We start from the raw sequence: 72,089 nt of genomic DNA on the forward strand, positions 1-72,089 counted from the left end.
TAAGCCCTTTTCATTTTCAAATTACTTAATTACCATTCCTCTTGCTTTCAAATCAAAACGTGCAACAGCTTATCTCAGTCATATGAGAAGGCTGGTAAAGAAGGCGATATCAGCAGGAAATTAAAAAATAAAATAATGATAATGCCAGTCGGCCTCAAGAAGAGAAAGAAAATTGACTCTTACTTATGTTATGTATTAATTACACTTACCCTTATTTAACATCCCTATTATATTACACAGAACAGTGCTCAGTAACCCTGATGTAAAAGGCAGTCTTGTCCACAGTTAAAGGTTCTCTCCCACACTCTGCTGTCTTAAAGAAGGAAATTTCATTTATTCATTATCTTCATTGTGATATTTCTGTTCCTTGAAAGTAGTTTACTTTTTTCAAACAACTTCAAAATTCATTCGTATGGGTAAGATTTTAGGCAGAGGTAATTTTCAGATCCATCTAGAGTATGCACGTGCCAGAATGCATGGAGAGATAGAATGTAGGAAAACAGTGCAGAAGGCAGTCTCACACCTGAGGAGCTGCAGCCGTACCAATCACCAAAATTAGGAGAAGCCCTGCCCTTAATAGGCCACAGCTGTTTCTAATGAGAATGAGTACTACAAAAGAGTGGGTTAGCTGATTGAGAAGAGAGTTGGAGTTTGTTGGCTGTACTGTGAAGAAGAAGGAGGCAGTGCTGTGAGGAGTTGACCATGAGAAATCACTGAGAAGGTGCGGGATTTTGCAATAAGATGACAACAAGAATGGGAAGCCAGTAGTAAACTAAAGGGAGATGGATCCTCATTTCACCAATCAAAATTATCCCAAATAGAATTTTAAAAAGTATGGACTTGTCATAAGCATATTGTGAAGGAAGTTTGTTCAAAAGGCTGTTTAATGTCACTCAGTAGTTGCTGTGACATTATGATATTTTAACATTGATATTTTTGAACATTTTGGAGTGTCTAACTTTTTCTGTGGAAAAAGCAGTCAGTTGTACCAAAATGCTCGATGTTGCCACCTAAAATTTGCCAAATTTTCACTTAACTGAAAAAAAAATGGACTCTGATTAGTAAGACAGAAATCCCATAGTAGAATTATAGATTGGTTTGAGTTGGAAGGGACCTTAAAGATCATTTCATTCCAACCAGCCTGACATGGGTAGGGACAATTTCCACTATCCCAGGTGGCTCCAAGCCCCATCCAGCCTGACCTTGGACACTGCCAGGAATCCAGGGGCAGCCACAGCCTCTCAGGGCAACCTGTGACAGAGCATTCCCCACCTTCACAATAAGGAATTTCTTCCCAATATCTGATCTAAACCTTCCCTCTTTCAGCTTAAAGCCATTCTCACTTGTCCTATCAATGCAGAAGTAGAGCGCTGCATCTCAGTATTTTCTATGGAAATGTTCTTTTCAGAGAGCTCATTTTTTTTCTATAGATGTTCTGCATATTTATTGAAGACAGCATGTGGAAGAAATCTTTCATTCTTGAAAGAAATCTAGGATACATCTTATCAGAATGAGTGGGAAGCATTCCGAAGACCCTGTTGTGTTTTTTTTAAACCAAACATTTTCCTTTGGTTTAAAATAAATAATTAAATTTTGATTTATTACCCTGAAAAAAACCCCCCAAAACAGCAACAAAATCCCACCAACACCCATAATTTGTTTAAATAGCTTTTTACGTTCTTCAGAAAATTAATTTTGCAGGTACCCATTCTGACAAGAAGCTCTGTGCCTAAATTTATATTAAGGAATGTGTGTTCTGTGGAATGGGTGAGGTTTCCCATTATTCTCACAAATAGTGGTGTGGTAGAGATCCACCATGCTCTGTGAACACAGCTCTTATCTACTAAAGTAAGATCAGTTCAACCTTATTCAGGTCAATAACTCAAGCAATTTTGTCCCTTATTTGATAAAAACTCTTTCTTTCTTAGCTCTTCTTCTCTAGTGAAACTGCACTGTAGAGCTTAAAAAAATCAATCAGCTGTTCTGTTACATTATTGTCCAGAATGGAATTTTTGCTGTAGGATGGATGATTCAAAAAACAAATGGTTCAAAAAGCAAATAGTTAAAAAAGTCAGAAAGTCAAAAAGTAAATAGCTAAGGTCTGGAAACACAATCCAAACCATGCTGGTAGTCAGGAAGGTTGATATTAGTTGCTAAATGGCTTTAATTATGTCCTCCAATCTCTAGAACTTCTCCCTAATTACGTATTTCCACAAAGACACTTTTTTTCCCCTGGGTGATCATGCAGATTTATGTTGAAAGAGCACTACAGATCAGACTCTGGCCCATGGCTGGCATGACCATCACTTGCCCGTGCTCATCTCCTGAGTGTACAGCACTTTGTGTACCTATTGAAAACTTACAAGTCCAGAGAAAAATCTATATCCTGTTCAGGCTAGCCTTGAAAATCAATAGAGGTGGCAAAATTTCTCTGTCTGTGACCTCCCAATACTGTAATTACAAAGTCACAATGGATGTAATTGCTCTATAAAACTTCCACATACCATGGAAGTATATAATCTCTGAGAATAACATTGACAAGGTATACTTTGTACATTATGTTTGTTTTTTTTTTTTCCTTGGGACAGTAGGGCTCCAGTTAGGGTGTGTTGTGGCAGGAGGTCTGGGTGGTTTTTCTTCCTGGAATGATGAAGTGCAAACAGTTCTCTCTGCAGACCTGGAGGTTACAGGTGTGCCACCACGTTATCCGCATCGCTGCAGCATTCTTTGCTGCTGTCATCATGCCTCTAAAGCAAACTGGGCTCTTGCTCATGGCAGTGTACATACACTGTTAAAAATTTACTGCCAACTCCTGATTTATGGACTTTGCAAAGTTCTGAGCTTAGCACTGGGTGTTGAGGCCTCTTTGAGTCATTTCAGCTCTTGCACACTACAATTATATGATGCTCATTGTTTCAAAGACATCCTGGACTTCTGTCCAGTTCAAGGACTGTGATTAGAGCAGAGCCACCTCTAAGCTCAATCAGCGATTGAATTGAAGTCAGTCAGGAATTCAGGATGAGACCTTGAAGTTTCAGGTTTTTTTTCTTTAACTCTTCAAAGCTTCCAGTTCTTAAAAGCCCATCTCAACATCTTTTCAGAACCACTTTATGTTTTAAAAACACCTTCCTTTTTTCCTTTTTCCATCTGCAAAAAGAAAAGCAGAATTTTCACTTAGATTTGAGTATTTACAGAGTTTGTCTACATAAAAATAATTTAGCCCTAAATTTGCTTCAAACACTTCCTATTTTTCTTTATTATTTTCATGGACAGGTTTATTTCTTGCTAATGCTGGGCTTTTTTTTTTTACAAGTTCCTCAAATATTTACTTTTTGAAACATTCATTCCACAGCAAAAATTCAACACCGAACAATAATGTAACAGAATTTAGTCAGAAATAAAATGTTGCTTAAAAAGGATATGCAGCAAATATTTTGCCGCAAACGTACAAAGTATTGGGAAAACCAGCTGTTGGTGTTTTGACAGACTAGCCAGTGTCAAAGCTGACTTTCTGATGATGTACAGAAATCAGTCCTCCTGACTCAAAATTTCTTGAACTTCCTCATGATGCAGATAATGCCTTCACATGAAGAGAACCTCACTTGAGGTTCACAAGAGAAAAAACACTTTGAACTTTTTCTCTGCACTTGTTTTAATCACACGAGGCTCCGAGTGGAAATGAAAAATGTTTTTAGAGGGAAAAATCTGTGGCCCAGGTTTTCAATGATCTGAGTTATCCCCTGCAGAAGCTCCAAATGATCAGCGCATTTAGGTGCCTTTTACCCCCCCTTCAGAGTCACATAGATCCCTGTTGTGGCAAGTTGCAGTAGGGGAGATTTTATGAGTATATTTTCTCACGATCTGGTCATGAGAAATGAGGACAAAGGATCAGATCTGCTTGGCTCTTGGTTTCAAAAGCAGGTGCAACAGCACACAGTGGGATCCTGCATTGGGAGGAACCCCATTAGAAAGGGCACTCCCCACGTACAGCTTGATGGATGGCCTCTTCTCCTCTGTCAAAGGATTAACACACCCCCAAGACTGCCTCAAACATGGTCAGACAAGCCTCTTCTGTGGTGTGTTTGCTCTGTGTTTCCATCTTGTAACCTTACATGTAGGTTCTCATACAAGTAAAGAGAAAAAAACTTCTCTAAGCAAAGGGACGGCTTGGTAAAACCCTCTTCTACTGCCTAAGGGATGGCATGGAAAGATGAGCCCAGATTCTTGCCAAATGTGTTCTAAAATAGGTCCAGAGGCAGTGCTGATGTTGCAAGACAGGACCTTTAACACAAGGACTGTGTTTATTGTGGCTAAGAGCTGGAAGTCTCTCTGGAGAGGCTGTGGGATCTTCCTAAATTCTTAGGGATTCAAAAAACTTTTATGGGCAAGGCTTTGAGTAACCTACCATGGAGGCAAGAGATTGGAGTGGAGATCTCCAAAGGTCACTTGAAGCTTGACTGATGCTGAAGTATGATTTTTTGTAGAGGAGTGTGGCAGACATGACAGCATCCGTGTAATGCAAATATCTCGTTTCTAGAGCTCTGTTCTGGGGAAAAACCACAATGTCCATTCCTGTCAGGGACAGGAACAAGGTAGGATCAGATCCCAATGGTAAAGGGAGAGAAAAAGGTCCACAGCATGTTCACATCTCTAACCTTAAAATCTGGAGTTACTCTCTGGATCATAAAACCCTCCTTGATTGCTCCATCCATGTTTAAGTCATCTTTGTAGAGAGATTTACAAGAGTGGCCTTTCAAGTCTGATTTTGTAAGGACATGAGGGCTATGTGAGCCCTCACTCTTCATCTGTGAGATGCCCAGAGTAACCTATGAACCTTTGGGCAAACTTCATCTCATTGGATAAGTTTTGAGAAAGAGTTAAACTTTCAAAGGGAATGAATTCTTAGGCAATTTTTCCCTCCTGAAGAGAGATATCCGAATAGATAAAAGAGAACTAAATAATGCAGCTATTTGAGGAGTTCTGCAAATGAGAATCCACTTTTTATCAGTTTGTGTATCTATGTATCTATCTATCTCAAACCTGTATACTCCCTTTATTATGAATACTCTTATGCACAGTACAAGCCCAGAATAGCAATACATGCATTTCACCTTATTCCCTTCTCTGGTTGCATTCCACATTTAAGGATTAGGATCTTAAATACATACATAGAAAAGTGTGAGCCAATGATTATGTTAAAATCATAGTTACAGAGAAGATTAAAAGTGTTCTCTTCTATCAACTACTTATAACTTCTAACTCTGATGTGCATGCTTTCATATCTGAATCAGTTTCAGTGAAGTGTTCAAGATTCAGATTTGTCAATATTGCACTGTACCTGTATCAAAATCCATTTTACTTCCCATTTCTGTTTTTTTTTTTTTTTTTTCCTGAGACTAGCTCAGTCAAACCTCCTTTATCATAACTGGTGTAGAAGCATTACAAACATTACATTAATTTATCATATTAATATATAGTTAAAAAGACATTATATAGTAAAAAAGACATTAATAATATCATAACTTTTAATTAAAAGAGCTGTGTGGTAAAAATGTGGGGATGTAAGCGGTCTGTGTTGATTATATAAAACTGTACTCATACAACTCAGAACTCAAATTCTATATGATCAAAAATATTAATGCCTATGAGAAGGAATTTAAGAATGACATAAAAGCTGGACTCTGAAACAGAAAGATTTAAAATAATCCACAAGCATTTCTTAGGACTAAGGGAGTTACACAGGAATGCCCTCAGATGAAGTTCTGAACTCCAAAATTCCTCCTGTAAGCTATTTGAGGGTGTGTGTAGGGTGTTAATGTGTTCAGGTGAACCCCTCACCCTGGCCTGGCCTTGTAAAACACATTTGACTCATTTATTCCATCAAGGAATCTTAGAAACACCAATGCTCCATGCGTGATGGAGTTGAGAAAGGGTGGTAAGACAGGATTTTCTCCACAGGGGCATGGTGGAAAGCAGCTGTGGTATCTAAAAACTGTAATTTTGAAAGAAGAAGCAAGGATGGAAGGTGAGGAAGGGACAGCCAGGTAGAAAGGAAAATTCAAGCCTTCAGCAGGAGCCATCTAAAGAGCTTTGCCCAAGTCTAGTTTCACCAGGAAGAGGGGAGTGTAAAAGGGAGCAAGGGTGGGAAATTGCTTTAATGTTGGTGGAGTAACACATTTCCCATGTTTTTGCTGGCATTTGGCCCTCAGCAACTTTCCTGCCTGGTTGTCTGAGTCACAGCAATTCAGTCTCTGTCCGGAACAACTCCAGCCAGTTCAGTCCCGATTGACCAAATGTCAATTATTTCCTTTTTTATTTTGGAGCTCTTGTTTTGGTAACCTCTGTTCATGGAGGAAGTCTGGATCTGATAGCTTTCCTGTTTCATTTCCTACCTGCATTTTATGAGTGATCATCTTTCCTTGTTCTCAAGCAGCAAGTCTCCATGCAGTTTCCCTTCTGGAAGGATTTTTGCCATTCTTTTGAATTCCCCGAAGAGATGCTGAACAGTGAGGGAATGACTTTTTTGGTAGGTTTGAAGCACAGCTATGACTGAGAGCACATTCTCTGTCAAAAAAAAAAAAAAAAAAAAAAAAAGAGAGAAAAAGAAAAAAAAAATAAATGTGTGAAAAAGATCACAAAATATATTAGGTTGGATAGCAGCTTAAATTGGTCCTTGAATGAGTAGAATATCTTTTGATAGTATCCATCTAACTCTTGCTTGCATGCATTGAATTTTCTCCCTACAGTAGTATTGGAATAGAAAAAGAAGCCACAAAACAGATAAGATTTGTATCATTCTTAAGAGAAAAAGTGAAAAGTAGTGTTTGGAAACAAGTATTTTGTAATCATGTTCAAGATTATTTTGGAGTTTTGGTTTGGGTTCAGATGAACTTTTCATAAATATTTTACAAATATATTTCTTTCTTTTAAGCAACTGGACAGCAGAGAGTTGTTTTACACTCATAAGATGGGGAAGGCAGCTTCTTTGCAAAGAATAAATCCAATTGTACTCTCACTACAATTTAAATCCATTGAGTTTAGCCATCTTACTAAAGGTTTGCACTGCTACACACAAGAATAAAACTAGATTCTCAATGCACTGACAAGTTTTTGTCATGAAGAATCATGTCACAAATTCTTTCTCCTGTCTCTTAAGCAGGGTAACGTTTGTGGAGCTCATTCTGCACCCACTTCACTGAATCCCTGCTTTCTTATGCCGCTTTTAAATGTCCAGGTACTTCTATATGACACCTTAATGTAGAATTTGGAATGCTAAATTCATATTTGTGCTCACTAATGGAAATAATTTTAGAATCAAAGAATGGCTTGGGTTGGGAGAGACCTTAAAGATCATCTTGTCCCTGTCACGGCAGTGTCACCTTTCACTAGCCCAGGCTGCTCAGAGACACACTGAGCCCAGCCTTGAACACCTCCAGGGATGGGGAGCGTCACTTTGTCCTGGTTCCAGCCAGCTGGGAGGAAAGGAGGCTCTTGTGGGTTGGAGGGATGTCGGAGGTAGTGGCTGGGAATTGTCAGGGATGAGCAGTCGCAGGCGAATCGTTCATTTCTTGAATCGTTGGCACTGTTGCTGCCGCTGCTCATTTTCTTATCTCATTGCTCTTTCCAGAAAATTGTCATCTTAAACCATAATCTTAACCTTTTGTGCCTCTAATTCTCACCCTGCCACCGGTGGAGGGTGAGGGTGAGGGGGCAGTGAGCAAGCAGAACATAGTTTGGTGTGTTTCAGTGAGAATACTAGATTGGGGAATACCATTCCTGAACCACAACACATCTCAACTCTATTTTTAGCAACAGCTGTGGTACGTGAAGAATAATTGATGAGCATTTCCCATGCAAAGAGATGTTATGATACTTATCAATTCTTTCTCCCAGCGTGCTTTCTTCTTACAGATAAATCCACATTTCAGATACTCTACTAATTAAAGTCCTTATTAATAACTCCAAAAATGTTTTGTCCAATCTACTAAGATATTTTTGAGCTAATGATATCACAAAGAGACATTTTTTCCATATATTTATTCCTGTTGCATGGAATCAGAAGGTTCATTTCATAGCTGTAATAGCCATTAATTTCCTTCTGGAATGCATGTGAAGTTCCTTTTATCACCATTGGGAGTCATATATTCACGTTAAGTTGAGAACAAGCCCTGATTCATAACCATTTTTCTTCAAGTAGAACTGTAATATTAGAAATATACCAGATGATTTTTATTTTCTTTTTAAAAAGTATATCTCATTGGAAATCCTGTAGAGATTTAATTACTGTTTTTTAGAATTGCTTGAAAATCTCTTCAGGGACCTTTCCATTACAATTTTCATATCAAGGTACAATCTTTTTTTTTGGCCTGCTATATTATTTCTTAGCTAGCCTTACCATTTTGTCAATTATTTTCTTGGACACCAAAAATTTTGTCTTAGCAATACTTCATTCTACATTCCAAAAGCTACATAAACTGGTGGAAAAGCTCCTACTTGCCACAATCGGCTATTGATGAGCCCTACAATAGATCTCATGTCAAAATTCAAAGAATTTTGTTTTAGTACGGATGTTCCATCTTTTCTGAGAATGAAGCGAACAGAAACCCTACATCTAGATATTTATTTATTTTTGTCTGTCTTGTTGATTGTGTTAGTTGTTGAGTCAGTTTTTCCATTGCTGCAGTTTCCCCACACTTCATTAAATTCAGTCCAATTAAGCAATGCATTTGAAATTGTTTGCTTCATATATTCACACTGCCAACCATATTGGGAATGCTTGGCTACAAACAGCAAAATGCTAATGAGCATAATTTCCTACAATCTTTGACCTAGGCCAGGAAGATCACTATTAATTTTCAGAGGTTAATCTATTTAGATAAAATTTATAATGTTATATTAACTTTATTCCATTATTGTCTTTTATTCCAGTTCCTTAAATTTTATTTTCTTCTTTTACTGGATTGCATCTCATCAATTTACCAGCATATGTGGTAATGTGATAATTACACTTGCTTAGTAATATATTGTAGTAGATGTCAAAAGAAATCTTATCTTTTTTAAATGCTTATCTGGGGTTCAGACAATAATCTGGAATTTGGGAAGTGTAGGGTATAAGGGAGAATGAAGGACTTGTTTTGATGTCCTCATTTTTGCATTTGCATACAGAGGGCCCAGATAACAGCCCAGAATAGAATTCTGTTTCATGGGCACACACGGGCCAAAGAGTTTAGAGCTTAATCTCAGAGTACCTATAAATTTTATCATGGAAAGTAGAGATGTTGGTGTTAGAAGAGGCTTCTCCATGTTCACAAAGGATAAGAGCTGAAGATAGAGCACAATTCTTCAAAAAGCTGACCTAGGGATCTTCTAAGTGTTGATCATGTGCACACCAATAGAAAGGAAGGTGTTCAGTCCATATTTGAACTTATAAGTGGTGTCTTGAAAGGAAATGTCTGCAAAACTGATGTATCAGCGCACATCTCTGGATGTGTCCAGTTTGTTTCATTAAAAAAATCTAATAAAGAAATGTTTATTCACATATATATACACATATATATATATGCACACACAAACGTATATATCTGTTTCTTCCCAGCTAAAGTGATAAACATGCATCTTCTCTGTTTCTTATTTCAATACATTTACTGACCTTTTTTTCTGATTCTGCTCCATTGATTTTAACTGGTTCTTTTCACACTTCCATTTCCATTATTGCTTTTCAGAGAAAGAGGCTGGTAGATAACAAATGTGGAAACATTCTGTAAATGAACTACATAATCTGCAAATAAATTGCAGTTTCTTCAGAAACAGTAAATGAATCATCTATAAAGATGTACAAGAGTTCCTATTTTCATAACATGTATGTTTTGTGAACTCATAAATGCAGCAGATGAGCAAGTCAGAATGGAGTTGCGACATTTTGCTAAATAATTTTACCACTATTTTTTTTCTTCTCATTATAGGAATAAAAACTTATGGTGACTATTATCCTTATTAAAAACAATTTTTCTCTCCTGTCCTTTTTTTCTCCTCAGTACAAATTCTTTTTTTTTCTTCTGAGGAGTTTTCCAGACTGCCAATATGTTTTCCCCAAAAGTACATGGCAAGTGGCAAAATCCATTAGAGCTATTACTTTCCTCAATGATTTAAATTCCCAAACACTGAACTTTTAAGAGTTTCATGTCCTTTGGGTTATGCAAAGCTTGGTCTGTATCAGAATAGGAGACAAGTTAATAGCCCTGTGTTTACCTATTTCTATATCTTAGATTAATCACCCAAAGAGCCCAAATGATTCGCAGCTCTAAACATTACTAAAAGCTACTTGTTGGCACCATTTGTTTTAGTTGAGGGCACCAAAAGAAAATGGAGATTTGTTTTTGTAATTTGTTTAAAAATATACCAGAATCAGTTCAACATATTTCAATCACTGATGATTTATGAAGCTGTGTTATACAATTCATTATAGAGGAAAATTGTTTTTACATAGAGCCCTTCAGTGTCATGGGAACAGGTGGTCAGAGCAGTTCTGAAGGTGCCATTTTATCCAAGAGTTTTCAGAATAGCACAGGATGTGTCTAAAAAATGTATTGATGGTGATAATTTTATATGTAAACACATACACAAAGTGCAAGATCATTTCCCATGTGTGAGAGAAACGCACAATTGTATAAAAATCTTCTTTCATATTGAGTTTAAGGAGATCAGTGCTGTGTGAAGCTCCACTGAACTTTCTGCTTGATCTCAGAGTCAGCTCTGTGCATTCAAGTCTGATGAAAGCACTGGCACATCCTGCCTGAATATGATCAGTAAGGTCCAATAAAAGTAATAGTGATTGAGAGCTGTAGCTTTAGGATGTCAAAAAAAAAAAAGAAAAAACATTTCTGGCCCTGCTCCACTGAGTCTAACAGTTCACCCAGAAACCCTTCTGAATGTTGTGTGTTTGGGTGGGATGTGATTCCAAATGTGCCTTTAGTCTTTCTTTTTGCATGCACGTGCTCTACATATTTGATCAGTAATGGGTTTGGGGGGACCCCTGGATGGTCTCGTTTTCATTTTGGAAATTAGAGGGATATTATGAATCTAGTGAAGGGAACAACAAAACCATCACAGGGAAGTCTTATGTTTCACCCACCATAACTCGATTTTTTTATTCCTCTCAACAACATATAATAAAAAAGGTTCTTTCCATTTTGGAAAACTCTGACCAGGTAAAGTATAACTTCTATCACTAGTGCCTCAGAAATTTCAGGAGGTTATTTGCTAATAAATTACAGATTGTGCAGCATTTATATCTCTGAGTCCCTTGAAATTAATTATCTATACAGAAAATATATATATATATCCATACATTCACAGAGAAACACTGTTTCACCATGTTTAAGAAGTTTGAACACATAAAGAGCAATTGCTCACTCAGGTAGTGTTTGAAAATATCAACTGGAATTTCCATTTTGATCTTATTCAGGATTTAACCACCTGTACATGCACAAGCATAGAGACCACCTATGAAGCTCACACAGTGAGTTTTTTAGATCACTCATAATTTCTGTTAAATTATGGTATGTGTCATTCCTGCTAGAAACAGGTGCATTTACATTATCTGTAATCAAATGACTATCCCCATATTCATCCAAAGAATGCCTCTGAGAAACAACATGCTTTTTAAAAAACCCAAATAAATGATTTCTAAGAAAAGAGATACAAGAGAGCAGTTCTTCCCCCATGGCTGATCACACTCCTCAGCTGATGCTGCTGATAAATTTGCTGATAAAACCTGGAGGGACTTTCACAGGGGAACATTACTTTTAAAGCAGCTTTGTAAGACTCAAACCTCCTTACATTGCAGATCTGCTGATCCTTGTTGTCTAACTGTGGTTACATGTGCTGACTCCGGTTTCAAAAATAATTTCTTAATCACTTTTGGCTCATCTTGGGTTTTCACATTGCAAAGCCGATGCAGCTGTGGAAGGATGGACCAGATTCCATTCTCCCTCACAGCTCATCAGCATCAATGTTAATTAAGTTCTAGGTTTGGGGCCAGGTTACACCCTGAAATACAAATGGCCTCCAGTCTGGGGCAAGGGCTCTTCCCTTCATCTGTGCCGTGCCTGGCATGATGTGGTTCATGGATCGTGCCTGAGTTTCCCGGGGATTGCTGAAGTAAAGATATTAAAAAGCAGTGTTACACCCCTTAGTGAATGATGGTAACTCCTTCACACACAGCAGTAGGGTTGGGGTCAGCAGGCCAAATTTGTGCCTGTGTTGTACAGTGACCTGTGGTCCTGCTCTTCTGACTCTCCAAGCTGGAGAACATGGTAGAGCTCATTATGATTTTCTCCTTTCCTCATGCAGAGAAAAGCAGAGGGTGCAGAGAGATGGCTCAAGTTCACATGTCACTCTGGGAGCAGGGAAACCCTGCCAGAGGAGCACATTCTGTGACTGCAAACAAGCTAATTCTTCCCTTTTATGTATTCTGCCACAAACTACTTCCTTCTTCAGGAAATCAAACGAGCTGCTCCATTAAATGCTTCAGACCTGCAATACCTTTCAGGTTTTTGTTAAGCTCAAGCAGACAAGTCCTCATCCCAGCACAAACTTGGCTCTCCCCCTCTCTCTGTCTTTCCCTGCAGTGTTACTTGAGTCCTCATTTTCAAATGCCGTAATAGCACCGAATAACTATTTAGTTGAACACAATCACACAATTGTGTGACAAGACAAATGTAATGTAGAGCACAGGGGAAATGTGATCCTAAACTCAGGGCATCCATTCTGCACCAGAACAGTCGAGAGCTATGTAGTTTTTGAAAGCCAGTCTCCTCTTGACAATTACCTTCAATTAATGGTACACTGCACTAAGCAGAAAATAAAAACTATGCCATTAAATCCTTCAATGCAGGCTGGAATGGTTCCAGGTTGGCTCTAAACTACCCTAAAGAGCCTGTGTTCATATTACATAGTTATAACTTTACAGGCCTAAAAGAATATGAATCAGCAGTCATTTATGCTGTCCCCTGCACTTGACAAAGCTTATGTCTGAGAGTTCTAATCCTGATGTAGCTGGGTTATATGGAGGCTGTTCTGTGTCCAAAATATAAACCCGTCCACAAACATTGCCTTGCTGCTTTAAAGCCAAATAGCTGCTATACAAGTATTTCTGTCATTGGTATGTATTTCACAGAAATCTACTGAAAGAGCGAAAGCAGACTTGTTTTTTTTTGCAAAATCTTTAGTATGAGCTTTACGTAGGAATCCATGCAGTTGAACACAGGTCCTTTATTTATATGTTCTCTGGTGCACAGGCTTTGGCTGTGCTCTGCAAACAAGAGAGTGGTCAGCCAGGATTGCTGAGTGTGAGGTGTCCCAGATGCACCAAACTGCCTGTCCCTGTCCCATCCCACAGCGGTGGGATCCTTGGGAGCTGTTGTTACCTCCAGACTGTTCCTCCCTGACCTGTCTGGAGCGGCCTTTGGCAATGTGATGATTTTGATGTACAGAAGGGCCACAAGGATTGAGCTCATTCAGAAGTTATGATGAAAATGCTCATTCAGAAGTTATGATGAAAATGCTGAGAGGTGAAAGACCAAGCTCTGAAAAAAAGCAAACCTTTGTGATTTTAATTGTCTCATTTGTTTTTAGGACTTATGCCTCAGTATACTGAAGTGTTTTCTAAGTTGCAACTTGGCTAAAATTCTTCTGTCAAAACGAGCTTGGATGTGAAAACTTGCTTACAATGAGGCAATATCTTTAAAGAGAAACACCTAATTTTTATATGAAAATACGTTTTCTTCAGTTTTCAGCCAGAATGTTTGGCTTTCAAAGACAGATCCGCTTTGGGTTAGGTCCACGTTGTTAGTTTTTAATTAGACTTTTCAGTGTATCAAACAAACATAAACATTTCCCTCTGATGTGTTTAGAAAAACTCTCAATGCACCCTAATATCTTAAGAACCAAGGTGGGGAGGCTGTTCCTGTGTTTTTCTTGTTTTCAGCCTGATTATGGAGGTAGCCTTGGCTCTCAGAGATGCCCTACCTGGTGCTCAGTGCCATCCATCACCACAGGCCAGAGCAGCAGAGAAGCTTTGGAGCAGTCGAGAGGGTTTTGTACTCATAGCAGAAGTAAACAGCTGGGAAATACCAGAATTTGTGATTTCACTTGACCATTGCTTATGTGGGACCAAAAATTCCTACAGGTTCTCCCAGTGAGCAGTGCTAAATGCTCATAACGCATTATTGCGATACTAATATTTTTAAATTTAGTTACTAGTAAGGTCCTAATGCAGGTTTTTACTTTTTCCATAGTTTACAGTGGCAATTTTTCAGCTTTTCTTGTTTCTTTTTAGCCATCCATACAGTGATTTTTAACTCATGCTCTTCCTGCCTCTGACACCCCAATCGGTATTTTTGGCAGCTCTGACGAGAGACCAATCACATTGTGTCTCTGTGGGATATTGCAAGACTTTACCAAAATTCCTTATTATTTTCAGACATTTGGAACTTTACCCTTGAATTATGAAATGCAAAAATGAAACCTTATCCATAACATCTAGGATGACAGTAGTTTAATTATATGATGTGACAGAGTTTAACTGCCTTGCTTCCCTAAAATTCTTCATGTAAATTTTCATCCAGGTTAAACTTTAATTACTAATACAACTTCATTTGGCCCCAAAATGTCTACAGTGCTTACAGCTTTGCTTCTGAAACACATGGTTATTCAGACCCAAGGAAAAAAAAATGTGCTCAATGCACAAGATGCCAAACTGAGATTAAACCCACTAAGGTCTACAAAGCCTGCTGCAAGAATGATAACTATCTTTGTCAAAATCCCAAGCAAAAACATGTACGTCAAGTGAGATTGTCGATAAAATATGAATATCAGGGTAGGACTAAGTTGTGGGTTAGTTTCAAAGAATTTATTTCCCTCTGAGATGCAAAATTTATCTCAAATCTTACAACCCGTTTCTGAACACTGCATTTATAAATTCTGATGACATGGGTAGTTTCTTTCTATGGCAACACGTAACTACAAAAGACTTGTTTATTAAACATATCTGTGGATTTCTCTGGTTCACTAAATGTTTTGGGGTACTAATTTTTTAATTCTAATACATCTGTCATTCATTTACATGTGTGCCCACAAACCTACAGCTTTCTCACACTGGATATGTTCATTGTAAAAGATGAAAACCCAAAGATGGGACATCTGATTCCCACAGAGACATCATCTGCCACAGCATAATTAAAAGGGTTTTGTCTAGGTGATATGATGGGGATTTCTTTACTTTGCGGAGATGTTCTGAGATGCAGTTTACCCTATTTTCCCAAAGGATCCTCATATAAATCTCAGGCCAAATTCTTCCCTGTTCCACACTGTAACTGTTTATCTGGGATGTGGTTTAATTTAAGCATTTTTTATTGGTTTATTTGTTGGGCATTTCTTGATAACTCAGAACTGTACAGCACAAAAAATACAGAAACAAGCATCAGTTTTTGCTTCATGGATAATGCAGCTGGAGACATTGAAGCTCAGTGTTTATTTATCCTACATCACAAAGTGTCAAAAAACACCTGCTGATGACTAACAGATTTTACCCTGCATGTGGCATGAGCTGGAGAATTCACCCTGTAACTGTGTCAAAGGGGAATTTATTTCAGATCCTTTTTACCTCTTGATTCATAGACTTTGGGCAACAAAGACTCTACAACATTAAGGGATTAACTGCACTTAGATGTGGTGAGTGGCACACTGCAGTCAGGGTTAAATAAACAGGGCAACTTTGGCTCTTAGGCATTTGCTTCTCTTCAGTGCCTATAAAAGGTACTGGCATGAGGATGGTCCTACCCAGGTGATGGAAGGGATCTGAAGGCACTGGATTCTTCTCCTGTGCTGAGAAAATATGGTGTAAGAGTACCACATATTTCCTTTACGTGTTCAGTTGTCTCTCTGCAGAGTCATATTTTGACATCAACACAATTCCCTTATCAGCTTCCTTCCACGTTCCCAAGGTTCGGCAGGATCCTTTCACTCTCAGAGCTCCTTCAGTGGACAAGGCTCCCTTCCCTTCTCCCTGCCATTTCCCCATTTTTTAGAGTTCTGTACTCATTGTGATCCTTCTTCTCTCTGTTTCCTGGCCACACTGAATTGGTGTCCTCTATGTCTCATCAGCAGCAAAAATTAATGAAATTGAGATGTGTCTGATACTCAAACATGGACGCTTGCATTCCCTGTTTAAGAGTTGCTGTGATTTGTGTTTTCACCATAGCTGCAGGTTCTCAGTTTAGATCAGTGCACAGCTCTTCACCAAAAACATGCTACATAATTAATCAATTGTGAGAATCCTTGTATGAGGGCAGATGGATTAGGAAGTCGTGGAAATATGTCCTATGGACTTGCCTATCCATTGCAAGTATTCAATTTATTGTTCCTTTGACAGGCTCAGACCTCATTTAAATCACTCCACTCTTGACCTGTACAGGATATTTTTCTGAATAAAACCCAAAACAAGACTGAATACTAATTCCAATATTTGTCTTATGTGACAGAGAGGAAAGACAGCTGTAATTCAACTATTTTGATGAATCATCTATGAACTGTACAAGTGTTAACACATCCTGTCATTATGATTTCTACACTCCCACCTGCTCCTTTGCTTCACCCACCTGTTGCATCTTGCCCTCTAGATTGCAAGTTGTTTGGGGATGGTACATTGTTTACTTTGTGTATGTTGTAAAATGCCTTAGTACGACCCAGTTTAAGCTTCTAGGCTCTTCTGCAAAAATAAAAGTTAAGAGTGTAATGAACATCAGAGATAAGCAGAGGCAATAGTAAGATGCTGATTAGTTTTCGGATAGGAGCCTTTAAAGTGCATTTTATTTTTTAGTAATGATATACTTAATGTGTGATAATGATCTTAGTGCAAAATCTGATTGGAAAGTAGACACCTGTTGTTTTTTCTGCAAAGTAGTTAAATGAGGTCAGCACTTTAAGCTTTCTCCCCTCCCTTCCCTCCAGCCCAGGGTTGACCTCACCTTGGTTAACAACAGATAAAATTGCAACGCCTGGTCCCACCAGTGCCTTGTGGTGGGAAAATTAACATGTGTTAGCTATTCACTGGTAACAATGCTGGAGTGTTTCAAGAAGGGAAGGGAGGAAGGCTATCAGCTGGTCTGATATTTCGTGGACATTACCGCACACGTTGACTTTGAAGATTAGCTCTTTAATGGTTGTCATTCCTGCTTATTGTGAGGAATTTGTAGCCCATTCCAAAGGTACCACCACAGTCATCTGCTGGGAGGTAAAGATCCTGGCATGAGGTGGATTCAAGCCCTTTCCCAAGAGGATATGGGCTCATCTGCCTGTTGCGCTGGTCCCCTCCACCATGTATCTGTTTGAACAAGAGCATTGTTGCCTGTTTGGCAATAAAGTATTTAGCAGACACCCGTCATCCATCAAAGCATTATCATTAATAATCACAGTGAGACATTGGGCAGAATGGGAAATTAATCACAAGTGGCAGGTGAAGCACCTCCGTGCAAGAGGAGCTTTTCTGCATGCTGAAGAGGAGTGTTTTTCTGCTTGCTTTCACAAAGGGAAGCTCTTGGTTTAATTCAGACTTGCAACATATCCCCCTTTCCTCTACTGGTGTAAAGAGAATGGTACATGATCACTCTATTGCCAAATGGGGTAAACTTCAGAATGATAGAAAGTGTCCTCATACAGTCGTACAACAGTGAAACAGGGTGGCTCTTTCTTGAAGAATTAGGAATTCAAATTTCCAGAGTTTGGCAACAGTGTTTGAATAATTTCAGGACTCAGTGTGACTGAAAAAAAAAATTTATTGTAATTATCAGCCTTCTGCCTCCTGCATGGCCCCTGTCAACAGGTTCCATGAGAACAGCAGTGATTAAAAAGGCAAGGTAATAACATCGATTTAGTCTGATTAATAAAGTAATAGAGCTGATTGAAAGCTAAACAATTGGAATGAAAGTCCTTCTCAATATATCAACAAGTTGAACTTACGTCACCGATTATAGACTCTTTTTGTTACCCTCTCCCTGAAATGGAAAATGATTCATCCTTTCATTACGACAGTTCTGGTCTGAATATCATGCTGAGCTAATTGAAGTTTGCCTTTACGTTAGAAAAATCTACAAGGCACAGAGATCGTGTGTGTGCCTTTTAATAGTTGCTGTCCCAATGCTTTTTTTCTTTTTAACCAAAGCCTGTGTTACTCCTGTAACTGAGTGACATAAATTCACACAGAGTGAAACTAAATAAACGTATATTCACACAAGTCATGGAACACACATTTAACCAAGAAGTTTCCAACATGATTTTCATCCTTCCAGTGATAACTCTGTCACTGGTAAAATATTGATACAGGGATTCTTATTGCTCCAGATTTTAGCTCAGGAGAGTGTGGGGGTCTCTGGTAGGATGCTTATGAGCATGACAACTGCAGCCATATAAGTATGATGGAAGTGATGATGGCAAGCATGGAACTCTGAAGACCTGGTAGTCCTTTAGCACATTCTCAGCTGAAAAGAGCTGATCAGTATTCACTTGTCACATTTCATATGAGACTACTTTTCCACAATAAAAAACATTTCAGCTTTCCAGGCTCACGTCTCTTTTTTTAAAATGCAAGTCAAAAATGGAAGGGTGCTGTATTTCTTTTGAGGTGCACTGTCCCTTGATGAAGAATTAAACTGAGAGAGTAGGTTTGGATTAGGAAGATTTTTCCTTGTGAGGGTGTTGAGGCACTGACACAGGTTACTCAGAGCAGTTGTAGCTGCTCCATTCCTGGAAGTGTCCAAGGCCAGGTTGGATGGAGCTCTGGAGTAACCTGAGATAGTGGAAGGTGTCCCTGACCATGGCAGAGGGTTGGAACAAGGTGGGCTTTAAGGTCCCATTCCAAACCAAACCATTCTTTGGTTCTATGAATTTGTGATCTTGTTCTCCAGGATGTAGGAGCCCTTTCTATTTGCTGTCATCTTCTCAGATGATGGTACTGTTTTAAAGCACAGGAACATAAGTCCAATATCCAGGATCAGATCAAATCGAATCTTTCCCCAGAATCCCATTTTAACAGTGAATGATAGAAGATTTTGAGGAAAAGAGAATAAGAATAATTAATGCTTTGATAATCAGTGATTTACATCATGTCAGCTGAAAATATGTGGAGCATAATGTGTGGTAACTTTGATAGACTATTTTGCTAATTTGATTAATTTATCTCTTTTGCCTTTAAAATGTCCTGCAGCAATAAGTACTATAGCAATACAAAAAAAAAAAAATGCTAAGGAACATACAATTCATAAATGTACAGTTCACAACCATCATCAGCAGATTGTTTTCCAAGACAGATTCTTATTTGCTTTCATACTTCCTTAAATCTTCCAGCCTCAGCTAACAACAGTGTTATCTTTCAATAACTGCAAGTAAGAGAGTGCTGCAGCCACAAAGATCTACCTTGTTATCACTTCCAGGCCAAATTATATCTAATGATAGCCAGGGAGAAGTTTAACTTGTTAAAGCAATCACCATCCAGCCTAACAAACACTGAGACTGTTATCCTGATCCTTCATGCTCATTGTTCCATGACAAGAACATTTAAAGGACTCTTTGCTGCATTCTGGGTTACAGAAACCCAGTGTCCCTCTGGGTGCCTCCTCTAAACTGTGGAGCAGAAGTTGGATATTGCATGACCCTTCAGGAGAATGCTCTAGTATTCCTTGGGGGTTGCATTTTGTAGGACATGGGGTAAAATTCTAGAGCACACAGTTACAAACTGACTTCCCAGCAGAAATTCAGCCAAGTCTGACTGTGTACAAATCTGCTTCAACAGCTCCCTCTCTAGTGAGACTTATGGGCAATTTCTTAAGGAGTCCATCTCTCTTCCTCATAATCTTTGATAATTTGCCACCAGAAGTTAGGGCAGACCTTGGTTTCCATTAGAAAACATGATGCGCATTGGAAAGAGACAAGTGGTTCCAGATGTTTTGGGATAAGTGCTCATGAAATGTGTGCAATAAAGCACTTTAACAGTTACACTCAATGCTAGTAATAATAACAGCAACTAGTATCCAACTCAGGCACCTATATTTGAGATTCTTGTTTTGTTTTTCTTTTCTTTTTTTTTTTTTTTTAAACATCTTGCTGTATTTCACAGACACCTAACTGAGGGCTCATGAAAACACTCAAAAATGAGGTACATTCCTTAACAGGGGTAGGATAACCCTTGGGGTTGCTGAAACTGGGAAAAGTGCCTGTTGAAATATAAAATGGCTTTAAGCCATTTGGGAATATACTGTTGAAAAAGAAAATCAAAGAGTAGGGAAGGGGAAATGTACTGTCATTTTCTGTTAAGAAGCTCATTTTTCGCCTTCTTTTAGAACCATTCAAAATTACTTCTGGCACAATTTAATAATCTACATCAGTTTCCCAAGAGTTAAGATAGCAAATGATATTATGGCAAAAATGTCTTAAATAAAATAAACCTCAGTAAAATCCAAAATGTTGCTTTATCATCAGATTCTTGAATAATTCAAGAGCTGTAACATCCTCTTTTAAATTTTACTTAAATGGGGATATTCTTCATTCTAAATGACAACAGTATTTTAGTACAAGGCATTTGCAGTGGAGCAAAATTAGGTTAAGATTAGGTGTTATGTAAGAGATTGTGTAATACAACTCTTTCACATGTGATTGTGCAATTGTCAGTATTAATTATAAGCAATTATCCATGTTCTTTGGACACCGTTGTTCTCCTCCCACCTCCCCAATTCTGTGGGTCACCTTCCAAAATCCCTGTGAGGGGGAGAGAGGCAGGGAACACGGGGTGGCAACCATGGAGGGAATTCCTGCCACGTTTCACAGCCAAGGGAGAGATGCTGGATTTGTCAAACTCATACCGTGTCTCACTGGATGGGGGCTGGATCCTGTCTCAGCATCCCTGCCTGACTTCCTCCCTTATCCAAGAATTTGGCTTAGCTTGTAAACTCCTGCCCCAGGTGCAAATTGTCCCTCAGCCATGACACTGACCTGGCACAACGTGACAACTGTCATGGATGAGCTGCCTGTGACTCAAGGGCCACAGCTTGGACATCCTTCTCTGTTGCTTCACGCACACCATGGACTAAATGCATAACAATGAGTCAGGCTGATTCCAACAGAGATTAAGTTCATGTAGAGGAAGGATCTGAGATGACCTGGAGATGTTTTCACCCTCTTTTTGTCCTCAGCTTTTAGCATAAGGACTCTGGCAATGGGCTCTGTTGGCCTTTTAATTGTTCAACAGAGTGGAGCAGTGCCTTCTGCTTAGGTAGCAAATAATGCAAAATGTGCAGGCCAGCACACATTTATTTTTTTAGCAACTCTGCTGAAGGCCATGTGATAAGTAGGATAGCTTGGGATAAAGGCTGGGAGGTATGGAAGGGAGAGTTTTACACCAGCAGTGCATTTGACAGAACCTGATTTTCAAGTTTCTGAGAGGTGGTCATGATTTTCACCCTGGAGAAATGCTGTTCCACTCAGACTTCCTGAGCTGTGTCTTAAAAAGGATTGGATGCATCTTAGCAAAGATATATGTTGACACATCTACAAAAGACACATCTACATTCATGAAAATAAAATCAATCCAGCTTCTCTTTACAGTCAGAGGAAATCTGGCTGATGTATCCTGTGAAGCCCAGAACTATTTATCTCATTCTCAAACATTCAATCAGGTCATATGAAGCATGCCTAGAAAGTGCCTGCTTTTCTCCCCTAACTGCAAAGAGGACCAGAGCAGATGGGTCCATTTAAAGATGCCAAAAATGCTTGGAAATACTGGAAATCTGCTCGAATTAATCATATTATATTTTCTGTTCTTCAGTGTCTCAGGTGTAAAAAGGAGATATCTATATAGCCTTACCCACTGGTAAGGTTCACTACTTGGAAAATTGAGGATTTTAATTTTTTTTTTTTTTTTTTTTTTTTTTTTTGCTACAAAACCACAATTCATACTTTAGTCTATTTGATTTTACAAATCAAATAATGAGTAAAATGATGTGCTGCTACAACAATAAAAACCCCTTCTAAGCTTATTGACACAAACTTTCCTCCCAGTTGATGTTATCACTTTTCAAATTATATTAGATCATATCTTACCAGGAGAGCAGGCTGATTAAGTGTGGAACTGAGTCTGATGACACACCAGTTTTTCTGCATTTAGCTCAAAAATTTGAATGGAGATTCTGCTGCCATGATATCACCATGTAACTAGAGCTAGATGCACATTCACATCTTTGTTCTTTCTCCAGAAAAAGCATGAAGCCTATTTGAGAGCTTGTTGAGTGGTTAAACATCTTCCAGTTTGCATGGAAAGAAGGAAATAAAGAGAGTAAAGGAAATAATTAACTTTAAACCTGTATATATAAAATTGCTGTAAGTGAGATTAAGCAAGCAATGTCGAAACCACATTCAACGCTCTCCATCTGTCCTGTGTAATGCCTTGACAAAAGCCCAACAAATCTGGCACCTCCAAATGCCTTCACATGCCTTTTTTGTGCTGTCCAAAGCATTTATCATTGTAGTGAAAAAAAAAAAAAAACCACTTGGAGAGGTTGTGCAATAATCACAGCACTTTTTCTAGCCCTTTAAACTAAAACGGTGGAAGGAACAGCAGTTGGAATGAATGTTCATTGTAGGTCCTTTTAAACTATTCTATTCCTATTCTATTCTATTCTATTCTATTCTATTCTATTCTATTCTATTCTATTCTATTCTATTCTATTCTATTCTATTCCTTAATTTCCAGTAATTAATATTGTGCCTTAGAATCAATGATGTCTCATTGAGCCCCATAATGACCTGAACTGAGTTTGGAAGTGTCTGGTTCACCCAAGAGGGGACACACTCCAAACAGTGGAAAAATGAAAGCAAAGTGTAATTTTTAATCCTTCTGAAGACACTTTAGCAAGATGAAATTAGGCTAACAAAACAAATAAAAAGCAAAACAAAAAAATGAAAACAAACCCCAAAAAATCTGGTTTATATAATTCAGCTTCCTTAATTTGTGTGCCACTTCCACAGTAGCAAGAAAGACCAGGAGACTGGTGCACTGAAAACTGCAAAATTCAAGGAGAATGAGGTTTTATAGCTGCACTGACACTCAGGTTATCAATGCATTGAGCTATTGATGTGCACTTTAACTCCAGGAACATAAAACGTGCCAAAGCAGTATTACGTGTGGGAGTTATTCAATAACATGTGGAACGTAAATCTATTCTCTATCTCTTTGCATCAAGAACATTAATTAATTCTGAGATGAGAATGCTGTTTTCAGCTTACAGTGAAAGCTGGGAGAAACTGCCAGTGATCCTTCTGGCTTTAATAACTGTGCATTTAGTTCAAGGAAGGAAAAATGAATGTAGTCATTAGACTGGAAGATTTTCCTGATCATTATGAGATTGAGCTGTAGGTAGAAATCTCAATATGTATATTAGAGCAGTAAAAGCGTGAATGGTTCTTTCTGTGTCAGTGTTTTTTTTTTTTGGTTTTGTTTTAGAAGACAATGCAAATTCAGGTTCAGATTGTTGGAGAGAGAGGAACAAGGCACTGGATGTGGGTCCTCCCCACATCCAGTTAAATCCATGCCAATTTACAGGTATCTGGACAAAAATTAGTCTGATCCTGGTGCTTAAACCCCTCCTTCCTCAATACCTTCCCCATACCCTTTGGTTTGTGAAAACCCAGGTCAGAAAATCCTGTGTTTGCTACTGCACATGATGATGGGAAAGGCAAAGATTATATTGATCTCAAAGAATATTGAGACTGTGAGCTCCTGTAACACAGCATGACCTGGAGATATTGTCTGCTAGAAACAGAGAACAAGAGTGCACATGCTTAAATCTTATGAAAACAGGCCCTCACAATTTATGCAGCAATTCCAAATGTAATATACAATAAGAAAAAAATCCAAGGTCATTTATTAGCTGGCAAAACACTGGCTATGTATCTTTCTTGGAACAGCACCTTTCATGAACTCTCAATGAGCAAACTAACTTCATCATGTGCTAGCGTGCCTGGTTGGAGAGGAGCCTTGTTGATGTCTGCTTGATCTGTAGAAGCTAGAGATAAGAAATTCTGTGTCAATGTCAATAATGGTACAATGAAGTAAACTGTATCCACACACTGATAGCATGAACATCTAGAGGGGGAACTGCTTAGGAATTTTTCCAGTAGGATATTTCATGGTACAAAAAGTGCCAACTCATGTGAGTGCTTTATTTATTTTTTTTTTTTCCTAAGGATCTATTTTTGTCTAAGGAATTATTAGTCAAAGGGAAGATGGAGTAGGGCAAAGACAATGTCAATCACATGCTGTTCACAACCATAGACTGGGAAGAAGCTTTTTTGAGTCCCTGCTCTGAATCACACAGGGATGCAGCTTTCTAAAACCAGAATAGATTCAAGCTTTCAATTGTTTTTTTTGGAAAAGAGAAACTGAACACTTCTGTTGTGGCATAAAACAACAGCCTCTTCCCTGCTTCCCCCTCCTCCACCCACCCCAATATTGCAAATATTTTTCACATGACATTAGGGAGAGGTGCTTTCTATAATTGCTCATTCCTTTGAGCATGTGCAGGTAGAAGCATTTTTGTATTGTTGTAGTCCACAATTAATGTAGAGCCAGGCATAATTTTCCTTTGGAAAATTGAAAGATGACCAAAGTCCTCACGTAACCCACTTCTCCTGCCCTTTAACAGCTTCTCTGTTCCTGTTGGGACATTCCAGTCCCCTATCCAGGTATAAGTCCCCCAAGACAGACCTTCCTTGGGACCCAGGAACATTCACACATTTAATTGACTTTTGGGTTCTCTGAGGAAGGAGATGGGGCACCAGAAGAAGATAACTCAAAGAGTCTTCCAACCCCTGGGTGTTTTCTCCTGAGTGAATCAGCGTGGCCACTCATCTGACTCATTAGATGCCCTTGGCAAGGATGTGCAAACACAGGTGCCTCCAGGTATTTGTGCCATTACTTCAGCAACTGGGCATTTAAATCAGGGGCACAGCGTAATCTAATAAAGTATAACTGATAAAGACCCTGTCCTATCCTTTGGAAGTTCCTGCAAATCATCAAAATTCTGGGTTTTATGCCCTTAAGTATCAGTGAAAGAAAATACTGAACAACTGGTTTAACAACAACAAAAAAAAAAAATTTGAACATTCAGAACATTTCTCAGTACTATGCTGGAGAGAACTGCCAAAGTATTTTCCATTTGTTTGAGAAATTTATATTCACGTAATACTAGAAATATTGTTTCCTGGTTGCATTTTGACAAAATATTCCCATATTTCAATAAGAAAAACTTCTTGATTCTGCTATTTGAAAAAAGAAATTATTTTCTGCTACTGATGGCTTTTAAAACTGATGGAGATTTAAAAGTCATGATAGTACATGTACAAACATTTTTGAAGGCCAATATCCAACTGATTAGATCTCTGAAAAACTAATTAGCTAATATTCTTGAAACTCTACAGCAAATTGAAGTATTATCCAAAGCTTAAAGCTGAAAAGTTGGAGAAGGTTTCATTTATTAAAAAAGGCCAAATTATTAGCACTTAACAGAGTTTGTTAATCATTTCAGTACAGCAGAACTGTTGTACCCTTTAATTAATTATATAAAGGAACGTCTTTTAAAATACATCCATATAAACTTAGATTATCTGAGTTGATCCTTATCCCAAGCTCGCTTATTTGAATCTAGTCTGACACTCTTTTTTCACTTGGGTGAATTGTGCTTTAAAAATATATAAAAATAATAAAACAGATAGGAATTAAGGATGCTAATAGAGCTTCTTACATCTGAGTTTCATTTTGCAAGAAGAGCAGCTACTGACATTTTCAGTGAATGTCTTCAAAAGCACAGCTTGTTTTGAAATCAAAAGTTAAATGCTATATTTTAAATGTCTGAATTTAGTTTTGTATGTCCAGGGACTCATGGATTGTATTGTTGCTGCTTTTTAGATGCAAGTTACCCTGATACAAAAGCAAAGTAGAAATTCTGAGTTCTTGCATTTCAGCACTGCAGTCTGTCCAGTCATGAACCAGAATCTGCTGGTTCACCCTAGAAAATAAAAAAGTGAAAAGCAGTATAGCAAGGGACAGAGAACTTTTTAAAATGATTCAACCAAATAAGCAAGTTCACTTGCAAGATTTTTTTGTAGAAAAATATTTGTACTCTTGTTTGCTATAAATATATTAAAAAAAGATTATGTGATATTCATTTGTCTCTTCTTTATTTTCCCTCATCAGGAATTTGGTCTCATTGGGCTCAAGAGGTAAAAAGCTCCTTTGAGTAAATTATTCATTTTACAAAAATGTTGATTTTTGCTTTTACTGTCTCAGAATTGGCTCCTGTTTGTCACATAGCACCTTTTAACAATATTTATTTCAAGGGATTTTTATAGGTTCTGTTTTTCTGGAATGATTTGTCAATGCATTTTAAAACATGCTCAATTTTTCTATTTTATTTTGGTTTGCTTTCTAGTTGCAGGTAAGAAAAACTACCATGAAAAGTAATAGTAAAACCCAACAAAACCTAAAACCTCACCTTGCCCAGCATAAAAATAGCAGTAGCATATTTAAGGAAACATCTGTCAGGGGAAGCAGAATGAAATGCCTTCCCTATAAAACATCATTTTGCTTGTACAAGGGCCAATCTGTTTCATTTGTTGATGTTCACATCAGGATCCATTTGATTTAACCATATCTTTACTTTGGAGGAAAGAAAAAAAATCCAATGTATTATTAATGCCTCATTGTATATGAGAAATGGGAATATGAGTCAATGTTGCTTCAGTGCTGTGCATTATGAAGAAGAAGTTAAAGTAGGTCAGCACAGCACATGAGGCTGAATAGACTAATAATGCATCCTACAGTAGACATTCATCTACCAAGGAGTCATGTGTTATGTGCTGGCACCAACACAAGATAAGCATTTTGATTTGTGGATTTTCCAGATCACATTCGTCCTGAGAAAAGAAATAGCTGCTCCAGTTTCTCCAAAATTCACTCTCACTTTTACTAAAGGGACTAAAGGATGGGATTATTTTTGCTCAAAATTTAGTTTGGGTTTTTTTTTTGGTTTTTTAGTTTGATTTTTCAGAAGCAAAATCAAGTAAAGATATATAAAACAAAGTACATCAGGGATAAAAGGAGTTAAAACTTCAAAATTACCTTCAAGTTCTCACAAGTTAATCACAGAAATTTTGTAGTAGTTCCTGAGTGAAGGGACAAGAAACAGGCTAGAATGTTTTATGAAAATAATCATTGTTTCTTCTTCCAAATTAAAAGATGTGCTGAAAGAAAGCTACAGAGCACCAAACGAGGAAGAGTTGCAAAGTGAACGTGCTTGGCTAGCTGATACTGCATTTTAGAATCCAAAAATGATCAGTCCAAAAATGTTTTTCTAAATTGTCATCAGCCCTCATTCAGGGAAATTCTTCTTCAGAAAGTATTGGAAAATAATAATGTGGCATTCCATTGCTATTAAGTCTCAAAGTTCACAGACTGCATCTGTTCAGGTTACAAGTTAAAACTATGCTATCATGCTCAGGTTTTTGTTTTCTTTCTTGAGTATCATTCATCATCAATACGAGAGATATTATAATTGAAAATTATCCTACAGTTCCGTTCCTGATCTCTGAGCCAAAAGCTGAGTTGTCTCCCCAGAGCTAACAGTACTCAAATGCAGTTAAAATGATCAAATATGAGTCAAATACACAAAGGGAAAGGTTTATTAAGCAAGGAGGTGCCAGCCTTTGATGGACTTATACTTTAAGCAGCGTGCTTCACTCTCTGCTGGCGGAGTTATAAAACCAAAGGGGAATATCTCCTCTTTTGTTGGATTTGAGAGCATGGGTTTAGAGCCATTAAAGGTAAATTTTAAGAATATTGGCTCTATGTTTTCCCAAGCACCAAACAATCCCCAGAACCCTGTACATTTCCTTAGCCTAAAAGCTGGGGATAGCAGAGGGAAGGAGTGGCCATTGTGCAGCTCCCGGCCAACACGAGCCCAGCAGAGCTCCCAGGCTGGGCTCTGTCTCCTGGCTTCCTCTGCCTTTCCTCTGCCTTTTGGACAGGGGGGATGCCACCCTGTCCAAAATGCTGCTGGCACTGATATTTCTGGGTGTTCCACCTGGAAACTTGCTGAAAACTTGCTCCTCCCCCTCATTGTGTCAGGAGGAGCTGTGGAACCACCGCTGCTTCTGCTGAGCCACGTACGGGGCTGGGGTTTGAAGCAGAAGAAAAGTCCATGTAAATTGATTTCTTACTCATGAAAAAGATGGAATTATGTCTTTAACCTGTCTCCTAAGTATTTTAATGTCTAAATAACTTCTGCCAGTGCCTGCCCATCATCTGATTTTGTTGTCTCATTAACCAGTCTCGTAAAAATCTCAAGACAGGTAATGGGAGCATGAAGTGATATCAAGATATCATGATTGTTTTCTGGCCCTAAAATCAAGTTAATAAAGAGCAATGTGCCAAAAGAATTGGGCATTCCCTGGCAGAGAAAAACACGGGATGAACCTGGTGCACTTTTTTAGCAGAACATACTCTTGCATAATTATTTAATGATTCATATACATTGCTTAAAGATGAGCTGCATATGAGAGAAAAACAAGAAATCATGTGAGATTTCTTTTTCCTGCTTTGTTTGTTGCAATATTATAAGGAAACAATGAAGCGTGCTGTTAAATATAAAATTTTGGTTTTGATTTTGTCCTTATTTTTCATATGTGTAAATTGGAGATGGCTGATAGAGAATAAAAAATAACAATATCATAATCCAACTCGAGAAAATTAAAGATAAGCACTTGAAATTAATGTTTTAAAGAAAATTTCTTGGCATTCCACTGCCTACTAAACACTTGAACGTCTTTGTTATATACTAATAACAAAACACCATGTTCAGTGTTTTAATTAAAGGGCTCCAGAAGAACTCCAGAAAAGCCATACTAAAGCCCATCAACCTCCAGGAAAAAGCAATCCTCTTGTTTCCAGCATTTCTTCAGTTAAAAAAAAAAAATAAGCAGAAAATTCTTATATTAAAAAAATCTAAAATCAGTTGTACTAAATTGGTCCTGAAAGTTCCTCTTTCTTAACAAAACCAAGGACAGTATAAAGAACAATATATAGAAAATCCTGTATTGAGTTAATCTAATTATGTACAACAACAAAAACAAGGTAAGCATTGTAAATTTGCCCGGAAATATCAGTTGACTTTTATGTATTATTTCACAAGCACTTATTTAATCATTTAGGTAAACTTTCCAAAACTATTTCAGCATGTTTGTTTTGTTTTGTTTTTTAATTTTTTTTAATATACAAAGTAGAATTGTCCCTTTTGAGTATGTCTTGAGAACACATTATTATAAAACAGCTTGGAGAATATGGGAGATTGCTTATCTTGCTATGTTTAATAGGACAATCTTAAACTGCAAACTCTGGTTTTGCAGTAAGAAAAACAGATCTCCTGCCATCATGTGGAATGTAGCAGTATCTCCTTTTTGAAAGGATCTGATGTTTGAATGCCATGACAGCAAATACATGGTGACAGCCACATTATTTTGTGTCTCATTTGAAATCTGAGCCTTGATTATAGAACATGAATGAGCATTTTGGTGGGTGGTGTCCAACATCATCTTCAGTGGAACATCCTCTGTGATTCTGATGGGGAAGCTCTGCCTATGAAGCTCTGGGAAAAGAGACCCCTTTCTTTTGATTCCTGATGTCAGGAATGTTGTTACATTTCAGATTTGAGACTCCTCCTCACAGGATTGTGTCTGTATTATAAATCTCATTGATTTCAGTGAAGTTATACCAGGAGGTTTGGGTTATACTACATTCTTATTATCACTGTCCGAGTGTTTGAAAATATGCCAGGTCTGATACTTATCTACTGGTGTCACTCATACCATTTGCAGGGCAGAATGAAGACAAGCCTGCCTCTAGAATATCTTGGTCTAATTCCAGAGCCCATATTCATGAAAAATGTGCTTTTACCTTGTATTGCCAGAGCCACTGCACTTTTAAAGGAGCTTCACCCCTCCTGGCCACACAATTAAAAGCAGATGGAGATCCCTGCCCGAAGGGAATGCAGGTCTTCAGTGTGGAGAGATTGGTCTTTATGGGAAATAAAACAAAAATAAAACATGTTGAGTCATCAGGTCAATCACAGAAGCCCAAGGTGGCTGAGGTTGGAGACAACCTCTGGAAATTTTCCATCCAACTTCATGCTCAGAGCAGGCTGTGTCCAGTCAGGTTTTGACTCTCTCCGAAGATGAAGACCCCACAACCATTGGATCCCTTTTGACTTTTATCTGTTTTTGACCACATGTCACCTTGACACAAATTTTTCATCTTTCTGCTGGTGTAGACCTTTTTCTAGGCTCACAGAAACATTCGATATTATGGAGGATTCCTCTGCTTGCTGCTCTACTCTGCTCAGTGCTTTATGCAAGAGTTTAGCCTTAGTGCTCAGCACTAGGATAAACTTCTCCCCACTATTCATAATTTTATTCTTTCCTATCATTCTCTGTGTCACTCTGCCCTTCGCTTCTAAGTAATTTTTCCTGTTTTGTTTGGTAGCACCTCACAGACCCTGGTTTAGAGCCCGATGATTTCTGAGACTACTCAAAAGGATCTTCTTTGCTCAAGGTGAAGTTGACACATGAATCTCTCCAGATACAGAAATCGTTGACAAAATGAGAATATTGGCTTTAAACTACCCCTTAGTTTTCACATTATAACCTTTGTTAAAGCTGCCAATTAAGAAGGCAACAGAAAATCAATGTACAGTGCTGTATTTGCTGCGATATCAAGTTGCACACTTGGGCATTGGAGGGACTCTTCAATCTGTGAGCTCTCTCTGCACAGAGCTGAACACTTCAGCCTTTTTGGTCTCCAACTGGACTTTAGGGAACTAAAAGGCTGGATTCTACAGAAGGCTCACTAGGTATGGATTTCGTCAGATAAGATGATTTTCAAAACATGTCCTAAAATGGCCAAAGTGTGGGTTATCTCATCTTCGAAAAGCAGGCACTTTGGACTGCTGCTCAACAGAGTGATTTTCAGTTTTTTAAGACCATGCTAAGATATAATCCTACCTCTTTGCTATAATCAAAGAAAACACTCTCAGTTTACAGAGTAATAGAGGAAATTTTCATTTTTTCTTAGAAATACCATTCTATTTCAGACTGAATTCTGGAACAATATTGCATAAGTTATGATTGCTCTCAGATAAAAGGGGATTTTTTAAAAATTTTACAGTAATTTCTACAACAAATTCAGCTTCTGAAATTTTAATCTCCCTTGTTCTCTTCAGAAAACTTTTGTTTCTCTTCACAATGACTGACAGATCAGTCAGTTTTAATATAAAAATTTTAAACATTTCTAGGTAATACTAATTGAAAATATTGTCTATCATTTAATAACATTCATTCTTGAAATAATTTTTTTTTCATGGCACTGGACAAGTCGATCAGCCAACTTGTCTAGGGTGAATATGAAATCCTTTAAAAACCAGTCAGTTTTGTCTAGGAAAATTTGAAAATAGGTCTAATCCCTTATATTTTTTCCAGTGGTGGGGTTTCCAGGGCATAAGCACTGAAAAAAGAAGAAAGATGTGTTCAGCCACAGGAGAACTTGTCTAGCATTAGGTAGCCAAGAGATCTTGCACCTCACAGCACCCCCTGACCTCATAAATTTCCAACTTAATTTACTTATAATAGTACTGCAGTCCAGGCTGTGGTTTGGAGAATAATGTGCTTAAAACCACATAAAAGTTTTCCAGGTAAATATTTATTTGTCATTTATTGTACCAAATACCCTGCAATGACAATTTAACATGGGACCAATATCCTTGAGCACGAAGTGCTGTTTGCTGCTTTTGTGGCTGCTGTAAAGAATTTGTGAACTATTCATTCATTCAATGGTAACAATGAATTTGTAGGTGTTGGGCAAGGGAGTTTTTAACTGTGGGGTATTGTCTTTCTTCTCTGTAAAGTGGGATGATTCTTAGTCCACAGGATTACTGTGAAGTCAAAATCAGTTGTTATTCTTGGCTTAGGCTCCAGCCTGAGAGGTGTCCTTGAAGAAGGTTTTTTATTTCTTTTTTTTTTTTTTTTTCTGTGCTGTTAGTGCTAAATATTATGCTAATTCTTAGGTCAGATCATGAACCCTTTTCTCAGGCAAAATTTAAAGTGACTCAACTCCTGTGGTTATAACTGAATATCAGAAATGCACTATTATTTCGACTTGTTATTTACAGGGAGAAATACATATTGAGCTGTGTGTGTTTCTTTAACAGAACCTTGTGAATTCTTATCTATTTTCATGTGTACACTTATTTATTTCAAACTGTTTATACAAGATAACTAAAATGAATAAGAAAGGAAAAAAATCTTGCATGTGTTTAAATACACCAATGTGATGCATTGGCTTTTTACAAATACAGAGAATACAATGAATATCCAGCCTTCCTATTACAAGTTCAAGTGGGAAAGCGACACAAGACCAAATTAATCAGGTCTAAAATTCCTTCTGCAATCTCTTGCCAGACAAATGAGGTTCCTTATGGCTGATGTCAATGGTATTCTAAAGTTTTAAAATCAATAAACAGGCTGTAAAATTGCATCTGTAATCAGGATAAGGAACACAAACATTTACAGAGTAACATGCAAACATAACAAAATACTGCAGCAGGCTAAAATAGAATGAGACACCCTGTTCAGATGCCATTATTTTTAAATGCATGTTTAATTTAGCATCTCAGCTGAGATAAAATGCAGACAGAGACATGTTAAATTGTTATTACCAACTGCCTGGAGATATCTCCAGATTAACCCACCTATCCACAGTCCATCTATAGTAAAAAATAAATTAAAACTAAATAACAGAATCCAGCCTTTTTAGTCTTTTTTTTTTTTTTTTAATATTGTACATCATTGTGGAAACATTCAGAGATAAAGTTTAGCATTGCAGAGAGAGCCACAGCAGCAGCACCAGGATGTTCCCAGGTGAACATGTTTCTGGAAAGGTGTCTGTGTGTTGCAGCATGTTGTTGCAAGCGAAATGTTTTGGAGAGCTCTAGCAGGTGTTTTGGGAACACACTGTGACTTAACCACGAGCTGCTGCTCTGTAACCTGGCCAGTTTGTTCACACGTCCTGTAATGCAGGAATGATTTTTCCACAGCTTGTGGGAATAACCCACTGCGGTGTGAGTTTAAAAACAAAACCTTACAAGTGCAACAGAACTTTTTATGGGGCAGGGGAGGGGGATAAAGAAAAGAAGTGTAATGGAGAAAAGAGCGCTTGGAATGAGGTGGGTGTTGAGGTTGTTTGGGATAAAGAAATAAGGATGAACAAGAGGTACTTCTTTCTGAAAATGAGCTGTCAGACTAAGAATTGGGGGAAAGGTGGCACTTTGAGGTATGCAGCCATTTTTTAGAGCAACGTCTGCCTTTTGTTTTTGGTGTCTTGGGAAAACATGTGGAGCATTTGGTTCTTAAAAGGAAATACTGAGTTGGACCAAAAAGAGAATTGAAGTTTCCCAGTCTATAGTTTTCTATAGAAACCTACAGAAACCTAATTTCTTAGATTTTCAGGGGATTTTTTATTATAGTTAGTGCTTTGTCTCAGCTCCTGGAAGCATGTGATTATGGAATGATCTTGAATTTCAGTAGAGCAGAAATGAATCCCTGAAGTGAAGGGTGGGTTTGGTTTTTGGTGTCCTTGCTCTGCCACAGACACAATTGTTCAGCAAGTTGTTTTTTCTTTTCTGTGCTTTAGTTCCTAATCTGTGAAAGGGGAATGAGTGTACTTGATTTCCTCATAAAAGTGATGTGAAGATAAATACATTCAAAAACATGCAGTGCTCCAATAATCCGTGGCATACTTGACTGCCATAAAAAAATTATTAACACAGGACAAATGAAATGGAGTTTGATGATGTGCCTGTACCTGAATAACCCTAAGGGCACAATAATCAAAAGCCAAATGAAGGAAACAATTTGATGTCAATCTCATGAATTCTTGGAACGGCATTCTGGTTTCTTTTACATTAATGGTTGACAAGATTGCCATCAAGAGCTGTGTGTAAGGTATGGCTCCACTTTAGTTGCAGGCAGAGTGTTAGATTTAAGCAGAGTACTGACCTAACCTTTCAACACAGAGCTCTAAGCAAGGTATTACCAAGGTGAAAAATTGTGGACAAAGGCATCAGTTTAGGAGGAAAAGCAGCAAAGAAAATATGGTTCCTCAATTATAGCTTACTTTTCAAAGGAACATTCTTTGGTACAGGTTGTTTCCAAACCTGTTTTAGCCCCAGTTGTGAGCAATAGACTGTGTAAGACAAAGGGAGGGAAATGTGATCAGGTGAGTAAGAGGCAGAGAGAAAGGAAGTACAAGGGACAGGATGTACTTCAGGAATGAGCTGAAATCTATTTGTAAAGTTATCAGGGAACAGGGCCAGAAAGGAACAGAGCAGTCATTTCAGGACACAGCCCTTCTTTTGTTGATGTCTCTTAGAAAATACTCATTTAGTGGTTAATGAAAAATTTGGACAAATGAGCAAAGAGTATGGAAAGGATGCAACATACAGGACAGAGGAAATCCGAAAATGGCCTGGATTTACCCAATTACATTGAGCTTCTCATTTAGGCCTCTTCTGGGTTCCTTCTGTTGTTACCAGAGTTTTCCATAGGGAGATACCCACTTCCATGGAATGATTCAGAAGTTAAAGATCCCTTCAAAGCCTGGTCTAATTTTACTGTAAGCTCTGCTACAACTTGATGACCTCCAAAGGTCCCTTCTAGCCTAAGTGTCTGTGCGGTCTCATGATTCTTGGAACACATTTGGATGTAGCCACTCTCTCCACTGACTGGAATGCTAAGGAGGAATACCTTCCTGCAGGATGCTTCTGGTAAATTCCAGTATATGACAGAACCTGAGCCAAGAAATAGGAATACTTTCAGAATGAGTGACAAAGGAAAGTGGTTCATTGCACGTAGGTGGAGTCCTCAGGTGAGCACTGTCACCCTAGAATGCAAGGTATTCAATAACTCTAAAAGTATATAGGATGTGATTTTCTTTGGGTAGAAATGCCTTCTAGAAACTAAAATTAATCTCAGTTGAGAACACTTTGAAAAGATATTTGAACTCTCCTTGCTTTTCTACAGAAAAACATTGATATCTATTTAATCTTACAGGAGTTGCTTCACTGCAGATACCAATTATTAGCCAGGACATGTCAGTGCTAATCCATTTTCAAGAAAAGATGAAATCACATTATTTGTTAATTATATTAGGCAGAGGCATGCTGGCTTTTGTGAAACTAAAATTCAAAATTTCCCAGGAAATAGGGTAGAAAAATATTTATTTTTGAAAATTCTGTTGGAAGTTGATATTCAGGAATTTCTCACTGGGTAAGAATTAAAGTTTCCTACAAGGTCTTTATCTTGTTTAATATAACTAGTGACTAATAAAACTTATCTTGTTTAATAATGGATGAACTAATTATCCCTATACATGTTTAATCCTTTTTAAAACCTGCTAAGCTCTTGGACTTGCAGCTATCATGTGGCAATCAGTTCCACAGGTCAATTATCTATTGTGAAAAAATGTCTTCCCCTTTATCCTCTCTCCATGTCTTGCCATCCCATTCCATAGGATGCTTCATTATTCTTGTATTATGAAACGGGGTAATTGCGAACAACCAATTTCATGATCTCTATCACATCCCTCTTGTTTGTTTTTCTTCTTTTTATTCCTGGTCTATTTTTCATTATAAACATTTTTTGGTATCTCAGACTATTCTAGTCTTCATGGCCAAGCCATTGTTTTCCTCTATTTTGGTGGTGATAGTAAGTTAGGTACAGAATTCCACCATTTTCCTCATCATTTTATTGCTAATCATGTAAATTGTATTGTCACTGTCATTGGCTAGTCTTATAAATGTTGCAGCAGTTATAATTGATGGCTTTACTCACTGCCCTAAGTTGCTCAGCCCATGTGTTTGCAGCAATTGCTGTTATTAAATCACTGTGTGTCTACAATTACGAAACTGGGGAGTTGTTGTTATTATTTCCCTTTTCAAATGAAAAGCAAATAATTCAGGTAGTGATGTATTAGCCACTAGAGGTGCAGAAAGACTAGAACTTTGCTCATTGCTGCAGTGTCTGATTTTGGCTGCTGGCTGGGTATGAATCTTCAAAGGGAGTCTGTGCTCTCCCTGGGCAAACTCATGGAATGGGGCATGTGACTTCTAAAATGAGTTTAACAAATCCAGAGCATCATGCTGAGCAAATCCGTTAGACCTGGGATTAGAAACCCAAGTTTTCCCATTCTGCCTGTGTCTGGAGCTATTATCTCTTCCAAAAGCACAAGGAATATTTAATTAAAGTGGAACAGATTTACTGGAAGAGATTGTGAGACCCACAATCTCCTGGACTATCTCTTGGTGGTTAGGGTATTCTCCTGGGAGGTAGAGAAATAGAGATGTCATTTCAAAACCCCTCAGGAGAAAGAGAAACTTGCACCTGGCACTGGACTGCTCCAGGTGAAGCCATGAGACTTTTGAATATAAAGGAGTCAGCATGAGAGTTATAAATCTCCTTTTCTTGGACGAGTTTCTCTGTGCTCTGAGAATGTTTCTGGCTGAGGTCCTGCGAGCCAGATAGGCAGGGAAACCACCTAGTTTGCAAATCCAGTCCATAGTGGAATGGGAATAGGTGTGGAACACCTTGGCAATGTGAGCCTATTGCAGAAGAGGGTTTTACTGGAAGAATGGTAGCTGTGGTAACTCTTGTGGTCTGGAAATATAAAGTGAGGTGAGGTTTGTGGACAGTCAGTGGCTTTATTTAGACCAAGTAATATCACTGGAAAAAATAGGTAGGTGTTTTAAACAAATAAGCCCCAATTTATTTTTTTTTTGAGGTTTGCAACAAACACAGAGATATTAAATGTTAATAACAAACTATGGTATTCTATGTTAGTCTAAATTTAATAACTTTTGTTCTGTAATCCAGTCTAAAGGAAAGACAGAAACTTAAGGAAACCCAGGTGTCTACCAGGTCAGGAAAATTTGAGGGTCTAAAACTTCACCTTTGGCTTCTGCAAAATTTTTCTAAAACTGTGGCTTTGACTTTTTTAACACTTTCTCAGCAAAACCATGAAGGCAGTAGCTGTACCAGTAAAACACACGAATCAGTGCTGTTCAGAGCTCCCATCCTCCACGAGAGGAGCATTAGGGACAGCACAGGGAAGGATGACGGTTAGAAGCAGATGGTGAGTAAACTGTTAAGAGTCCAACTTCATTAGCATTGCTTTGATAGATTAATGGTGCCCTGAAATCCTGCCAGGTAGGCTGTTGCCAAAGGTGCCATCTGTGTGGAAAAGCATACACATCAAGAAATTCAGCAAGGAAAAAAAGAAAATAAAAGAAAAAAAAAAAAAGAACAACTAGCTTCATTAGTTACACCCCAAGTTATTTCCACCCACCATGTGCTGATGGATAGCCAAAAAGCCATTAGTAATTATAAAAATGCTGAATTATATTAAAAAAATAAAAATTATACTGGAATGTCATGCTGTGTACTTTCGGGCAGTGGGTCTCCTCAATTAATACAATCGTATCTTCTATTATCACTATTATATTGTCAACAACATCAGCATGATTGTATTTATTATTTTTACCATTACTTGCAACGTGGACACACCTTGATGGCCAATTGCTGTATGACTTTTTATTTCAGCGGTAAGAGGTAAACCCTGTCCCAGAGGGTTTAGAAAAGTATTTTTCAATTCCATTGTAGTTTAGATAGAAACTGTTTCTATTTAGTTCCCATTCAAGCAAATACCTGTTTCATAATCAGTTTGTTAACCCTGAATGAGTTTGACAAGTTTCACAATCAAAAAGTAAAACATATAAAAAAAGGAGAGTTTCAGGGCGTAGAAAAAGATGGCCAAGCTTTCAGGTGGGGGACCAAGGTAGAAAATCCATCTCCCCTGACAGATCCTTTGCATTTGTTAAATAAGTTTTTTCCCTCGTTTTCTGTAGCTGTGTGAGGGCAACTGAAAGTTTGGTGCTGCACTGGATTAGGAACATGAGTGCTAGCAAATGTCTTGGTGGTGGAGTAAGAGATGTCACTTAGAAGCGCTAAATATCTCACAGTTCACCTTTCCTCCTCATTCGCTTCACCTGCGAGTAAATCTGTTCCCAAACATGATTCATTTCTGTATAACAAGATACAACAGTGAGATTATTTCAGGAATTTCATCAGGCATGCAGTGCGTTATCTCTGATAACAAGAATAAAAGATCCAACCTCTTCCCACTGGAGACAATTTGCAGAACTCTAACCTGCAGCATGATCAAAAAACCTGTGGGCTACATCAGCCTTGCCCGAGATCTGCAAAGCTGCCCAGCCTTGTGGTGTACACCAGGGATGGAGGCTGTATGGACTAGGAAAAGATGGGGAAGGGTAGGAAAGTTCCAGTATGACCTTTTTATTTAAGTAACTGAAACCAGCCCAGGTGAACAATATCTTGACTCCAGACTCCCTTACCCAAATTAAGCATCTCCATGCAGGTGACTGTATCAGCTGGTGTTTAAACTCCTATTTTTGTTCATATGAGAGAGATTCAACGGACCAAATGTATGTGGTCCACCTTCCTAATCATGGCCTCTTTCTGGCATTTCTCATACCCTGGGGTACCAGGAAGAGTCAGAGAGAGCCTGAGGGTCTCTTATAAATCCCAAATAAAGTATGTAAGGTCTGCAAGCGTATCAGGTATGTATGTCATGGTCTCTCAAGTGGCACTAAATATCTGTGTGGGAAACTGAGTCAAGTCTGTATTTGTGTAATTATACCCCTAAATTTAGGTGTCTGAATATAAAGCTGAATAACATCAGCCTTGCGCTGAAGTGACCTCTGACAGAAGATTTTGCAGGGCAAAAAATCCCAACAACCAAAAAAAACCCGAAATTAAACTTTAGTACAATTCAATTATGCAGGCCACACTCTAAGAAATAGTGGCCCAGATTCCTGACTTTTGTCCCAAACAGGGTATGCCAACTTTGTATGAAGTGCTGGGGAGTCGAACACCTACCCAACCTACATTCCAACAGCAGCTAAGCAAAATTTTAATCAGTGATGGCAACAGACAGAAAGAGTAGATGGAAAGGGCGATACCAGAAAAGGAGGCTGGTAATATTGATGACATATAATTATGTGCCACATTAGCAAAGGCTGGGCAGGTGGGGCAGTATCCATTACAACTGTTGGCTGTGTTTAACATGTTGGTGAAGTCGGAGTCACTTGCACAATGTTGACCGTGACTCCAAGTAAGTTTTAACCAAGCTCAGTTGCGTTCAAGGCTTAGCTCTCGATTCTCCACCTTCCTTAAGAATGTTCTCAGATCTCACCAGCCTCAAACCCAGCTAAATCCATGTATTAATCACAGTTAGCTGGCATCATGCTGCATACAGTTTTTCATGAGTCGTGGTGAGAATATCCATGGATTCAGCCAGGCTTACCAAAAATTTCCCAGGAAAGAAAACACAGAGAATGTCCAAAGTTCATGTTAATGTTGATTCACGGCATATTGATTTTCCAAGGAAGCAATAAATCTCCTGTGGATTTAGTATTTATTCTGACCTATCCTTAAGAACCATGAAAAAGAATTGAATGGAATTAACTATACTCCATTACAGTAATCTTTCAGCAATGTTTTTGCCTTCATGCTAAATTAACAATGTCTGCAATGTTTTTCAATTTATTTTTAATATGAACTAGCTTAGACTAAGTCTAGATTTGCAATTTACATACTCCATTGTTTGTCTAAAGAAAGCCAGTTTAGTTATTCTTATGTTTTAACCTGTTAAGGTTATTTTTACTTTTAGAATACTGCACAAGGTTGATTTAGTTTGCTAGCAGACTCCCAAAATTTTATTGATATTGCAAAATCACATTAAAAAAATCCCTAAAGGTTCATTAAACATTAAAGATAACGTTGAACTGAGAACAAGATGTTATACTGATGTTCTGTGTAATGCAAACCATTAAGTTTTCCTTGGCTATTTTTATACTCAATCTCATAATTGTGATAACAATGAGGAATCTCAGTTTTCTGAAGTTTAAAACCCAGGGAACAGACAAGGGAAGACTTGAACTTAACGTCTGAGGGGTTAGGATTTGAAACTATTTCAGTGGATCTTGTTCATATCTCTCTATGTGGCGCTTTTTTCATGTTCGCATCCACAGCTACTCTGGGCAGCACGTGCCAGTGGCTCAACACCCTCACAGGGAAGAATTTCCTCTTTATCTGTCCTAGGTTAAGATTTTGCCATTTGTGAGTCTACACTGTGAACCCTAAAAATGCTTGCAGACATTCAGAAAGAAGTAGTTGCTTGGATAAAACATTCCCTAATCTGTAGGACTCTGGTAAAAGAAGACACACCAAAAAACATCAGAAAAACGAAATTGTCTGCACCAATTTGAAGGCCTTGTCTGCCTTAATAACAATCTGCTTATTTTCCAATGGCATTTTTATACATTGAAAATAATGCCAAAATACTCATGCATATCAAATTATCTGCTATGATGTTCCTTATATAACACATGCACTGTACTGGTCTATATTTCAGTAACATAGAATATTCTGGGAGTGGTATCCCAGAATATCACTTATTCAGGATTTCCAGTATCCAACATAGATTCTTTTATACCTTTTGAGTTAAGGAGACAGCTTCTTTTTTTTTTTTTTTTTTTTTTTTTTTTTTTTTTTTTTAATTACTTGAGGGTTCATCTTTCTGCTTCTTCATTTTCCTCTGGTTTTGATGAGAATAGTTTCTGTACCTCCACCTCTCATTTATTTTCAATTTCTGAAGCCTAGGTTAAGGAGCGCCCACACCCAAACAACAGTGACTAAGACTTTGAAATAACATGAGGCATCTTTAACTTATTCTCCAAACGTGTAGCAATGAGTGAGGTGCAGCCTGAAGAAATTGGGTGAGACAATTTCCCAAGTAATGAATTAATAAATGTTGCAACGCTGGTTAGTGCCAGCCAAAATCTCAACTTGGCATGCTAGAACGTGATCAGAGCTCTCCTTGCAGCCACCTTTGCTTTGCTGGACAAAGTTCTCCTATTGTATTCAACTAATGGTAAAAAAAGGAGGATTTTTTTATCTAAGTTATGCTTTAAAATAAATACTGAGGAGGAAATTCGCAGCGCAATAACTGGAATAGTGCAGGATTAAACTGAGGGTGAGGAATGTGCCTGTTTCCAAGGAGAGAAAGGCTTCAAGACAGTCCTGCTCCAGCCGACATTAACCACATTAGCATTTACAATCACTAGAAACCATCATGTAAGTTTGTCAGGAATGATTTTTCAGCCTCTTGTAAGACAGAATAGCATACAACCCACACCCACATTTGCCTGATCTAATTTAAGCTATCTTAAATTTGGATATTTAATCTAAACTAGCTATCCAAAGAGCCTTTACAGGTAAGAGACACAACACAAACCAACACAACACAAAAACCACAAACCAACACAAACCATTCTAAGACTCTAAGGTGTATCCATCACAAAACCTCTGGGATTCAGTAGGCTTAGTGGTGAAGCTGAGCTAATGGAATCATAGAATCACAGAACAGAATCATAGAATGCTTTGGGTTGGAGGTGACCCTAAAAACCATCTTGTTCCCTTTGCATTGGGCAGGGACACTTGTCCCCAGAGCAGCTTGCTCAAAGCTCCATCCAGCCCCCTCAGGAAGGTGCAGTTATGAAAAATCAACTGTTAAATTTTGAGACAAATGCAGTCTTGTGATGAGAATATCCCATTCCCTCCAGTGGAGCACAAACACACAAATAGATGTGCCCTCCCAGGGATCTTAGGGAAATATTTGTGTGAAGAAATAAAGAAATGTCACCCACTCACTTGAGAAAATTCATCATTTTATGCAACTGCATATGTCTTCCAAGAGAAGATTGGACCTGATGATCTTGCGTAGTGATTCTATAATTCTATATTTATGAGACTGTGTGGCTTAGGCTGAGTGTCTAATTTGGGCCAGAGGATGGTTTAAGACAGAATATCTCAAGGTGGTTAAGAATATCTTCATTGCCTTCGAGGGCTTGAACTTTCAAGGAGATTAGGGCCTTTTGTGAATGTCTCATTCCCCATGTGAGTTCACAGGATTCAAATTCTGAAACTAAAATGTGAAACAGGATCTTCTGAGTTTCTAATCAAGCTCTGGAAATCAAGGCCCAAGAGTTTGGGATTTTGACTCTTCATCTACCCAGTGGGACTTAGGCACTTAAGCTTCTTTAGAAATCCATGACTCTGGACTTAAGCCACCAAAGCACTGAGATACACACACTCTGATATTTTTTTCACAGGAGAACATTGGCTTTCCCATGTTATTTGTGATCCATGTTAAGCATTTGCTTAAGGGCCTTCCTGGCTTGGAGTCTGAAAAATATATCTCCTGAAGCCAAATTTTCAACAGCAGCCTGTCATGGGGGAGGGAGGAAGGCAGGGAGGGAGAATCCAGCTCTGGATATCCAACTTTATCCCATCATATTTTGTGTCAGAGGCCTTCTCACTTGCAAAACAAAACACACAATAGTCAGGAACAGGAGCCCTTGACATGCCTGGTATTTTATCTTCACTATCTTTAGGGAAGGGATATTAGTCCTCACTTCTCAACCTCAGATGATTGTTGTGAAGATTAATTAGTTAATGCTTTTACAGCACAGAAAATGTAAAGTGCTACTATATAAAAGTATTATTAAGTGCCTGCAGGGTCTTGCTGTCTAATGTGGCTGAATGGGAGAGGCTCTGAACCAAGGAGATTAGGCAATTTTAGAATAGTTCTTTTCAAATTGCATTATTTTTAACTCTTTGTTGTTCTAATATTCTCTCAACAGGGTTTGGAAATATTTACCCTATTCATTGTATTCTTCTATTTTCTTTAACACTCACTTTTGAATAAACACAAGTCCTAGGTTTTTATCTGCATACAGAGTTATTGGCTTAAATAAAGGTGTGATTTTACACCAATTTCATTTATCCTAATCCTTTTATTTTAATTTTAAATTAAGCTTATTCCAGTTTGCCATAAGATGATTCAGAACAAGTTTATGATAAATGGAGATAAGCCACTGTAAAACTGAAATTAGTGTGTCCACACAGGGATTTACTCTAGTTTAAGCAAGGCCATGAATTTGAACACAAGTTATCATGGCATAAGCTAGAAAATGAATTTACTGCTTGCAAATGATTAAGCAGTTCCTGCTATGCACTTGACCCTGAGCACCTCCTCTCCAAAAAAACTCAATTTTAATCCAGAGATAACCTACCTGCAAATACCACCCTATTCAAAACAGGGTGAAACCTTGCATGTGTTAAATCATAAGGTCATGGAGTAGTTTTGGTTTGGAAGGATCCTTCAATATCATTGTGTTCCAGCCCTTCTGCCATGGGCAGGGACACCTTCCACTAGGCCAGCTTGCTCAGAGCCCCATATCAAGTCAGGACCTGATATATTTCCAATGAGAATGGGAGAAAAAGGGAATATATTTAGGGAAGGACTATCCCACAGCTTGGACTGCAGTCCTCTACTTTGCAAGAACGCCAGAGAGGATGGATGGAGAAGGGTTGGCCACCATCCAGCTTGAATGGTGCGTGTCCAACAGCTATCCAACTTCAAATTCGCCCTTCTTGCTCAATCTTATTTGTGTGTCTGTGTGCTGCCTTGGCTGCCTTGCATCCGTGCAAACGTGTGCATGGACACGCTCAGGATTGCTGCTGTCCCAGTGAGTCACTCCTGCCCTAATCAAAACTGTGGCCATCAACGCTGCTTTTGTCTGAACACAACCAATTGCACAACTAGGTAGGCTGACAGGAGGTTGGTGGAAGCTCAAATGTATGCAGGGGTGTTAACAGAAAGGGATGGAATGTGGCTTGTTCTGCTACAAGAGCAAGAAAAGATATGTAAAGAGAAAGAGAAGTTAAAGTAAAACAGAAAGGAAATTAAATTAATTCTTTTGTTCCTTACGCCAATATTAGCAATAGATACACTACGGATAAAATTAGAGAAAGCACAGTGAAAATTAATTTTGGTCTCTAATTTTGGATAATATTGGGTGAAAATATATCTGATATGAAATACTTTTAAGGGGTCAAAATCCAATTACATGTGAAAAATCCACATTTTCCTAGAGTATGTATTTTACTTCTCCTTAATGACTCAATTTTTTTCTTACCTGGTGTCTGTCAAGCACTGATAAACATGATTAGCAAAACAAATGGGGGCATTAAAAATTTTCTCCTTCACTTAATTTTTTATTTCATACAAAACAGACTGAAGCTTTTCCTAACATCAAAAAACTAAATTTAGGCTCTCAAAACCTTATATAGAAACTTAAGTGAGAACCTTATTTAGCAAAGATCATAAGCACATGTTTAAATTGATCCTGGTTCAGGAATGTGCTTAAGTATATGCTTTAATCTGATTAAATGTGTGTTTAATGTTAAACACATGTTGAAATGCTTTGCTGAATTGTGGCCTGATTTTCAAAAGTGTTAAGTGCCTTGAACATCTCATTAAGGTCAAGAAAAGCTGCATGTCTTCATGCTCTTACCCATCAAGGCATTTTCTTACATGTTTAATTTCAGATTTAGGAGCCTAGCCATTTTTTTTTTTCAGTAAAATTTTGAACCTGGTTTTGCTGTGGATAAACACAGTAACATCTGGATTCATACCTTATCTGAATTATCTACCACTAATGAGTTTTCAAAGTTGGACTGAAGGACTGAAAACTTCAGCACAGCTTCAGTTTGTTTGGTTTTCTTTTGTTTTTGTTTTTAAAATGTAATTTTTAGTGCTCTCTGTTTCCATTTGGAAAGGCTCTGCTCTTTCCAGTCCCAGCCAACACCAAGAAGTGAAAAGGTGTGTGAGAAGAACTATTACTACTAACATTATTAAGTGCTGACAGCATTCTTAGTTCAGTACAAGACAGGACTGAAAGCAGACCCTTCCTTGCACATCTTACTCACAGGTAGTCTGGATTAATTTCAAATTCCAGATGGCTTTTCAGGGTGGTTTCTATTTTATCTGAAATAGTTTTCCTTTTCCTAAGAAAAACAAAGAGATAGTTTAGGCTTAGAAAGTTTTTTTTCCCTCCCCTATTCTAAGATTATAACAAATTAAAGGCTAGCCCTGTTTTGACTTCAAAAACTTCTAAAAGTCTGCTCAATCCTATTGCTCTTTTTGCCATTGTTCTTAAGAAGAAACATTGGCTTTTAAAGAGCTTCTCACTGCCTAAATATATATATATATGTATGTAGGTTTTTGAATTATGGTTCTTTTTTTCATAAGGAACATTCCTGTAACCTTCACCCACGTATTTTGCTTTACATCAATAGCAGCTTTCCTCTTGACTCAGAAACGCTTTAGATCTAACCTAAAAGCCTTTCTGCAGCTGAGCCTTGCTGAGGGGAGGTAAATCTTAGCCTGTTCCCACCTGCTAATATTCACTGTTTTCTTCCAGCCCCCATCCTTGCTAGGAAGGCATTTCTCGCTTCTGGCCCCCAACACACACATACAAAACGTGTCACCAGGGCAGCAGCTGCCTGACCAGGCTCTGTTAAAGAGCTCTGGAGCAGGAATTCCTTCCTGCTTTTGAGCAGACCTGGGAGGTGATGCAGCTGCACCTCGACGCTGCTGCAGCTCTGCGTTTGTGTGAAACCATGCTGCCCACAGCAATTGAGGCTCTGGTTTCACTGCAGGGCTTGTGACACCAACCTGAGCCCAGCTCTGCCTCAGCCTGTGCAACCAGGCTCCTCTCAGCCCCACACTGCAGCCTCACATCCTCTGCCCTTGTTTCTACCTCCTTTGGCCTCTCTTTTAGAGCAGGAGCCACTGTGGGAGATGTCCCTTCTTTCTTTCTGACAGAGGCAGGATGTTCTGCTCTTTTGTTAACTCTGGAACAACAAACCCAAGCTGTTTTCACAAGAGGGATGGGGCATTAGTCTTCAGAAGGGAAGAGATATGGTGGAAAGGAGGTCCTGCACTTCTTTGTAGAGCAGAAAAGGAATTCCAGAGGGAAGAAATGGTTCTTAATCATCTCTTGTGTGTAAGACTCCAAAAGGGAGTGACTTCTTCCCGAACAACTCCTGCCCCTTCCCAAAAGAACAGATCAGCTAGGAAACACAATTTACTCCAAACTGTTCCACTCTGCCCTCTCTGCCCCCAAATAGAAGGGGTCCTTGTACAAAATACTTAACCATGTTGTACTATGGGACAACATTTTGACACTTTGCCTTAATTAACAGAAATTTTAAATTTGTATTTCTCAAAACTACCACGAGTTCTTGTGGATTATAAAAGGGATGGTAAATTTTTAGGATGCAGGAATGTGGTGATCAGAATTTAGGAGTTACCTGGTACTGATTTTTTCTCTGCTCTTGTGCGGGCAGAATGCATCATGTGGCTGTGGTCCTTCAAGCATGTTACTAAACTCTCCAGTTTGGTCTCATGTAACATTAGCTATCTGAAATATATCTTGTCTAATTGTCCAGGCTCCCTCTACAGATAATGAAGAGAAATCCATTAGGTGATTCATCCCAGAATTATGACATTATTGGCTCATTTAATGCATGACGTCCATCTACATCCACATTTGGACTACAGAGGGAAATTAGACAGCTATCTTATATTAAACATTATATTTTAGATGCCTAATATGAAATGAAGCCATCCCAAAACCTTTATCAAGAATGCTTGGCTATCAGATCAGCAGAAGAATTGCTTTGGTACCTTTACTCCACCTCAGCTGATTCACTAGCTTGTTTCCTTATCGGGACTTGTTTTGTGTGTTCCAGATTAGTGATAATCATGATAATTCTTTAGGGAGATTAAGTAATCCTCACAGTCACCATGTAATAGGTAAATACAGATATCACTGGTTTACAGATGAGGAAATAGTCAGTGAGAGTTTAAGTGACTCGTTCTATCTAATTTAATCTTGTTTGGGTTAATCTAATCTATGTTTTATAAATAAATCACACAATCACTGTGATATGTAGGCAATAGACAGTCAAGACAGTGCTGGAGACAGTACTCAGGAATTCCTAGCTCCCAGGCCTATCTTTGTCCTATAAAACTATTTCCTTAATAGCAGCAAATAGTCTTAAAAAGTTTCCATGAAGGATTTCTACGTCCTGTATTTTAATACAATTGAAGTTCTGGAAACACAGCACTTCCCTTCTCTGAAAAGATTGTTTCAAGGGTTGTTGCTGCACACAAGAGCTGGGTATGTGAGGAAATGGATGAGAGAACTGTGTGGTCAGTGTGATTTATCTCATTCCTTAGGAGCCTTATCTGGGATAAGAGAAGACATAAATCCTTTTGAGAATAATGCGATATAACATTCATCTTAACTCTTTCCCCCAAGACTTACAGGGGTAATAAAATGAATGAAAGAAAAAATACTTGTTTGAATTGTTTTATGACTTTGATTGTTTAAATTTTTTTTGTCATGGATTTATTACTTTATTTAACAAATTGTTCCTAACCAGGTAGTATTTACTCCTAGGAATTGCAATCTGTTTGTGAGATGAGCCTTTATGGACAGTGCCTTTACTGGGAAGCAGAAGCTCAGATCTATAACTCACTTTTGACTTACATGAGAGGAAGGATGAGGTCCATTCTGCCTGAGTTGGTGCCTGCTGGAGCAAGAAGGATGAAGCTTCAATTCCTCTTGCTAGCTCAGATAAAGTGCAGATATGAACCAGTCTGGAATGAATGTTTAACCTTGGGAGTATTTGCTATCTCTGGGCAAAATCTGTTTTCTCTGGGTTTTTTAAGTGGTTGGTTAAAGTTGGTGGTTTTTCTGTGGAAATGGGAAAAGATTTTGGAATCTTACAAAGAATGTGGAGGAGGGAACAATTGTTTTATTTAGTTTATTCAGCTGGTAACACAGATGCGATAGAGATACATTGGAAGGGAACATGTTGTATTACAGTTGCAGGACTGCCTTCTGGGGGTTCCCCAAAATACAGGGTGCATTTGGAGGGTGAAATGCAGTTTTCAGCCTGGAAACCATCTCCATTCTGAAATGAACAATTTCTCCCCTGCTCAGTTTTTACTGAGGATGCAGCCAGTGCGGCCCTCTCTGATTAGCTCTATCTCGGAAGCACGGGGCAATCACTTCTCCACAGAAACATGTTCTACCTCTTTCAAAGCCTCTGGTTAAATTTTTATCTAAGTCATCAGATTTAGCAATTTGTAACTGATCTAATCTCTCTGCAAAATCCTCGCTCACCGAAACTGTATCCAACAGCTCTTCACTGTAAACCTTGTTGTTCATATAAAAATAGAACCGCAAATTATGTCGGTGTCTTTTCTTTATTCTCTCTCTCTCTCTCTCTCACTCCTTTTTTTCAACTTCCTATGACCTATCGCCCTTTCTTTTAACCTGAATTAAACAGATTTTCAGATTGGCTTAACAATAGCACTTCATGAATCATATCACCAATTGCCAGCTATCATACAGTGAAACAGCTAATAATGTATAATTAACATTATAGGCAAGTAATGAATCACATCATCATTGCTGTCTACCACATTATTAAAAAGGTAGATTTAAGTAATCACAGCTACCTTTTTATTTTCTTCCCTCCTTCCCCCAAAGTGCTGTAAGAGGAAAAGGAAATTCCAGTTGTGTATGTAAGCTGTTATTTCTATCAAACAACATGATTCATCAAAATGATTGCAATAATCACTTACATAGGAAAAACCTAAGACAGGTAAATATGTTTAAGGCTTTCTGTAACATCATATTTACTGTCAGCATGTGAATTCAAGCAAGCAATCTGCCAAGGCAAAAAATATCTATGAGCAGAAGGAATAAAATAATCAGTCAAAAAGCCACATTCATGTATCCTGTAATTAGGAAAATTATTAGAATTCATCTTATTTATCCTGGAGGGAAGGAGGTTTGGGGTGGACTTCTTGCTCTCTACAACTGCCTGAGAGGAGGCTGTAGACACACAGGGGTCAGGCTCTTCTCCCAAAAAACAAGCCATAAGACTAAATGGCCCCAAGTAGCGCCAAGGGAGGTTTATATTGGATAATCAGGATAATTTCTTCACCAAAAGGGTTGTCAGGCATTGGAACTGCGTGCCCAGGGAAGCAGTTGAGTCACCATCCCCAGAGGTGTTTAAGACATGTAGATGTGACACTTGGGGACATTGCGGGCTTGGCAATGCTGGGTTAAAGATTGGGCTCTTAGAAGGTTTTTTCAACCTAATTGGTTCTGTGATTCCAGTAGCTGTTTTCTAAGAACTTCTCTAAGAAGTTAACACAGACAGCCTTTAAACCTCCAGGTTTTAGTCATAATATTTTTTCCAAGTTAGTCAACTTCCAACAGCCTGTTTCATGTCTTCTGTACCAATCTACCATGTACTTTTACGGATATTTTTTTTTACTACTTTTTTCCTTTTGCCCCAGTGTGTTTTCCAGTTTTGGCCAAGAATTCTACCCAGATCTCAGAACCAACATGGTGGTTTTTCAACTAATGTTTCATTGAAAATAGTGATGATACCGTGGCAATCTTCTCTTCCTGCTCTCCCCACACAGGTTCACCTTTTGTTCCAACTGGATGAAAGTCACCAGAAGCTCTGCCAAAGCTATTATTAAATTCCAAACTGGAATTTGAGGAGAACCATGTCAATAAAGCCCTGTATAATACATGAACTAAGACAGGTGAAGAGTATCTGCCAGGCAGTTTCAGTGACCTGTTTGCATCATTCAACCTGGTCAGTGAAGGAGCAACAACTAAAGGCAATGATAAAGCTGCACAACATTAATTTTCACCGACCCTTAAGTGCAACCCAGGAGCTCACCTTGCTAAGACTATTTACATAGAAGTTGAACAGAGATTTACATAAAAATAATCAGGGTCTTTTCACTCCTTTGTATGGTCTCAAGGATCAGTATGAATATTCTTCAAAATAGGTATCATCCCACCATCCCTCACATTTGGAAGCATACTTATCTTGCAAGTAGGTAGAGAATAAATCCCTTCTTAACAGAGGTCAAGGGTATTGAAGTGAAGTTTTCTGCTTCTGTGGCAAATGTTTTTGATGCCAAACTAACCTTCTCCCAATAAAATTTTATTGGATTTTATTTTTCAAGTATTCTAAAAAAAATGCAAATGAGGGACACTTTAAGGTCTTTCAACAAACACATTTATATATTTCTTTTGCCAAAGAAAAAAGACAAAGCTGTTTTCAAGTACTTTTGTTATATTAATATTCTAGTATTTTTATTCTTAATTTCTCCTCCAGTTTTCACTTCTTCCTTCTTAGCAATGCTTCCTCCTCCTTTATTTCTAGATTGACAATGAAAATAAACTAGAAATTTTGGATGAGGCTTACTGAGTTAATGATCAGTCTCACTTTTTTTGTAATGGAAACACCTGCAGAAGGAAGATCCTCTGATTTAGCTCTTCCAAAGATGCCTATAGCTGTCCTTTGAATATAGAATATGCCTATGGCAACTGGTCTAAGTGTAAATACATAAAGTTAAATGATAGCAATACCACCCAGAAATAAAAACTTGAAATAAACTTGATATCCCCTTCTCCTTTGATACTTTCCCCCCTCTCCTTCTGCAAGCCAAAGTATAAATGGGGATAAAACATGAGGGAAGAACTTGAAAAATCACCAGTATTCAGGTTTTTCAAAAGAAAACTTGGGAAAAAATACTTTTGAAGATTTCCTTTAACTATGCATTTTAAGATCCCAATAAGAAACTTAAAGTGAAACTGTCCCAGAAACCACTCAGTGTATAAATATTAATCCCACACATCCCAGCAGAGGTGTGTATGGCTCCTTCCTGCACATCCACCATCAGTTAAAGTGGTCAACCAGGGGCAAGAAGTGATCTCATTTTTATCCTGAGTTTAAGAAGGCTTGAACGTATAAGACTCACTTCCTAAAAGTTTATATTGACCACGTGGAAGACACAAAATGTAAAGAAAATGGGAAACAGGATCCTGAGCTGGTGTTACTGCAGTTGGGCTGCTGAGCTGAGCAGGAGCAGGTCTGGATTACAACCTCTGTTCCCAGGCTTGTTTATGCTTTTTACATTAGGCAGTCACTGAATAAAATAAACCTGGGAGCTGTGCCAGGGCTTGTCCACACCCAAACAGTTGCAGAATTGGGACCTCAGTCTTTCCCACAGATGTGTTTGTCAGTTTTTCCATGCAAAAAAAAAAAAAAAAAAGTAGAATTTCCTCCTATAGTGTCAGTCACTTTTTTTCCCCAGCAGCATTTGAAGCAACATAAATAAGGGTGTTTATTTATTGTATTTATGTTTATTTATGTGAATTATTTTCCCCATTGGTAACATTTTAGGTATTTTGTTGATATTGTCTGCATTTCCTGGGCTATTTGATAGATATGTTGATATTATTCCCATTTCCTGGGCTATTTGTCAGATATATTTTTCCTCTTGAACTACAGAGTAATTTATTGCTTCATGGAATTATAACTTCTAAAACCCAAACTAACTCTAGTGACATTTTTCTTTAAGAGAGGCCTCCCACATGTTACCAAATTACACCTCAATATGTCTCACTGAATTCAAATAGCATTGCTGGTATTGGTCAATGTACAATTGAGTTGCCTGCTGGGGGAAAAAAAAAAAAAGTCAAGCTGGTATAAGTGTCAATTTTGAAGTAATAATTATAGTTTTATGCAGTAACATATTTATTATATTATCAAATTAATACACCTTTTAGCATGTCAGGGTCTGTGGGTAATTACAGTTTAGCGTTGTGGTAATAATTTGTATGATTTATGTTACCTATGGAGCAGAACTGAAAGCCAAAAAGCTGTCTGGCATAATTACTGTTAAGAGGTAAGATCAACAGATATCCCCAGCCAAAAGAACACAGCCCTAAGGGTAGCAGACTCAAACAAGGAGAAGTCACCTCAGGTATTTGCTTTGCAGCCTGCCTTTTCTCACCTGAGAAATGGCCCACCCACCATTCCAGGCTGCCTTAGCAAGAATTGGGTGCTTTTATGTTGCTGTTTCCACTGACCTTGAAGTTCTCATTTTAAATTGAGACATAGGAAGGTGTTAGAGAGGGACTCTTTGCAAGACCTAACTCTTCTGACATGTGGAGAAAAGGGTTTTCCGTGAGATGAAAGTGGGTAAATTATTGTGGTTTCTCTACTTTCCATTGATTTGGGCACAGAAAATAAATTTTGTGTGTGTGCCTGTGCTCTTGCTTTTATTATTTTTTTGTTTTAAGTGCTGTGCAAACAGAACAGGAATACTCTTTCCAGGAGAAGTCTATGCAAAGCTAATGTTATACAGTTAAAATTTATTACAGTTAAAGCAGATTCATGAGTGACTTAACAGCTTGACTAGAAATAGGCTGAAAGTTGCCATGTGTTCCCCCCAGTTTCTGTGTATTTATGCAAATAAATGCATAGAAATGCAAAGAGTACCCTCATCTCCTTTCAAAGCTCAGACCTCCTCTGGCAAATACTTTTCCTTTTTTATTTTTGTTCTCTGAAATAAGGTTTCTAGCATTTTTTGCATAAATAGAAACATCTCAGGAACAATCTAAAAGTCTTGCCATTAAAAGCATGATCAAAATGTCCAGTCAAAACTTGTAAAAGTGTCTTGCTTCCTTCTCCCCTTCCTCCTCAGCATCACCCTTCCAAACAGAAAATGAATGTCTGGTATTGTGTTCTATGAAGGTTGCAGACTCAGGCCACAGATGATGAAGGTCAGGAACAAAGGCCAAGATCCACAAAGCTATTTAAATACGTAATTCTAATTAATTTATATGTGCCTGATCCTGAAAACATTTATGTGTGTACTCAACTTTCACTGGCCCTGTGATCTTCCTGGAGTCAAAGACATTACTCACCTGCTAAAACAGAGTCTGTGAATTGAGGTTCAGTGAGGAAATATCAAATGGAGAAGGTCCTGCCAGCAAGCCCTTCATTTAATAAATTACAGGATGCCACAAATTTTGCCTGGTTTTTGGGAGGAAGAAGTTGTTCTTTTCCTTCCTATTCTTGTGCCACTTTATTTCTGGAACTCTGTCCTTCCAGAGGGAAAAGTTGCAGAAAAGCCCCAGGTACTCACTGACCCTGTTCTATATTTTCCATGTCACCACCAACTGATTGTAAAGGGGCTGCAATCAAGCCTGAGAGGAGGATATAAGGGTGGAATTCACCTCACAGAATGAATGTTATGTATCAAAAATTTAAATGTCTAAACGTGAGCTGGGCTGTCCTCAGAGGCAGCAGAGACACATGGGGACCTCCAGGGAGTGGCTCACCCAGCCTCTCCCAGACACCTGTGATGGGATAAGATGAATTACACTCTGCAGGTGCCCATTTCTCCCCACGAAGGGAGCTTGGAGAGATGAGCTCAGACTCAGTTGTTTAGTTTTTAAGACGTCCAAGTTAGGGCAGATGAATTTTACCTCAAAGGCTTGGAGTGTTTTCCTGAAACTCAAACCAGCCTTTTGAAGTTCCCTCTTCATCCTTATAGAACACAGGTGTGCCAATATCCAATTTCTCGTGTTTTTAATTCTGCAGGAATAAAGTTATGTGTGTCTGTATGTGTCTGTATATACTTCATGGCTACACTGTCATGTTGACCTTCAGCAAATAATTAAAACACATTTTAATCCTGCTGCACAATGTTTCTGTTGGCAGGGACCCTGAGGAAGGTGCTCTCCTCCAAGGAGGCAGCTGGTGGATTTCTGCCCACTGTGCCATGCTTACACAATAAATTGGAGCTTAAGGAGCTTTCGGGCCACCCTACAGCTTGATAAGGCTGCTGTGCTGTATGGGGGTAATTAATATAAGACCTCCTTCACTTGGGCAACTGTTATGCCTTTATCTTTGTTTACCTCCTGGAACTACCTCCTCTGATGATTGTCATTAGCTATTGCCAATAGTTATGCAACATCCCATGGCATGATCCTAATTCCAAACTAGCCAGTGAAACTCTGAGGAGTGGAATTAGTTCTTAAATGTATATTCACATGTCCTGAGGTATCCATACCCTCAGATAAAACAGAGTGATAGAGCTGGGAACAGTCTGATGAGGCAGAAATGCTTTTGAATGATCAAGGAATTAGAATGATTTGACAGGTAGGCCCTAATATTATATTTTTTTTCCATGGTTGTTAAATATCTTTCCCATGTATTTTCCTTACCTAGAAGATGCAGAAACTCAAATGCAGGAATTGCCTGGCTGAGGAATGATGCCAACATAATGGAGCACATAAAACTGAAGCAGCCAAGTCAATGTAAGTCATTTCACAAACTCTATGCATGTGGATGACTCACACAGCAGCTTGGAGCTGGTTGGTCAGAATAAAAACAAACAAACAAAAAACATTCAGTCTCAGACAAAGAATCCCATGATAATTTTTAAAGAAGCACATAATTATTTTGTTACCAGTGATGTTGGTCAGGTGTGAGGGACTTTGAGGTGGTCTCAAATCGGGTAAAAAACCCTGTTCCTTAATAATTCTCTTCCAAGCACTCACTGTCTATTCTGGGAGATAGGAGGAGTAACTTAACCTTATTTCCTCAAGTAATAATCAGGATGATATGTTTAATGGGAAGAATAGTTGTCTCACCTGCCTGACAGGGAGAAGGTGCTGGGAGAATTAACTAGTTTGTGAGGCACTTTGAAGATAAGTGCTATGTTATTAATAAGTAAAACCCACTGCACTTAGATACAACTTGCAAGTGATTGTGTTATATTACAGAGCTTAGATAGCACAAAGATAGTTGTCTTAGAAATACCAATAGATGATAGAGAAAATATGAGATAGATAATCACCAGATTTCTTATATTTTCATTTTGTCTCACAATTTCTACTGGCTTAATGATATTTAGGTTCTAAAAGATGTTACAACAATGGAAATTATTACTTGTATTTAAGAGATGTTACAGAGAAAGGAAAAGTGGTGAGGAATGGGGAATAAATATTAAATAAATTAAATATTTTTATTGAATATATTAACCATAATAAAATTTTGAAAACAAAATTACCTCTTCAGAGCCTGTTTCAACCCTGTTATGTGTAATCTTTAAAAATAGTTGATTAAACTCAACTCAGATCATTAAGTACAATCTGTCCACTGAGGTTGTCTACCCTGGGCTGGAGCAGAGTTCAGGGGATGAGTGAATAATGTTCACTGAAGAGCAACATTGTCAGTATGTGATAACTGGCAAGAACCAGTCACCTCTCAGATATAATTAAGTCACCGAGTAAGGAAGTTTAGTAACTCCTGGGTCAGCCGTGTGATCCTGTGATCTGAATTAACACTCTGGCATTGGGAGCTCCAGGGTACTTTACATCTTGAAAACTGACAAAATCTGCTTGGAGGAATATCAGTAAGTATGTGAAAATGACTGAGTTAATGTAGAATTATTCTTAGCTTTGATTGTAAGGGAGGAACTGGCCTGTAAAGAACAAAAATAAGTGGAAAGATAAAATCTCAAAGGAGGAAGGTAAGGCAGGGGTTGGCAATGAAAGTTCCTGATTCCACTCAGGTTCCCTGACTATTGCTTGTGAATAAGGAAGCCCTTTAGCAGTAATTTGAAATTTTTTGTCTCCTTGTGGCTCTGCATTATTGTGCTGGCACTGGGAAGTGTCCATGACATGTTTACAATACAACCGTGTTTCAGCTTTCCCATTAGGCCAACATCTCCAGGTGGAGAATCAAAGAATCATGGAGGAAGGAAGGAACCAAGGTTAGAAATGACTTCCAAGATCATCAAGTCCAACCATTAACCCAGGTTCATCACTAAACTCTGTCTCTAAATACATCACTTTGGTGTTTTCTGAAAACTTCTTGGGATGGTAATTCCACTGCTTCTCTGGGCAGCCTATTCCAACACCTGACCACCCCTTCAGTGAAGAAATGTTTTTTAACACCCAGTCTAAACCTCCCCTGACATGCCTTGAGGCCATTTCCACTTTTGCTATCACTTATTACCTGGAGGTAGAGACTGACCCCCACCTCACTATTACTTTCAGGAGAGATAACTGAAGGATTTCATGCAGTTGATGAGGATTACTTCCAGTTTTGGGTTTCCAGATGGGCTTCTGAATTCTTTGAAACTTCTTCTAATTTCTTAAAGGAAGAAGTTTTAGATATATCTATTTACATATATATATATATATATAATGAATAATGTGAAACTAAAAGGCCTACAAAATTAGCGAAACTATGGGTACCCGGACCTGCATAGAGACAACAGGGATGTCCTAATCCTCTAAAAATGTGGAGAGAAATGGGTTTTTTCTTGGCTGAGCAATGCAGGACATATGACACCACCTCAGCAACCCTGGCAGCATGCAGGAGAGGGCAGTGCCATACCCAGACAATGACAACTCTATTTTCTTTGGAAAAAGGGAGACTGGGGGTCATAAAAATCAACCAAAAGCCATTTCTGCTCCATTCTCGGCTGAATATGGGGGTGTAGCTGCCACCAATGTTAATGAGTGATCACGTGCGTCGGAAGAAGAACATCCTCTTTTGTGAAGGCAAGATGAAAGCCTTTTATAAATATGACCTACTGGTTAAAAAGGCATCCTTTCAGATCAAACCTATGGGTTTATACTGATGGGTTAGATTTTTTTTTTCTTAATACAATACATTTTGTTAAGAAGAAGGATTAAAGTATTTGCCAAAATGATTTGTGTTGACAAAATGGCTTAGTACATTTGGCAGATTTATTTTATGAAATAGAATAAATTAAGGTGTCTCGTAAAAAATGTGGGTTATATCCAGTGAAACAATTTCAAGTATTTCAGAAACTCTATTTTTATTCACTTTGCAAACGTGCTTAGTTGAACTGCCAGTCACTGTTACATTTCCATTTCCAAGCAATTAATTAAAATCCCAAATCAGGTTTTTTCTTGATCATGCCAGCAGGAGTTGGTTGCCATGGTAATAGGACGATCAGTAGCATTTGGGAGGGAGGAGAGGGAGAAGAAAACATCCTGCATTTGGTCTTTTATTACTGAAACATACGTGCAGGTCTGGAGGAGCACGCTGGCTCATCCGTGCCAGCCCGTGGCCCCGGTGGTGACAGCTGGAAGTGAGGGAAGGTTCCTGGGATTACCTTATTGTCAAGGATATCATTTGGTCCAATGTAGAAATCATTAGTGGAGCCTTTTCAGTCCTGCAGTCCATAGGTTGCAATTGTGAATGCAGCTGATCACAGGGAGTTTCAGAGGTGGCAAGGAAGATTTTTCTATCTGTAATTGCCCACATTTGCAGAGAGCTATCACACCTAATGGGTTTTCTCCCCCACAGGCCTGAACATCTTTGGATTTGAAGCTCATTTTCAGACAATGCACAAGATCCATGGTGGTTTATAAGAAAAAGCCATTGCATATATGGGTTTAAGAAAGGATTAATAGTGTGGTTAGTGTTGCAGGGTTTTATGGGTTGGTGTCAGGGATAGGTGATTAGGAGGAGAACATATGGCATACAGAGAAGGAGGAAAGGAGCAACAACTTCTTCTCTGAAGCAAGAGTGGAAAATGGAGTCCTTCCTGAAGGAGGGAACAGGTCCAGGATAGGGCTGAGGCACACTTTAATCTTGTCCAGTGGGTGACACTCCCTCCCATGGCAGGGGGCTGGATTAGATGGCCTTTAAGGTCCCTTCCAACCCAAGCCACTTTATGATTCTGTCATGATCCAGAGGGGGCACAGCCTGTGATTTAACAGCCATTTCTACTGCATGAAACCAAACTTTCTTCCAGCAGCAAGAAAGGTTCCATGCCCATGAGATGCAATCTAAACATTCCACTGAAGCTGGCAGGAATACTCCCATGGATGTCTCTAGGCTTTGGGTCAAGCATGTGTGCCCAGGGCTGCACTTGCACCAGCAGAGAGTTCATCTCTGAATGCTGGTCCCTTTTCTGACTTGGCTGCTAAGATGCCAAATCCTTCCTACCTTTCAATTTGATATGATATTGTATGCTGACCTCTTCATTAGTACAGTTAACAATTCCTCTCTCAGGCCTGAGCCGGCTTGTTCTCCAAAGTTCCCCCAGGAATTCCCCTTGGTGTGAACCTTTTTAACACAGTTCTGGGAATTTTGTTGCTCTTGCATCCTTGGTTAGTTGTGTCTGAGTTGGACAGCATGTGCATAGTCACAAACTTGGGGGAAAATGGCATTGACCTTGTTCGTCACCTGAGGAGAGGCACCAGCCAGAGGCAAACAAACCAAATCCCACACTGGTTAGCACAGGGTGCCTGAGAGTCCTTTCCAGCCTTGAGGACATAGAAATGGAAAAAAAACATTTAATCAGACCTTGGTGCTGCCATAGTTCAGCTGCTGATGTTGTGGCAGGGCAGGATAGTGCCAGGGATTCCCTGGATCATTATCAGGCCACAGCAATGCACAGGAACACACTGTGTCACATATGGGGCTTGTTAAGCCCCCCCATGAAATCAGGAGATCGGTAACAGAATTACAGCATGCTTAGGGTTAGAGGTCATGAGCCAAATTTCATCCTTATGTATTAGCTGGAAATTAATCTGAAAATAATTAGGGAAGAATCCAGATATTAAAAAAGAAAGATTTTGAGAACATTGGGTTTTCATGTCTTACTGCAGCATAAAATTCCCATGTGAGGGAGAATCCGAAAACACTGCCTGATGGCCTAATGCTTGTGCTGGAAGGAGAGTGACTTTAATAAAGATCTTTGACAAGGACCTCACTCAGCTGTCACTTCAGAAAAGCCTCACCTGGCCGTGAGATTTGCTTGCCTTGTGCTTTTGTGTCTTTTTAGGGGCTCAGTGTGGCTGGGACCTGAAGGAGTTCAGATGGAGTTAAAGAGGCCAACAAGGGATTTATTAATTTGGATATATCAATTTGCACTAGTCCAAACAAGTTGGGTTCAGGGTCCCACAAACTCTAAGGACAGAAGGCCAAAAGTTGAGCTTTTGATCTTCCATGTAATAGGATGTAGTATAATGTAATGATTTAGGAGGTTCTCTGGTGTCCCAACATGGGAGGAGGGAATTTGAGAATTATTTTCTTTGTCTTTTCCACCCTGAAGAAATTCAGAAAACTTTATATATATAATTTTTTTATATAATTTATATTTTATATATAATTTATGCATATAATTTATATTTCTATATATAGTTATGTGTATATATATATACACATATAGTTATGTGTATATATATATACGTATGTATAAAATACTTATTATTATATGCTGACCTCATTCTGTTGTTTTCCCTGGCATTTATCAAACTCTTTGCTGACCTCAAACCCCAACTCACATCCAGAACCTATTTACAGAAACCTAAAATTATTGGGGTTTGGACATGTAGATTAAGATATCTGAATAAGATAAAATTACTCATAATTTTGCATCTTCGGTGCCACATTTTAGAAACCAAGTCTGCTTTCAGGTTGCTTGAAGAAAGTGTTCAGTACTGTTTGAAAGGCCCCCATAAATCTGAGGTGTTCACATGAGGCTGGAAGAAATTCCATTTAGAGAGGCAGCTGGAGACCAAATAGATACTGGATTCCAAGCACACCTCAGGTGACTCTCAACACTGTGGGATGTGTGAGTCAAGCCTTAGCTGACTTCATTAAACAAGATGCAGTTTTCATGTTGCTGAAATTTGGGAGCCTGAGCCTCATCCTCATTGTTTTTCACATTAAAGCTATGTGAAATGGGGGCCTTTTTGAGAAGCCATAATTCCCTGGCAATCTGATGTTAGCAAGAAAAAAAAAGTTGATTGAACCAAGCAGGAGTTTCACTATAGTGAGATTTTCAATCCAGTAATATCTGTATTTATATATATGCTCTTTTTGTTGATATTAATTTTTCAGTTTTAAAAAAAATCCTTCCTTTCTTATTCAGAATATTCTTAAATATGTTCGAACACAGAGCTGTCCTAAGCACCAGAATTTTTAATTCTCTTCCTTCTTTTCATTTGAATGCTACAGCTAATCAAGATGAAATCATTTTTGGAGAACCTTTGCTTTTCTGCTATTTGTTCTGCTCAACAACAGCTATTTTTCAGCAAGAACAGTAAAACTGCAAGGAATATCAGCAAACCATTATGCCAGCCCTGGTCTGAGGAAAAAAAGCAGTTGAATATTCCTAGAAGTCCAGGTGTCCAAAAATTGATTGCATTCACAGAGGCACGACCTGACTGAACAGATGCAGAGATTTGGTCACTAAGGTGGAGGTAGAAAGCAATTTTTCACTGGAGAAATTACAGCAGTACTTTGACCACACTACCCAAGTCATTGCAAGGTGGCCAGTTCTCAGTGGGCAGAAGATAAAGGAAATGCCTTACTCAGCTAGAGCAAGACAAGATTGATGGAAATAAAGTTTTAGATGACAACCTGAAAATGAAGTTGATCTAAAAAGGGCCATGCCTCAAAAGACTGAAATTTCCTATGTTCTCAGTAATAAAAAGCTATTAACAAAGCATTTTTAAGAGTATTTTATCTGGTATATCATGGAATAAAGATCTAGATATAGGCAGTAATTAAAGATCAACTTTGATTTTGATAATCCTTTTTAATTGCTTTTTTAATTGTGAAATTTTAAAACATTTCTGTGAAGTGCTCTGTGGAAAAAACGCTGATGTAGAGAGATTAACTAATCAAGATTTCTCTATTCTGCTTGAATAACTAGAAAGGAACTTTGAGTGGGTAAGTGTAAAATAAATCTTCCAACTAATGTATGGCTCCATGTAATCTCATCTCACCTTCTGGGAACAATGTATAACAAATTAAGCTTGGATCATGAAATGTCATACAAATCTGGCAGTGAGATTTCATTTGGAGGGAAGAACTGCTATTCTCTTGGTTCTTAACAGCCATAGAAAATTTCAATTATGTGACAAATTCTACCTCCAGGGTATGGAGGATTTTTTAAAAGTTTTCTGTAACCAGCTACAGTGTCCCAAATAACATTGATGGTTTTACCATCTTGAGTTGTACCTATTTGCAGTTTGCCTCATGGATAAGAAAGGAGCCTTGATAGAAAATGTGCTTATAAAGTAAAATAATAATAGATTAATGTTTATGTGATATAGCAAACATCCTTAAAAGAACAGTAAAGTAAGGGCACTGTAATAATAGCAAAGAATCTTGTTTTGTCTTCTTCAAAATCTGATGAAACCATAAAGGACTCTATATATACCTAAGTTGAACATAGTTTGATCATTAAGAATGGAAGAAGTAGGAGGACAGAAAGAGGAATACAGAGTGAAACAAATTGAAAATTTATACAAAAGGGATTGGAGTAAAGATGAAGCAGAAGAGAAAAATTGTAACTGAAAAATATTTACATTATATATATATATATATATATATATATATATATGTATGTATATGTATATATATACACTATATATAGTGTATATATATACTATATATATAAAAATATATAGCGTATATATTTATATATATACTATATATATAGTATATATATATATACTGCATATGTATATATATTGATTTTTGCTCATCTGATTCTTCCATTTGTTTTACAGAATTTTGTTTTCATTAAAGGATCTGGTAATCGTATCAAGTAATGATATGTTCTTGTTTTAAATAATTAATTCTTGCAGCAGTAAGAGACACATAACAAGAGACAAATATATTAAATCATTTACCAAATGAATTTGGAAAATCCTGGACACATTTAAGAAAACAAAAAAGGATAAAAGATTATGTGGATGATCATGGCTGAGAACCCTGCAACCAACCACAAAGGCCTTTTACCTCCTTATCAAGAACAGCCCAGTGAAAGTTCTGCTTATGTGGGATTGCAAAGTGGTGATGCTGCAGGAGACAGATGTCATGATTTTTATTTTAAAGGTGACAGGATGACTTGGCATCACAGCTTGAAAACAAAGCAATTTTCCAGTATAAGACAAGAAGGGTTAATAATTGCAAAGTATAATAATGCATAAATGTGTACATTTCAAAGAGAATCACCCTGAGAAAGCAAAGGAAGAGAAATACAGAGAAAGCCCTTTAGATGATGGACAGAAATAGGCAGTGGCAGATCATTATCAGTCCCAAGGAATAACACACAGGAGGAAAATCCTGTAAAACTGGTGCTCAAAAATAGGATTTATTTTGGACGAAATTATATTAGCATTGTCTTTTCTGCTTTCTCAGGGAGTTGTTGTGAACAGCCATGCAGTTGACTGTTTCAAAAAAGTCACAAAAAAAAAAGAGTTGAGTGGTTCTTTCTATATCTGTACTGCTCCTCCATGTGCAAATCAGTCTTACCAGGTCTCACTCTTTTCCAGGGAAGGTTTGGCATGGTTTGTGTCATGTGAATTCCAGTTTCTGAGGTCACCTGCAATAAAGCAGAAATCGCAACCCGGCTGACCCGTGGTTTGGCCCACAGAAGATGCTCAGATACTGAAGTGCTGGGGAAGACATTGGTCCCTCAGGTCTGAGTAGGCAGAGCTACCATAATTAGCCAAAACTCAAGTTCACATTCTGGAAGCAATGTATCCAAATTGCTCTCAAACCTATTTAATTCACCATTAACTGAAGTATTATTCCATGTGTGTCCCAATAATGGAGATTATGCCATTATTTTTACAAATGATCGTTCTTTCTGTCCATTTTTCAAGGTAGAGCACAGAAGCCACTGGCTTGGTACATTCCTGCCTGTATTCCTTGAATCTCAAAGTTTGTCTCTGATGAGTGGCTCGGGCTAAATTGCTCGTGCTTGGGGAAGATGGTTTCCCTCTCAAGCATTGCATGTAGACTTTTAATAAAAACTTTTTAAGTACAGCATTCTGCAAAACAAATTTACACCAAACCTGAAAAAGCATAATTATTTAAAACACCAACACCAACTTTTAGTTTTCATTGGTAAAATTGAGATTTTTCATTATCAATTTTCATTATTAATTAAGCAGCTAATTTTCTCTTGTTGTACGAAAGAGGGAGAAACAGCTAATTAAGTTTGAGATTCCCTTCAACATAATTAGATCCAGGCAAATAGATAATTCCCTTGACACCAATGGCAGGTATCAGACTCGTTTTAAAGCAATCACTTCATTTGTGAATATCACACCTGTAGTAATTAGGCAAATTTATCTGTTCCTCCTTAGGAATTATTTGTGTCACACAAGGATTACCTTGAAAAATGGACAAAATGAAAGATCATTTGTAAAAATAATAGTATAATCTCCATTATTAGTCATAATATATTCAATTTTATTTTTCAAATATAAACTTAAATTGCAATGACAAAAATTAGGTCTTGGGATTCAACAGTTTGAAAATAGTAACTCCATCATGAGAACTTCATCATGAAAATTGATTTATAGAAAAAATGATTTATATTTACAGCAATATTAATCAGAAAGTAAATTTAAATTAAGTGGGTTTTTGGTAAATATAAACAATTGAATTTTATAATTCCTGAATAAAATATTTTCCCTTTTTTAATTTTAATTTTTAATTTCTTTTCAATATGTATACTGTAAGTGTACAGTGTAAAAGAGAGTAAACATCAAATTTTGATCAGCTTAAAATTTATTTTTGCCAGGGAGTTTTTTTAAGGTTGAAAAAAATAAATTATTCCTTATTTAAAAGAACTTCATTAACCTTCAAGTTAAAATACTTGTATATGTGTGTGCATACAGAGAAAATTGTGTATATAAAGAGAAAATTGGAGAAACAATTTCAATGACAGAAAAAGATGTCCTTATATGCATAGGATTTTAACTCTAACAAACAGCTGTGCATTTGAACCCCTCTGCTGAGTAAACTGGAGGATAAGTGGAGGTCAAGATGTGTTTGGGATAGCTTAGTGCATGTCAAATATTGCACTTCCTGCTGGATTTTAGATTTCAGGAATTTTTTTATTGGTACTTGATAACATACATAATTATTTGAAATAATGGTCAGGAATTGAGAAAAAATATTATTATGGATGTATTATCCTGTACTTATGAAACCCTCATCAATAAGTAGAAAAATGAAAATAAATACCTACTAATAAGTGATTACAACATTTCCACCAAAAATGTTGGTGAAAACATTTTAAAAAAATCTAAATATTGGTATCTGGGGAAAAGTTTGGGTAACAGAACTGATGCACAGCAAATTCATTCCTGTATCTTGGAATCAGTGCACATTAGATAACTAAATATTACTCAGTCCTGTTGCAGTCTGGTCTTTGTTCTATGACAATCTGCCTTGGAAGAAATGGTGAAATAGACTGTAAAGAGCATTACATGTTGCTGATCCATCAATTAGATTTTTGCAATTTTCACCAGCCAAGAATCCATAATTCCAGCATTATGATAATGTTAAGTCAAATATATCCCCAAAAAAGTATTACTGAGAGAAGAAAGCTTTTGTGTGTTTTGTCTTGTTTTTCGTAAATAATTTGAAACTATTAACATTTATAATCTCTCCAAAATGCAATAAAGAAAAGAAAAAGAAGAACCAGATGTAGAAGATTCTCTGGCTTTGACAGCACAGAACTTTCACAAAGTTACAGAAAAAGAAGAAAAGGTTTAATCTCATGGACTTCAAATGAACAATAACTAATGTCACCTGATAGTCTTTTGCTGATCTCAATGGGATTTGAAGTAAGCTTCTGGAAATAAATATCTTAAAGCAGCACAAATACAGAGAGCTTTCAATTTAATGAGAAAAACAAAAATCTCCAGAAAAAGTATTTTCAGCTTGGATTAATCCAAAAGAATTTCTTTTCTTTTTGTGTGTGAAACAATTCTATAGTTTTAGTGGACAAGTGTTTTGTCCAATGCCTTATGTTTGGCTTGTTTATTATTTATCCTCCTTTTAAGATTCTTCCCTGATGCAAGTTAATCCTTTTGTGAAAGTGCCATTTTGAAACACAATAATAAGATGATTTGCTTTACTTTTTCCTTTCAGTTCCTTTTCCCCTCCCCACCTTATCTTCCCTGAAGTTATTTTTAAATTTGTATCAAACAACATGATTGCTTTTGATTCTACAGAATTTGGTCCCATTCAGTGATGTTATTACTTCCCATATATTTTCCCTTTTTTTGCATAGACCCCCACAATTAACTGTTTATCAAAATCATTGTGTTCAATGAAACCAGAACTTTGGGATAAGGAGGAGACAGTCTCACCCTAACACCAAGTTGGGACATGACCAACGTATCTACTCAGACCCTAAAATCTGGATGCATTCCTGAGTTTAATAACATCTACACAGCCAATACATCCCACCTTTACCATCATGATCCGAGTCTCTCTCATAAAGACAGGTCCAACTCAAGCTTATTCTGTAAATATAAATACAATCTTTGCCACAACGTGTTTCAGTAACACAACACAGCCTCCCCAGTCATTCATCACTTGCAATGATACACACAGGTGCTGCAGTGAAATGCAGCTGTCGATAAAGGCTGATGCCAAATTATTTTCCTGATTTGGCTTTCACTTAGGCTGACTTTTTCTTTTCTTCTCTTCTATTTTTTTTTTTAAGAAAGTGGGGAAAAGGGTGGGATATAAAATACTTTTCCCCCTTTCCTTTAAATAATTTTCCCTTTTATCCTTTTAACCATAGCAAATGCTTCTGGTCTCTCAGTAATTTGTGAGGCTGCATTCACCTTATGAAAATGTCACTGCTTGAAAATAGTGCTGAGAATCTCAGGTTAAAACCGAAACCAGGAGCTGCCAAGATTTGAAAACACTGGATATAAATTTCATTTTTGGTTTTGATTTTCCCCCCACACCCTCTTCTCTATTCTACATTGGGACAATTGTTTTGAAATTTGGAGGGAAAACGTCGATGTCCATCTGCACATGTATGGTGCCTTCTGGGACTCACCAAGAATGGAAAGAATCTAAGTCCTCTTGTGAGATCTAGAACTCAGCCTCAAATTTCCACAGTCCAGATAAGAACAACAAAAGCAGGGTCTGAGTTCCTGTGACAGTGACAATATGGAAGGAGGCGTTTCTCTGAACTTGCCATTGAAGCGCTTTCTTTAAATTTTCTATAAATAATTAAACAGTCATTAAGGCAGAGACTTAAAATACGATCTTGCATGTGATCTATACAGAAGCATTAACTACTAAACCAGTTTGTCTCTTTGTTCCAATGAATATTTAATTATTTAATATTAATTAGAGACAAATTCACCTCGATTTTCTGCATGTTGTGGTTTAAGCCAACAGGCAGCTGAACACCACAGAGCTGCTCACTCACTCCCCATTTGTGGGATGGGGGAGAGAACGGGAAAAAGAGTAAAACTCATGGGTTGAGATAAAATTTAATATAACAGAAAAGGAAGGAGAAATAACAGTGATTATAAGAGAATATAGAAAAGAAGTGATGCACAATCCAATTGCTACCATCTGCTGACTGATGCCCAGCCAGTCCCTAAGCAGTGACTGCCTCTCTTTTTATTAAAATACCTCAGGACAGAATGAATTTGTTCATATTTTGTCTCCAGATCTCTGTCCAGAGACATAATCTAGATAATAAGCTTCAGCTAAGCATTTCAATCTTAGATATATTAAGTGAACTTCTATTTTTCAGGTAGCAAGTATAAATGGTTTACCAGAGTATACCAATAGCCACAACATTAAATTAATAATAAAATAAAGTTTTAGCTTTGCAGTGAATATGACACAGTCAAAGGAAAGTATGATCAAGGAAGATTGAGTTCTCAAAGTCAGATAACTTCATCGAGATGAAGAATTAATGCATATATAGCCAAGAAGACTCATCCACTTTATTAGTTAATTCAGATTATTGGCTAGTATACAGATGGGAAAAAAAATCATAAATAGCCCTCAAGCTAAGTCAGGCAAGATTTAGACTTAATATAAGGAAAAAGTATTCTTCATGGAAAGAGTTGTCAAACCTTGGAAGAGTCTGACCAGGAAAATTGAGTCACCATCTCTGGAAGTATTTGAAAAATGTGTAAATGTGGCACCTGGGGACATAGTGGCTTAGTGGTGGACTTGACAGTATTGGGTTAATGGTTTGATTTAGGGGCCTTTTCCTACCTTAATGACTCTATTATTGTATAAAGGTTTCTGGTTTTCCCCCTAGTGCATAAAATTGATCCCCAGCAAAGGAGGGCTGTTCTGCCAGTTGTCTCTTGTTAAAATATTTTGGGTATTTTCCTCCTCACTTCTCTCTCAGCTGGAAAAGGTGCCTGCAACATCTCCCATTTAACAGCACATCCTGGCTAGAGTCCTCAGAGGCTTTTGTTTCCCTGTTAATTGCAGACTTTATTTGGAGATTGCCAGGAGCCGGCAGGATTTCAGGGAAAGCCGGTGGGCCGCAGCACGACACCAGAGGCTCCCAAAGAAGGAGGGTCGTGGCCCTTCCTCCTCGCCTAAGAGTAATCCCCCAGAACCCAGCTCCTGTGCTCCTGAGGGTGGTAATCTGGCTGGCACATCCCAGCCTCTGACTCCTATTAAAACAGCCACAAAGGGCTCTCCATCCCGGTGTGCCAAATGAACATCCAAGTGCAAAACAGTTCAATCCCCGCTCCCTCCCAGACTGCTAAAGCAGCTTGCAACAGCCTCTTCCACGACCTTGTGAAACGTCTGCAGCGCTGCAGAAACAACCAGCTCCTCTTTGTAGTAGGAGGAGGTTTTTTTGGAAAGAGGGGTGTTTTTATTTTATTTTCCCACCTCGCCCTGCCTCCCCCTTTCCTTGAGCAAATCCCCATAACAAATAAAGTTACACTTCAAGACTGGATTACGCAGACTGTTAGGTTTGCATGCCAATGTTTACTTTAAGTTAAAAATGATACTTCTGAGAATTCAAATAATATGTTTAAAGTATTTCCAGGCTATTGCTTTGCTTGTATTTGTTTTGGCACTGTTTCCCTCCACGAATATGTCAGTTTTGAAGGAGAGATGAATGCTGTTCAGTTGCAGCTTTTTCCTATTGATCATACATTTAACATCTGTTGACTTTGTTTATGTGCAGTTTTGAAGAGATTCATGGCAAAATTAAGAGCACTTGCTGCAGAGAAATTTTGTTGACGAGAGTTTTCTGCTTTTTCTGGGATGGCAAAGAGTCTGATAGGGGGTGTACTAAGAACCCACAACACTGCTATTCATAGATCATAGTGAATAAACTGAATAGTCCTTTATGACCTCAAAATTTATATATATGTATATCTATCAAAAGGTTTCACTTCAGTTTTTTTATTGTAATAACTTGTCTGGGACTCAGATGAAAAGACTACAGAATGCCTGTCTCACCTGACATCTCCTGGAAGATATTCCTTTCCATGAGTGTCTTTCCTCTGAAAGCCAGCTTGCCTGATCTCCCCAACAACATGCCGGGTCCTGTACTCTCAGCCTTGATTCAACTTCTCCTGAGGAATGCATATCCTGTGGCTGCATACACCTGAGCTGGCTCCTCACAAGTTACCCCTGGAATCAGACCTGAGAGGAGATTCAGGCCAGGGACAGCTGAGCTGAATTTATATGTGTGCATTTAAAGCTTATCAGCTCAGGCTGAAAACAGCATAAATAGGGCTGTGGCTACAGCTACCTGGACTGATGATGCACAGCAACAGCTGGGATTGCCTTGGCATGAAGATCTCCTTAACCCACTCTGTTGCATTTGTATGGACTTGGCAGATTTTTTTTTTAATTTTTTTTTTTTTTTTTAGTCCATTATTTATGTCTGGAACACAAACATAGAGGGCTGGGGCTGTTGAGCATTAAGAAGAGAAGGCTTTGGGGAGACATCATTGTGGCTTTCCAGTACCTTAACAGGAGTTATAAAAAGGAGGGAGAGTGACTTTTTAATGTGGAGAGATAGTGACAGGACAAAAGGAAATGGTTTTAAAATTTGAGTTTAGGTTAGATATTAGGAAGAAATTTTTTTACTACAATGGTGGTGGAGCACTAGCACAGGTTTCCCAGAGAAGCTGAGGCTGCCCCATCCCTGGAAGTGTCCAAGGCCAGGCTGGATGGGGCTCTGAACAACCCAGAATAATGAGAGAATCCCTGCCCTTGGCAGGGGTTTAGAACTTGTTGGTCTCTAACCCTTCTAACCCAAACCATTTTATAAATCTCTGGTTCTGTGAATATCTCCTGCCTCCATTCTGCACTGGTCCTTGATAGATTTAAATTGGGGCAGTGTTTGTAGGGAGGCAAATTGCTCTGAGGAGTATGGAACATACAAGCAGAGGAAGGGGTTAGGGATGCCAAATGAACAAATTTGTAACAAATTTACTTTTTTGACAGTTATAGTTTTTCTCTAGCGGCCTCCAGGAGTGGTCCATCTGTTTCTCCTGGAGTTTTTGAAAGATTTAGGAAATCAGCAGGGAATGCAGGTAGAATAACCTCCAATTTTAGCTTGAAAGCAAGCTAAAGCATAATTTTTTCAGAAAAAAATACCTCTAGTATTTATTATTGTGAATTATTTGTGGATTAGCTTCACAGAATTTTCTTCCACAAAATTTCCTGAGACTTTGTGCTTATTTAAGGAGTACATAGTAGAGGAGGAAAATTAATCTGGAAAGTAACTGATCTTTCTGAACACTTGGAGGAAATGTAGGAATAAATCTATTCAGATATATTTTATTGTTTTAAGTGTGAATGCAAAAGAGGTAAAGTTGGTCAAGTTAATTAACATTTAGTCAAAACAAAAAAGAAGACATAACAGGAGTTTTAGAAATTACTTGAGATTGAGATAAAGGAATAGGTGATTAATTGGTTATCTTATTAGAGCAATAGAAGGATTTCTGACAAGGTCACCATGACTTTGACAGTGACCACAGCTATATTGCTTTTAGGAACTCAGAGGGAGTATGGTGATAAGGAAATTGGATAGGTAATTATGCAAAGGTCAGGAGGGGGGTCAGATGATTGCCAAGCTGGTCAAAGGACAAGGCATGTCATCAAAATGGCTGAAATGATGGTTGTCTCTAAGCTCATTGTCCCTTTTCAAATTGACATCAAAGAAAATGGAAGGCATTGATAATCTCTCTAAGAAGATAATTAAGCAGATGGGCATAAAAATTAAAAAGATAGATAAATAAGCTAATGAATAATGTACCAGAAAAAGAGATGCAAATGTACATGTTGAAGTATGGACAAGCTTAATAGTGAAATCTCACAGGCTTTGCTAACTTGGAAATTTGAAATAATGGAAATATGAAGATATTAATTCTTAATGAAGTAAATGAATTAAGTGGTGGGAAAAGGCATGGTCCTAGATCTCTCCCTTTTCTGAAAACAATTTATCTTGTGTACTTTGTGGCAACAGGGATGGATGTGAAACAAAAGCCAGTCTCTACTCAAATTATTCAGTATATCAGTTTTTGAAACTTTCCCCTTGGCTCTGTTCATATCTTTCCTTCTCCTCACTGCAGCTGAATGCTTGTGTGGATTTACAGGGGAGACTCCAGCCTTATCCACAAGTGGGAGTGTCCTCCCTGTGGTTTATGTTTCAAATGATCCCAGCTGCAGGCCTGCAATGTCAGAACCTCTCCTACTCAGATTAAGGCTGTGTCTGCCCCTGGCTCACAACACTGTTAAAATTCAGCTGCTGCCAAGAATTTCCATGTTGACCCCACATTTAATTCAGCTTCATTCTGGAGCCCCAAGATGTGCCAAGGTGCATATGAATGCAATAAATAAAGATGAAGCAATATATCTTTCTTAGAGAGTAGGTGTCTTTTCCTGTTTTCACAGGGAAATAACTGTTTCTCAATTAACATCAATTAAACTGTGATTCCTTAAAGCAATGGGCTGCCATGTAAGGATACCTTATAAAGCTAAAATTATTCCCATTTTTATAAAAAAATTGATGGCATTCCTGTCTAAGGCATAAAATCTTTGATATAAAGATTTTATATTGTACTCAAGATGTGTTCATGAAGGGATTATTGCATCATTTTATCATTGTAATATATAGACATGGGGAGAAAAAAACAAAACAGAAATAGGTCCTAAATTAATTTGGTTTCTTTGTTTCATATTGCCTCAAATGGTTTATATAAAAAAAAAATGTGATTCTAGAATATGCAGAATTTTCACTGGAAGTTCACAGCAGTTGTTTTGATGTAAAACCAATGAGCTACTGGATAGGACACCCAGAATACCTGCATTCTGGTTTGGATACACAGAGCAGGGAGTTGAAGGTAAATTTTCTGTCACTGCAAATGTTTTCTGTACATCAGGCAACTGGAGAAGGAAAACCTTTATTTTAAATTCCATTCTTTTCTAAGAGCAGGCATATATTTGCATGAAAATTTGAATTTTCCTTTAAATGACACTTGCAAATGGAAAATTCATCTTTTCTAGTTTTGATGATGACATGAATTTCAGAGAAACTTCAACACTTCTGCAGAAAACCAGAATCTCCTACACTTGTAATTCTGATTTGAAAATGCACCTTTCCATTTTCAGTCTGCAGATGTCCATGCAGTGTTGGACATAGTCTCTCATTGTATATTTTGGGAATATTGACAGTTTTGGTGCTTGCTACAATATTCCTCTGTACAATGTGGTGAGATACAAACCCCTGAAGATTTTCAAAGTCAGATCTCATTTATCTGACTTAGGTTACTAAAACTTAAAACTTTTTTTTTTTTTAATTCTTAAAATCCTTAAGAGCTCTGCCTCTGAAGGTTTTCAAAGCACCTCATTTCTTTTTGCTGAGCATATAGGAAATTCAGGTGCTTTCTTTTTGTAACACCTACAACCTAGATCCAAAGCAGGTGACTGACTTGTTGGCCAGATCCCTGTGGCTGTGCCCATCTTCTCTTTGCAGAAGTGTCAGAACAGCCCATGCAAAATCTTTATTCCTATTTAATTCTACATCAGGAACCACAGGACAAGTTATGGGATATAAAAACGAGAGCAGAATCTGGCCCATGAATTTATTTGCTTCAGGGAACAGAAAAGGAGAGGATTCTTTTGTGTTTACATCATTTACAAAATTTAAATCAATCGCAACA

Source organism: Melospiza georgiana, chromosome 4 (genome assembly GCF_028018845.1).
Source record: "Melospiza georgiana isolate bMelGeo1 chromosome 4, bMelGeo1.pri, whole genome shotgun sequence".
In the NCBI taxonomy this organism is placed as follows: Eukaryota; Metazoa; Chordata; class Aves; order Passeriformes; family Passerellidae; genus Melospiza; species Melospiza georgiana.